A 60,948-nucleotide genomic window follows, 5' to 3' on the forward strand; every position below is an offset into this window, starting at 1 on the left:
CTGGCCCCAATGCAACTGCAATTTCAAATTTCAGGTATCAATATTATTGTCAAGGTTCCTTCCCAACTCTGAACTCTAGGGTACAGATGTGGGGACCTGCATAAAAACCTCCTAAGCTTACTTTTACCAGCTTAGGTTAAAACTTCCCCAAGGTACAAACTATTTTACCCTTTGCCCTTGGACTTCCACTGCCACCACCAATACTTTTACCCGGGTTTATTTTATTAGGAAAGCGTTGTTTGGAAACATCTTTCCCCCCAAAATCCTCCCAACCCTTGCACCCCACTTCCTGGGGAAGGTTTGGTAAAAATCCTCACCAATTTGCACAGGTGACCACAGACCCAAACCCTTGGATCTTAAGAACAATGAAAAAAACATTCAGTTCTTGAAAAGAAGAATTTTAATAGAAGAAACAGTAAAAAAGAATCCTCTCTGTAAAATCAGGGTGGTAAATACCTTACAGGGTAATTAGATTCAGAACATAGAGAATCCCTCTAGGCAAAACCTTAAGTTACAAAAAGACACACAGACAGGAATATCCATTCTATTCAGCACAGCTTGTTTTCTCAGCCATTTAAAGAAATCATAATCTAATGCATAATCATAACACATAATCTAGCTAGATTACTTACTAAATTCTAAGACTCCATTCCTGTTCTGTCCCTGGCAAAAGCATCACCCAGACAGACACAGACACTTTGTTTTTATCCCTCCTCCCAGCTTTTGAAAGTATCTTGTCTCCTCATTGGTCATTTTGGTCAGGTGCCAGCAAGGTTATTCTAGCTTCTTAACCCTTTACAGGTGAAAGGATTTTTCTCTGGCCAGGAGGAATTTTAAAGGTGTTTACCCTTCCCTTTATATTTATGACAATTATACTTTAAAATGTCAACAAAGCCCATTAAATGTAAATATCACTATAAACAGAACAAGTCTCATTCCTCCTTACCTTGCAAGATTAAACACTATCCATAAACTCTGGCCAGTCCAGATTAAACAGAAAATCTAAATTGCAGTAAAGAACAGTGTGATGGGGCAGAGCGGCCCCACACTGGTACCACAGGGGTTAACCCTTCCTTCCTAGCAGAGAAAGCCCTGCCCCGGAAGCTCTGCTGGGCAAGCTCCAACTGAAGAACAGGGATAAAAGCCTGCAGAGCTGCTCAGTTGGGGCTGACTGCTGGAGGGGAAGGAGGCATGCAGCCAGCTCCCAAGGAGGGACAGCCTGGGTGCCAGAATCCGGAGGCCAGCCAAGTTGGGATGCACCCTGATGGCCAGACGCACAGCAGGGGGACAGACCAGAGGACCCCCTGAAGCGGAGAACCTGGCGTTTATGGTAGGAAGTGACCCAGGGGAACTTTAGAGGCAAACGGCGTTAGAACCGCACTGACACTCAGTGTCTTGCAGGCGGATCCCCGCCGAGCTGGTAGCAAGGGGAGCTTGTCACTACCAGGGCCCTGGGTCGGGACCCAGTGGAGAGGGCAGGCCTGGGTCCTCCTACCACTCCCCCATACCGCAGGAATCCTATGGACTCTGGCGGCTAAGCCACACTACCCCGCTTGCAAGGGGGATTGTATAGACTCTGGCCATTAGGTTGCACTGCTCCAACATGGGGAAAGATTTATATGGACCCTGCCCATTGGGTTACGCTGCCCTGACACTTGGGACGATTAACCTGGACTTTGGCTGCTAGGCTGCACTACCCCGACCAAGGGCCGATTGTGTGGAAGGAGGCCATTAGGTGGCAACCGGATGCCCACAGAGAGACAGGTGTGTGAACTTGGGAGTGGCGACGTTCCTACACCCCACCCCTGCCACAAAGAGGCAGTGCAGTGCCAGGCCTGCCACAAACAGGAAATACCACTGGGACCACTGCCAAAAAACAGTCAAAGGAAATAGGTTCCAGAGTGGTAGCCATGTTAGTCTGTATTAGCAAAAACAATGAGGAATCCTTGTGGCTGTTTAGAGACTAACAAATTTATCTGGGCATAAGCTTTCATGGGCTAAAACCCACTTCATCAGACACATGGAGTGGAACATACAGTAGGGAGGTATAAATACACAGCATATGAAAAGATGGGAGTTGCCTTACCAAGTTGTGGGGTCAGTGCTAACGAGCCAATTCAATTTAAGTTGGAAGTAGACAATTCTCAACAGTTGACAAGGAGTGGAAATCAGTTTTGTAGTGTTAATGAGGCCAGTGTAAACAAGGTGGCCCATTACAAACACATGACAAGAAAGTGTGAGTATTTAGCAAGGGGAAATTAGTTTTTGTAAAAACAATGAGGAGTACTTGTGGCACCTGAGAGCCTAACAAATTGATTTAGTTTTTATAGTGACCCATCCACTTCCAGTCTTTATTCAGGCCTAATTTGATGGTGTCCAGTTTGCAAATTAATTCCAGTTCTGCAGTTTTCCATTGGAGTCTGTTTTTGAAGTTTTTGTTGTTGAAGAATTGCCACTTTTAAGTTTGTTATTGAGTGACCAGGGAGATTGAAGTGTTCTACTGTTTTTTGAATAGGAGGACTTGTGGCACCTTAGAGACTAACAAATTTATTTGAGCATAAGCTCACCAGCAACCACACACCACACAATAGAACCACTAACCCAGGAACCTATCCTTGCAACAAAGCCCGTTGCCAACTGTGTCCACATATCTATTCAGGGGACACAGCCTAATCACATCAGCCACACTATCAGAGGCTCGTTCACCTGCACATCTACGAATGTAATATATGACATCATGTGCCAGCAATGCCCCTCTGCCACGTACATTGGGCAAACTGGATAGTCTCCATGTAAAAGAATAAATGGACACAAATCAGACGTCAAGAATTATAACATTCAAAAACCAGTCGGAGAACACTTCAATCTCTTTGGTTGCTCGATTACAGACCTAAAAGTGGCAATTCTTCAACAAAAAAACTTCAAAAACAGACTCCAGTGAGAGACTGCTGAATTGGAATTAATTTGCAAACTGGATACAATTAACTTAGGCTTGAATAAAGACTGGGAGTGGATGTGTCATTACACAAAGTAAAACTATTTCCCCATGTTTATTGCCCTCCTCCCCCCCCCCCCACTGTTCCTCAGATGTTCTTGTCAACTGCTGGAAATGGCCCAACTTGATTATCACTACAAAAGGTTCCCCCCACATTCTCCTGCTGGTAATAGCTCACCTTACCTGATCACTCTCGTTACAGTGTGTATGGTAACACCCATTGTTTCATGTTCTCTGTGTATATAAATCTCCCCACTGCATTTTCCGCTGAATGCATCCGATGAAGTGAGCTGAAGCTCACGAAAGCTTATGCTCAAATAAATTTGTTAGTCTCTAAGGTGCCACAAGTTCTCCTTTTCTTTTTGCAGATACAGACTAACACGGCTGCTACTCTGAAACCTGTTTTTTGAATGTTATAATTCCTGATGTCAGATTTGTGTCCATTTATTCTTTTGCGTAGAGACTGTCCCATTTGGCCAATGTACATGGCAGAGGAGCATTGCTGGCACATGATGGCATATATCACATTAGTAGATGTGCAGGTGAATGAGCCCCTGATGGCATGGCTGATGTGGTCACATCCTATGATGGTGTCCCTTGAATAGATATGCAGACATAGTTGGCACTGGGGTTTGTTGCAGGGTTTCATTCCTGGGTTAGTGTTTTTGTTGTGTGGTATGTAGTTGCTGATGGGTATTTGCTTCAGGTTGGGGGGCTGCCTGTAAGCGAGGACTGGCTTGTCTCCCAAGGTCTGTGAGAGTGAGGGATCAACCTTCAGGATAGGTTGTAGATCCTTGATGATGCGCAGGAGAGGTTTTAGTTGGGGGCTATAGGTGATGGCTAGTGGCATTCTGTTACTTTCTTTGTTGGGCCTGTCTTGTAGTAGATGACTTCTGGGTACCCTTCTAGCTCTATCAATCTGTTTCTCCACTTCACCAGGTGGGTATTGTAGACAATGGATCGTGCGATGTGGCCTGGATGAAAGCTGGAGGCATGTAGGTAAGTATAGTGGTCAGTAGGTATACGGTGGTGTTTGTGACCATCGCTTATTAGCACTGTCCTGTCTAGGAAGTGGATCTCTTGTGTGGACTGGTCCAGGCTGAGGTTGATGGTGGGGTGGAAATTGTTGAAATCTGGGTGGAATTCCACCTCGTGAAGTGAAGAAACAGATCGTCAGAGGCCTGAATAAAGACTGGGAGTGGATGGGTCATTACAAAAATGAAATAAATTTGTTAGTCTCTAAGGTGCCACAAGTATGCCTCGTTGTTTTTACAAAAACTAATTTCCCCATGCTAAATACTCACAGCTTCTTGTCAACTGTTTGAAATGGGCCATCTTGTTTCCATAGGCCTCATTAACATTACAACACTGATTTCCACTTCTTCTTGTCAACTGTTGAGAACTGCATACTTCCAACTTAAATTGAATTGGCTCGTTAGCACTGACCCCCGACTTGGTAAGACAACTCCCATCTTTTCATGTACTGTGTGTATATATATATTCTGCCTATTGTATTTTCCACTCCATGCATCTGATGAAGTGGGTTTTAGCCCATGAAAGCTTATGCCCAAATAAATTTGCCAGTCTCAAAAGTGCCACAAGGACTCCTCATTGTTTTGTTTTTTTTCCAAAGGAAATAAGGTTTCCTGTGCTCCAAGGTAGTCTGTTAGACAAAGTCACACACACATAGCTTTCTGCTCTCTTTTGCTCTCTAACTCTAATTTGCCTCAGGTGAACCTCCTAGGTGTCTAGAAACACCTAGAATTCCTGAAAATTCCTGCCACACACTCCTTGAGTTTCCTGGCTGGCTCACCAGCCTGTTGCCTGATTTTTAGGAGCTTAACATTATTGTTTATATAATATGGTTATAGGCTCACCAATTACTCTGATCAGAAGATAATAATGTTCTTGTCCCAGAATCAGGGTACACAGGTTTGAGAAGGACACTCACACAGAGAAGAAAATATAACCTTAAAGACTTTTATTGAGATGAAATGGAATAATAATAAAATAGATAATATCAATTAGAATTACAAAGGAAATAATATTCTTCTAGTGGCACATCTGGTATTATATATTTTAAAGCTTTTTAGATAACCTGGTGGTAAGAGACAAAGGACCAGCCTTACCTCTGGCATGCCAAAAGAGTCTGATTTCCAGGTTCCCCAGTTCTCGAGTGGGAGGTGAAGAGCTTAGGAGAAGCTAGAGCACTAAAAGCTATAGAAAGACATCATAATCTAATAGAGTTTGACCCAACTAATTTAAGAATTAAGAACTATAGAGAACTATAAGACTAAGACTATAGAAGCTATAAGGCTAACTTAACATGGTAGGTTGCCCCTCTTATAGAGCCTGAGCACCAGGTGCCCTCCTTCCATGTCCAAACTTAATTTCCTTACCCACAAAAATCAAAGTACATTTACCCTATAGGCTGGCATGTTCGTGTGAATTAATGACATATTCATACCTATTAATGACACTTAGCTCATTCTTATCTCTTATTTCTGGCCTAACAAGTTATTTCCATGTTCTCTGTGGTGTACCTGTTAAGTTTATAGAGGACATGAACTTAGGTAGCCCTCTATCTTAATGTTTCCTCACTTATCTATGCTAAAGATCACAAACATATATATATATATACACACACAAACACACTTTATGCATTAGCTTATTATCATTTATATAGGCTAAAGGTCCCAAATATATGTATGCAAATTTGCCTTAACTCAACATACAGGATGTTGCCTCTAGGTTTCTTGCATTACAGCCAAGAATATGCTAGCTAGGCCTATGGCTTACAAAATGATCACACTATGTTTGAGATCCATTCAAATTCCCCTTCCAGATCTTTGACACTTTCATCTCAGACCCTAAATTACTATGTTTTAGGATGAAAGAAAAAAACTGATTCCCAAGCAGAAGGCTGAGAACACTGAATCATATGACACATTGAGAAGTGGAGGTATAGAATGTGGAGAAGATAAATTCTACATGGCACAGAGGAAATACTGCTGGGGTAATTCAGAAGGTGGGAATCCCTCTGACTCACTACTTCAGGTGCCACAGAGGTTGAAAAAACACTTTTTTCCCTATCCCCAATCCTGGTCCTTTCTCTTTGTTATATTTAAATATATTTAAAATGAGAAAAATGGTACAATAACAACTGCTATTGAACACAACCCAGTGTAACTTGATGACTAACAATCGCTTTGCAGTGGGAGGAAAAGGATAAATGTAATTCTCCAAATTTGTTTAGGCTAGGAAAAGCAATGGAGGTTATGTCAGGGCTAAATTACCATGGCCACTATAAATGGGCTATTTTCTTTACTGAAAAAATAGTTGCTTTTACAACAGGATAGCTACCTCAAGGTAGCTAACTCCATGGAAAATACTAGTGGAGTCAAGGCCCAGGTAGATTTAACCTCCATGTACCTAGTTGAGGTCACTCTTGGTCCCCCTACCTGGGGCTGAAGGACATTCCTGTTGGAGGGACATACACTTCTATGACATAGGACAAAGCATTTGATGAAAAGGACTGGGATTCACCCCAAGGAAGGGTGAGCTGCAAAAGGGAAAAGCAGACTACTCAGCTGAGGGAGCTGAGAGGCCATGGTGACACAAATGCTGCCTTAAAGCTCACTACGTGGGAATTAGCAAAAGGAAAACAAAATATTTTCTCAGCCCTAGACAAAATTTTTATGGTGTTTATCTCCCTTGCAACTTTTCTGATGATAAATAAGGGCGGACCTCTGCTGGAAGAATTTCCCACACTCGGAGCATTCATAGGGTCTCTCCCCTGTGTGGATCCTCTGATGTGTAATAATTTGTGAGCTCTGAGTGAAGGTTTTCCCACACTCACAGCATTCACAGGTAAGGTTAAGATTCTGTCACAGGTATTTTTAGTAAAAGTCAGGAACAGGTCATGGGCAATAAACAAAAATTTATGGAAGCCACAACCTGTCCCTTTTACTAAAAAACCCAGGGGGTGGGGGGAGAACAGTGCAGCTGCTCCAGCCCGCTGTTCCAGAAGGCTGGCTGGCTGATGAGCTGTTTAGTGGGGGCCCCGCGGCTGACAGCTGCTCCAGCCCTACCCCGGAGGTCCTGGAAAGTCATGGAATCCATGACCAAATCTTATCCTTATTCATAGGGTTTCTCCCCTGTGTGGATCCTCTGATGCCTAATAAGGTTTGAGCTCCGATTGAAGGTTTTTCCACATTCACAGCATTTATAGGGTTTCTCCTCTGTGTGAATGCTCTGATGCCTGATGAGGTGTGAGCTCCGAGTGAAGGTTTTCCCACATTCACAGCATGCATAGGGTCTCTCTCCTGTGTGGCTCCTCTGATGTCTAATAAGGGTTGAGCGCCTACTGAACTTTTTCCCACAATAAACACATGTGTTATTTCTCTCTCCTGTGTGGCCCCTCTGATGTGTAACAAGGTTTGAGCTAACAGCAAAGGTTTTCCCGCACTCAAAACATTTATAGGGTTTCTCCCCTGTGTGGATCCTCTGATGTATAATAAGGTATGAGCTCCAAGCAAAGGTTTTCCCGCACTCAAGACATTTATAGGGTTTCTCCCCTGTGTGGATCCTCTGATGTGTAATAAGGTATGAGCTTGAAGAAAAGTCTTTCCCACACTCGCAGCATTCATAGGGTTTCTCTGATGTGTGGATCCTCTGATGTGTAATAAGGAGTGAGCTTGTAGTGAAGGTTTTCCCACATTCACAGCATTTATAGGGCCTCTCTCCTGTGTGAATCCTCTGATGTCTAATAAGATTTGAGCTATCAATGAAGGTTTTCTTGCACTCACAGCATTCATAGGGTTTCTTCCCAGTGTGGATCCTCTGATGCGTAATAAGGGTTGAGCGTCTACTGAACTTTTTCCCACAATCAACGCATGTGTAATTTCTCTCTCCTGTATGAATCCTCTTATGTATAATAAGGTGTGAGCTATCATTGAAGGTTTTTCCGCACTCACAGCATTCATAGGGTTTCTCCCCTGTGTGGATCCTCTGATGTGTAATAAGGCTTGATCTCCAAGCAAAGCTTTTCCCACACTCACAGCAGGTATAGGGTCTCTCACCTGTGTGGATCCTCTGATGTCTAATAAGGTTTGCACTATCAGTGAACGTTTTCCTGCACTCACAGCATTCATAGGGTTTCTTCCCTGTGTGGGTCTTCTGATGTGTAATAAGCTGTAAGCGCCTACTGAACTTTTCCCCACAATCAACACATGTGTTCTTTCTCTCTCCCTTGGGGATTCCCTGCTGGGCCATGCTTTCCTTGAGGCCTTTGAGAGTTCCCTGATAATTAACAGATTTACCAACCTTCTGCGCTGGTTGGTTTCCCTGCCACTTCTCTGGCCTGTGCTGACTCTCACAGGTTTTTCCCTGCTCACATCTCCTGGACACACTCCCTTTGCATCTTTGCAATAACACCCCATGTGATTCCACTTGCTTGTGAACTTCCTGATGAGGATTCTGCTCCATGGTCTCACTCACCATCCCATCATCTGCTGGGACAGAGAAAGAAAAACCTTGGAAACAGGAACAGTAAAGGAGAGAACAAACCAAAAGAACAGGTGGAGATGGGAAAAAAATCAGGGACTGAATTTCCCCAAACTCTTCCCCAAGGGGGAGAGAGGAGGGGGTTAATTCTGCATCTAGTTCCCATCCAAACATACAGGGAGATGGGAGTTTGGGGAGGGAGTTACTGCCAGGAGTTAGTCAGGATGGGTTGGAGGCTCTGAGCAATATCAACCCTAAGGATATGACACCTGCTGGGGACAATCCTGAACTCAAAGAGTTCACAAGGTCTTTGTTAGGAATCCCAGCTGTTTCTTCAGCCAGAGTTGGTTTAATGATCCTTCACCTATGAAGCTTCCTCTCAGGAACTCTCTTTCCTCTGAGCCCTGGAGATCTGGGGCCCATGGCTCTTATCATAGAATATCAGGGTTGGAAGGGACCTCAGGAGGTCATCTAGTCCAACCCCCTGCTTAAAGCAGGACCAATCCCCAACTCAAAGCAGGACCAATCCCCAATCTTCCCCTTGTTCCAGCTGGGAGATGACATGAGGTTTGGAAACAGGAAACACTGCTCAGGAGAAAGAAGACAAATGAGATCAGGTGAACTCATGGGACACTCATCACACACACAAAAAGTTCTGTTATTTTAACCACAGCCCATTTTAAAGCAGTAAACTCCTGGGGCCAGCTCCCCAGGTGTTCAAAGGTGCAGGACACTCTTCTTATGAAGGATTTAACTGTGTCATGTCTACAAGGAACATTGTCCCCACCCCTTACCACTGCCCCCAGCCCTCCTGGCCCACATGAGCTCTTTGCCCCAAATCTTCCTCTCCCCAGCTCTCTAACACCCTCCCTTTCACTATCAAGACCCCCCCATTATCATCATTTTATTATTTCAATTACTGTAGCATCTGGTAGTGATAGTCAGGGACCAGGATCCCATTCAGCTGGATGTTTTACAAACACAGAACAAAAAACTGTCTCTGCCCCAAAGATCTGACAATCTAAGAATAAGACAAGAGTCAGATACAGATAGAAATTGGTGTGACACAGATGGCAATTTCCTGTAATATCCTGGACCACCCTTACTGAATTAAGTCAAACTTTATTGAATTAAATTTCAGTATCCTAGGTGTTCACTGTATTAAAAATATGAGTGTGTATGTATTACTGTGGGATGGTCTGTAACATCTCCAGGGAGAAGAACTGGACAATATAAACCCTAGGAAGTGTTATCAGCTTCAAAGGACTCTTTGAAACAATGTGCTAGACAAAATTAAGTGGGATTTCTAAGAAAAACTTGGGGGGGGGGTGAGAGGCAAATTCTCATCTCCACAGGAAACCTATGGAAGCTGTACCTGGAGGAGAAACCATTGCCTGATGATCACCTGTTACATGAAGATAAGTTCAGAGGCCCAAACTGGATAAAAGGATGACTCACAGATGCATGGGCATTCTTGTTTTGAGTTAACAACTGTTAGCTTGTGACCAATGAAAAAAGCTCCCGGTGGGGTGTGACAACGACAGAATAGCTAACTTGGGTATGACCCATTACAATGTAACAAAAGGCACTGAAATTTAATCAAGGCTATCTACTTGTAATCAAGACAATCTTGGAGTCATTGTGGATAGTTCTCTGAAAACATCCACTCAATGTGCAGCGGCAGTCAAAAAAGCTAACAGAATGTTGGGAATCACCTCTATGTAAATTCATGGTATGCCGACATCTTGAATACTGTGTGCAGATGTGGTGACCACATCTCAAAAAACATATACTGGAATTGGATAAGGTATAGAAAAGGACAACAAAAATGATTAGGGGTATGGAACAGCTTCCGTATGAGGAGAGATTAAAAAGACTGGGACTTTTAAGCTTGAAAAAGAGACGACTAAGGGGGGATATGATAAAGATCTATAACATCATAGAATCATAGAATATCAGGGTTGGAAGGGACCTCTGGAGGTCATCTAGTCCAACCCCCTGCTCAAAGCAGGACCAATCCCCAATTAAATCATCCCAGCCAAGGCTTTGTCAAGCCTGACCTTAAAAATATCATAACTGGTGTGGAGAAAATGGAGTAAGTAACACTTCCATATTCTTCTCATAACACAAGAATTAGGGGTCACCAAATGAAATGAATAGGCAGCAGATTTAAAACAAAAGGAAGTATTTCTTTACACAATGCACAGTCAACCTGTGGAACTCTTTGCCAGAGAACGTTGTGAAGGCCAAGACTATAACTGGGTTAAAAAAAGAAAAGATGGTTACTCACCTTTGTAACTGTTGTTCTTCAAGATGTGTTGCTCATATTCATTCCAATTAGGTGTGCGCCCGCCATGTGCATGGCCGTTGGAGAATTTCTACCCTAGCAACACCCAGTGGGTTGGCTGTGGAGCCCCCAGAGTGGCACCGTCATGGTGCTAGATATATACCCCAACCGACCCAGCACCCCCTCAGTTCCTTCTTGCTGGCTACTCTGACAGAGGGGAAGGATGGCAGGTTTGTAATGGATATAAGCAACACATCTCGAAGAACAACAGTTACAAAGGTGAGTTACTGTCTTTTCTTCTTCGAGTACTTGCTCATATCGATTCCAATTAGGTGACTCCCAAGCCTTACCTAGGCGGTGGGGTCAGAGTGAAGTACCGTAGATTGTAGGACTGCTCTACCAAATGCCACATCATCTCTGGCTTGCCGGATGATGGCACAGCGAGAGGCAAAAGTATATACTGAAGACCAAGTAGAAGCTCTACAGATCTCCTGGATTGGAACCTGGGCCAGGAAAGCCGCCAAGGAGGCCTGAGCCCTTGTAGAGCGAGTGGTGAGGGGCAGGGTCAGAGGGACCGTCGAATCGTGGAAGTCAACGAATGGCTATGCAGGTGGTGTCGGAGAGAAGGCTTTGGATTCTTTGACCATGGGATGGTGTTCCATGAAGGAGGAGTGCTGGGCAGAGACGGTCTATCTTTGCCAGCATCTTTGCCAGCAGGCTGGCTAACCTAGGGAGGAGGGCTTTAAACTAGGTTCACCGGGGGAAGGAGACCAAAGCCCTGAGGTAAGTGGGAAAGCGGGATACCGGGAGGAAGCACAGGCAGGAATGTCTGTGAGGGGAGTGCTCCTGCCTCATACTGGGAATGAGGGGCGATCAACAGGTTATCTCAAGTGCTTATATACGAATGCACAAAGCCTTGGAAACAAGCAGGGAGAACTGGAGGTCCTGGTGATGTCAAGGAACTATCACGTGATTGGAATAACAGAGACTTGGTGGGATAACTCACATGACTGGAGTACTGTCATGGATGGTTATAAACTGTTCAGGAAGGACAGGCAGGGCAGAAAAGGTGGGGGAGTAGCACTCTATGTAAGGGAGCAGTATGACTGCTCAGAGCTCCGGTACGAAACTGTAGAAAAACCTGAGTGTCTCTGGATTAAGTTTAGAAGTGTGTGCAACAAGAGTGATGTAGTGGTGGGAGTCTGCTATAGACCACCGGACCAGGGGGATGAGGTAGATGAGGCTTTCTTCCGGCAGCTCACGGAAGCTACTAGATCGCATGCCCTGATTCTCATGGGTGACTTTAATTTTCCTGATATCTGCTGGGAGAGCAATACAGAAGTGCATAGACAATCCAGGAAGTTTTTGGAAAGCGTAGGGGACAATTTCCTGGCGCAAGTGCTAGAGGAGCCAACTAGGGGGGCGCTTTTCTTGACCTGCTGCTCACAAACCAGGTAGAATTAGTGGGGGAAGCAAAAGTGGATGGGAATCTGGGAGGCAGTGACCATGAGTTGGTTGAGTTCAGGATCCTGACGCAGGGAAGAAAGGTAAGCAGCAGGATACGGACCCTGGACTTCAGGAAAGCAGGCTTCGACTCCCTCAGGGAACGGATGGCCAGGATTCCCTGGGGGACTAACATGAAGGGGAAAGGAGTCCAGGAGAGCTGGCTGTATTTCAAGGAATCCCTGTTGAGGTTACAGGGACAAACCATCCCAATGAGTCGAAAGAATAGTAAATATGGCAGGCGACCAGCTTGGCTTAATGGTGAAATCCTAGCGGATCTTAAACATAAAAAAGAAGCTTACAAGAAGTGGAAGGTTGGACAGATGACCAGGGAAGAGTATAAAAATATTGCTCGGGCATGTAGGAATGATATCAGGAGGGCCAAATCGCACCTGGAGCTGCAGCTAGCAAGAGATGTCAAGAGTAACAAGAAGGGTTTCTTCAGGTATGTTGGCAACAAGAAGAAAGCCAAGGAAAGTGTGGGCCCCTTACTGAATGAGGGAGGCAACCTAGTGACAGAGGATGTGGAAAAAGCTAATGTACTCAATGCTTTTTTTGCCACTGTCTTCACTAACAAGGTCAGCTCCCAGACTGCTGCGCTGGGCATCACAAAATGGGGAAGAGATGGCCAGCCCTCTGTGGAGATAGAGGTGGTTAGGGACTATTTAGAAAAGCTGGACGTGCACAAGTCCATGGGGCCGGACGAGTTGCATCCGAGAGTGCTGAAGGAATTGGCGGCTGTGATTGCAGAGCCATTGGCCATTATCTTTGAAAACTCGTGGCGAACGGGGGAAGTCCCGGATGACTGGAAAAAGGCTAATATAGTGCCAATCTTTAAAAAAGGGAAGAAGGAGGATCCTGGGAACTACAGGCCAGTCAGCCTCACCTCAGTCCCTGGAAAAATCATGGAGCAGGTCCTCAAAGAATCAATCCTGAAGCACTTGCATGAGAGGAAAGTGATCAGGAACAGCCAGCATGGATTCACCAAGGGAAGGTCATGCCTGACTAATCTAATCGCCTTTTATGATGAGATTACTGGTTCTGTGGATGAAGGGAAAGCAGTGGATGTATTGTTTCTTGACTTTAGCAAAGCTTTTGACACGGTCTCCCACAGTATTCTTGTCAGCAAGTTAAGGAAGTATGGGCTGGATGAATGCACTATAAGGTGGGTAGAAAGCTGGCTAGATTGTCGGGCTCAACGGGTAGTGATCAATGGCTCCATGTCTAGTTGGCAGCCGATGTCAAGTGGAGTGCCCCAGGGGTCGGTCCTGGGGCTGGTTTTGTTCAATATCTTCATAAATGATCTGGAGGATGGTGTAGATTGCACTCTCAGCAAATTTGCGGATGATACTAAACTGGGAGGAGTGGTAGATACGCTGGAGGGGAGGGATAGGATACAGAAGGACCTAGACAAATTGGAGGATTAGGCCAAAAGAAATATGATGAGGTTCAATAAGGATAAGTGCAGAGTCCTGCACTTAGGACGGAAGAATCCAATGCACTGCTACAGACTAGGGGCCGAATGGCTAGGCAGCAGTTCTGTGGAAAAGGACCTAGGGGTGACAGTGGACGAGAAGCTGGATATGAGTCAGCAATGTGCCCTTGTTGCCAAGAAGGCCAATGGCATTTTGGGATGTATAAGTAGGGTTATAGCCAGCAGATCGAGGGACGTGATCGTTCCCCTCTATTCGACATTGGTGAGGCCTCATCTGGAGTACTGTGTCCAGTTTTGGGCCCCACACTTCAAGAAGGATGTGGATAAATTGGAGAGAGTCCAGCGAAGGGCAACAAAAATGATTAGGGGTCTGGAACACATGAGTTATGAGGAGAGGCTGAGGGAGCTGGGATTGTTTAGTCTGCAGAAGAGAAGAATGAGGGGGGATTTGATAGCTGCTTTCAACTACCTGAAAGGGGGTTCCAAAGAGGATGGCTCTAGACTGTTCTCAATGGTAGCAGATGACAGAACGAGGAGTAATGGTCTCAAGTTGCAGTGGGGGAGGTTTAAATTGGATATTAGGAAAAACTTTTTCACTAAGAGGGTGGTGAAACACTGGAATGCGTTACCTAGGGAGGTGGTAGAATCTCCTTCCTTAGAAGTTTTTAAGGTCAGGCTTGACAAAGCCCTGGCTGGGATGATTTAACTGGGAATTGGTCCTGCTTCGAGCAGGGGGTTGGATTAGATGACCTTCTGGGGTCCCTTCCAACCCTGATATTCTATGATTCCATGATTCTATGAATACTGGCCAGATCATAGCAAGCACAGATACAGGAAGTGATCCACGAGATCCGCTGGGAGGAGACTGTGAGGCCCTTCATCCAGTCCACCACCGCGACGAAGAGCTGGGTCATTTTCCTGAACGGCTTCATATGCTCGATGTAGAAGGCAAGGGCCCTACGAACATCAAGGGAGTGTAGCCGTTGTTCCTGATGAGTAGCATGCGGTTTTGGATTAAAAAAAAGGAGAAAAATGTCCTAGTTGATATGAAAGGTCGATACCACCTTGAGAAGAAAGGCCGGGTGAGGTCGTAGCTGCACCTTGTCCTTATGGAAGATCGTGTATGGTGGTTCCAAGGTAAGAGCTTTGAGCTTGGATACACGCCTCGCCGATGTGATAGTGACAAGGAAAGCCATTTTCCAAGAGAGGTATAGGAAGAAACAGGTGGCCAATGGCTCAAACAGGGCCCCCATAAGCCCGGAGAGGACCAGGTTAAGGTCCCATGTGGGGACTGGCTGCCATACCTGTGGGTAGAGACGGTCCAGGCCCTTAAGGAACCTAAGGACCATGGGGTTGGCAAAGACAGATCAGCCATTCGCTCCCGGTGAAAAGCCGAAATGGCTGCCATGTGGACCCTGATGGATGACATCACCAGGCCCTGCTGTTTCAGGCTCAGGAGATAGTCCAAAATGAGAGGCATGGATGCTTGGAGGGGGGGTGGGGGTGCCACGGTGAGAGCACCAGCATGAGAATCGCTTCCATTTAACCATATATGTGGCCCAAGTGGAAGGTTTCCTGCTACCCAACAAAACCTGCTGCACCAAATGAGAACAGAGGAGCTCTGAGTGGCTCAGCCATGCAGCATCCATGCCGTGAGGTGGAGGGATCGTAGGTCTGGGTGACAGAGGCAGCCGTGATCCTGAGTGATCAAGTCCAGAAAAAGAGGCAGCGGAACCGGGGCGTCCACCGAGATCTCCAATAGTGTGGTATACCAATATTGCCTGGGCCACGCTGGGGCAACCAGAATCAGCCGGGTTCTGTCCCTGCGCACCTTGAGCAGGACCTTGTGTACAAGGGGAAATGGCGGGAAGGAGAAAAACAATCGGCTTGTCCATGGGAGTAGGAAGGCATCTGTGAGAGAGCCCGGGGAGCGGCCTTGGAGGGAGCAAAACGCTAGGCACTTCTGATTGCTGCGTGAGGCAAACAGGTTGAGCTGGGGAAACCCCCACTTTAGGAAGATGGAGTGGATGACATTGGGATGGAGTGACCACTCGTGGGATTGGAAGGACCTGCTGAGGTGGTCCACCAATGTGTTCTGGACCCCTGAGAGAAAAGATGCTACCAGGTGAGTGGAGTGTGCTATGCAGAACTCCCACAGCCGAATGGCCTCCTGACAGAGGGGGGAGGAATGGGCCCCCCCTTGCTTGTTGATGTAGAACATGGCTGCGGTGTTGTCTGTGAGGACTGCCACACAACTTCCATGCAACCGCTCCCGAAAGGCTTGACACGCAAGATGCACTGCCATCAGCTCCCGTATGTTGATATGGAGAGAAAGCGCTTGGATGGGGCCCACAGACCCTGCGTCTGGATGTCCCCGAGATGTGCGCCCCATCCCAGAGCTGATGCGTCCATGACGAGGGACAAGGAGGGCTGAGGGATGTGGAAGGGGACTCCTTTGCATACTGCACTGGGGTCTAGCCACCAGTGGAGAGAGGCGAGGACCTTTTCCGGGACTGTGACCACCAGGTTCAGGCTGTCGTGACCTGGGCAATAGACTGATGCCAGTCAGGCTTGAAGCGGGCAGGGCCGTAATCTGGCATGCCTGGTCACGTATGTGCAGGAAGTCATGTGCCCTAGAAGACTAAAGCATGTTCTTGCCGTTGAGGTTGGGAAGCTTTGAAGGCTCCGGATGAGGCCCGACAAAGCTTAGAAATGAGCGTCCGGCAGGACTCGGGCCTGCATGGAATCTAAGACCGCCCCAATGAATTCTATTCTCTGGGTTGGCTCTAGAGCTGACTTTGCCACATTGAGGAGGAGGCCTAATTGACAAAACGTGTCCTTGACCAGTTGAAGGTGGGATTGCACCTGTTCTTTGGTGCAACCACGGATGAGCCAGTCGTTGAGATATGGGTATACTTGTATCCATCTCCGACGAAGGAAGGTTGTCATGACTGCCATACATTTGGGGCAAGTCTTCACTACCCGCCGGAAAGGTTAACAGAATCTTGGGAATCATAAGGAAAGGAACGAGGAGTACTTGTGGCACCTTAGAGACTAACAAATGTATTTGAGCATAAGTTTTGTGGGCTAAAACCCACTTCATTGGATGCATGCAGTCGAAAATACAGAAGGAAGATATATATATATATATATACACACACAAAGAAAATGAAAAAATGTTTTTCCCCCTACTGATAATAGCTCACCTTAACTGATCACTCTCGTTATAGTGGGTATGGCAACACCCATTTTTTCATGTTCTCTATGTATATATATATCTTCCTACTGTATTTTCCACTGCATGCATCCGATGAAGTGGGTTTTAGCCCACGAAAGCTTATGCTCAAATACATTTATTATTCTCTAAGGTGCCACAAGTACTCCTCGTTCTTTTTGCTGATACAGACTAACACGGCTACCACTCTGAAACCTGTCACCATATAAGGAAAGGAATAGATAATAAGACACAAAATATCATATTGCCTCTTTATAAATCCATGGTTAGGGTTAGGGTGCACCTCTGGTCACCTTGGCTAATAGCTACTGATAGACCTATTCTCCATGAATTTATTGAATTATTTTTTTAACTCAGTTCTTATTATGGCCTTCACAACATCCCCTGCCAATGAGTTCCACAGGTTGACTGTGCAATGTGGGAAGAATTTTGTTCCTTTTGTTTGTTTTAAACTTGCTGCCTATAAATTTCATTAGGTGACCCCTGGTTCTTGTGTTATATGAAGGGGTGAATAACGCTTCCTTACGCACTTCCTTATGCACTTTTTCCACACCATTCATGATTTTATGGGTTACTCTATTATATCCTCCCTTAGTAATCTCTTTTCCAAAATGAACAGTCCCAGTCTTCTTAATTTCTCCTCATATGGAAGCATACCCCTAATCATTTTTGTTGCCCTTCTCTGCACCTTTCCCAATTCTAATATTTCTTTTTTCAGAATGGATGACCAGAACTGCATACAGTATTTAACGTGTGGACATATGTTGGCTTTATAGAGTGGCATTATGATATTTTAAGTTTAGGTTGGACATTAGAAAAAAACTTCCTAACTGTCAGAGTAGCTAAGCACTGCAATAAATTGTCTAGGGAGGTTATGGAATTTCCGTCATTGGAGATTTTTAAGAGCAGGTTAGACAAACACCTGTCAGGGATGGTCTAGATAATACTCAGTCCTCATATGGGTGCAGAGGTCTGGACTAGAAGACCTCTTGAGGTCCCTTCCAGTTTTACTGTCTATGATTTTCTGTCTTATTAGTTATTCCATTTCTAACACTGTGAGAAACACCATAAACACCATTAAGTGTTAACACCATTTTTTGACTGCCACTGCACATTGAGCAGTTGTTTTCAGTGAACTGTCCACAATGACTACAAGATCTCTTTCTTGACTGGTAATAGCTAATTTAGACCCCATCATTTTGTATGTATAGTTGGGATTATGTTTTCCCATGTACATTACGTTGCATTTATCAACATTGAATTTTATTTGCCATTTTGTTGCCTAGTCACCCAATTTTGTGAGATCCTTTTGTAGGAGCAGATTTTTGCTAGACCAGAGCCCAGTAACATCCCTGAACCACTGCCCGCAGCTGGAATACCAATTGTTATGCTTATTGCTGAAAGCAGCTAAAAGGAGGCCTTTCTGAAACCTTAGCACACCTAACAGACCAGGAGGGGAGGATGAAGTGAGTTACCACGAAGCGTAAACATGACCCTCTGCCCTCCTGACTTGAGTTGTTTTTCCAAAGCATGAGGTTTTGCAAGATGGAAAGTCTGGCAATAGTTAACTATTGCTACACAGCTGGTTAACTGATGGAAAATTCCCTACTTGACAGGCTGAAAATCTCCACATTTAGCTTGTTCATCAAAAAACCTATGAAGCAGAATCTAAGTTATGTAACACTAACAAATTGGATATAAAAAGAGGAAAAAAAATCTGAGCTCAGTGGACACTTGGACACCTCTTATGTTCTCCTGCAGATGGAAACTTGACCGCTAGAAGTCTACAGTTACCCACTCAAGACCTCTTCAAGACCCTGGGTAAATACAAATCTGGGGGTGATTTGGGATGCTCTACTAACCTGTTGCAGACATGTGTAAGTGCTGGGGACTAAATAAATCAGAAGCTTTGAGTGAAAGCACTTTTGTTTGCCTGCTTGTATCAATTATCTATCGGCTAGATGGCTGTCCCCACTGATTTATTTCCTCCCACCGCCTCACAAAGATTATGTGATATACTTATACCTTGGGGGAGCATCTTGTAATCCCAATATTCCCCATTTGTATATAATTGTGATATTACATATAAAGCATGCTTTGTAAGGTATCAGGGGAAATGTTATGACCTGCTGAAAGTCATTTCTCTATCCATATATGTATAGCATTAATGAAGTTACGAGAATTGTGTTGTATGGTTATCACTAAAACATACTGTAAGCGGGAGAATCAGCCAGATATCAGCTCCCCAGAGGCAACAGCAAGCAAAGTAACCAATGCCTGGGCGGGGTGTCAAACAACCCATCAACAGCCATTGTCCAGCAAGGGAGCTACAATTCAATGACTCATCTGCATAAGGCCACACCAGGGGAATTCCTCAACCTTGTCTGGTGAGTCAGCAATGCCCCCCAGACTTGCCTGGACTTGTGTTCTACAAGCACATGGACTGAGGTTATGAAACAGACACAGTGAGCACATGCAGGGCCCCTTTCTCCTTCCCCCACCTACGCTGCAAGCAACTATAACACTGAGAAGATGACAAGACTCCAACAGAGGAGACTGGCCTAGGTTTAAGGAACAAACTTGTATATTAAGGACTGCAATATCCAGTAGGGTGAGAAAAGCTGCTTAATCTAGTTGCTGCCCAATCTAATAGGGTTGAGAGTTTAGACTGCGTGCTTATATTTTATTTCTTTTGGTAACTAGACTTTTTGCTTATCACTTAATATCACTTAAAATCTATTTTTGTAGTCAATAAATTTGTTTTACTGTTTATCTTTACCAGTGAGTTTGTATGAAGTATGTGGCAAATCTGCTCAGGTTTTGCAAAGGGTGGTGTATATCCACTTTCCACTGGTGAAGTGGCGAACCAATTAATAAATGTGCACTGGTCATCTTGAGCAGTGGAAGACAGTATATTCCTGAGGTACTGTGCTGGGAGGATTTGATTCTGGTGCCTTTCTCTGTGTGATTCATGAGTGGCTCTCGGAGCATTAATGCAATCTAGGTGGGTGTTGGGTCTCCACATGTGGTTCTGCTAAGGGATAACAGCACCTAGAGGGGTTTGCTGCTGGTCACTAGTAAGGCATTGTGAGAGACAGCCCATACTGGAGAGAGTTAAGGGGGCACAGTGGTCCCACAGTCCCAGCACGCACCCTGGGGGTCCTGTCACAGTAAAGTTAACAAGAACTTTAGGTTCAGTAAAACCCAGGGGAAACAGAATTGGAGCTCCAAGCAAGAATTGGTGGAGAGAAAGGGGACGGCTGGGGCAAACCAGCAGTTTTGCATTGCAGTAGAAGGTAGAGGACAGTGAGGTGGGGTAGCTCCGTACAGTTCTCATGTCGTAGTTCACGAGTCAATTCATGGATAAATTCCATTACTGAGACTTAGAGCTCAGGCCAGTGGCAATTATGTTCAAAGGAAAGGAAACATCTGGAAAAGAATAATAGTTGGAAATTGTTTTGGGAAATAGCTTGACTGATTTTGAACAGGAGCATAGTAATGGTCTCTGGAAGCCTGGGAGCTTGACCAGCCCCAGAGAATTCCTGTAGCTCTGTAAGCAGATGTTAGCGACGTTAGTAGGTAAAGAGATAGGTCAGTTAAAGGCAAGATTGGAGGAATTAGTGAAATATCAAGTCGAGAAAGACAAAGAGATATCCAGCTTGAAGGCTGAATCAGACACCTTCTGGGCTCAGATAGTGGGAATACAAAAGCAAGTGTGTGATAGTAAGAGAGTGAGTAAGAAGTTGGAGCAGGAAGTGTTTGGATTGAAACATCAGACAATGGAGAATAAAAGAATTATTAAGGCCTTACTGTAGGATTCTCAGGATAAGATTGAGGCAGATAATGGGGAATGTAAAGGACAAAGTTGTGCTCTCAGAGCCAGGTTGGGAGAGCAGAAGGTAACAGTGACTGCAATTTGAGGAAGGGTGATGGGTCAGAGGAGGATCTCCACTCGTATCCTTCTCATTATGGGTATGAGAGGGATGATCCTCATGAGCTTCCTTTTCCTTTGGGCTCTTCTGGGAATTTCCCATATGGTCCATTGCTTGAAACACTGGAAGAACTACAGACGCCGAGGCCCATAACCCCTATGGTGAGGAAGATTGGTCCCCAAGGGGGTAACCCAGGAGGGGAAGAAGGGTAGAGGTCAGGCCTTCACCGCTGACCAAGACCAGGGTAGGGCAGCAGGGAAATTGGTTGGTTTGTTAAGCTGAAGCACAGTCTTGGGATGGCTGGCAAGGCTAGCTGGCACCCCCAGTCTCACTCCGGCAGATGTGGTGGCAACTCTCACTCTCCTCTCAGAGTCAGGACAGGGGCTAGTGGTATGGGTTACCAGATGCTTTGGTCCACAAAGCCCCACTTTTAGATTTGTTGTTGCTGTCGGTACTTTTTCTTGGCTTAGGTTTTCCTTTCTTTCTATAAAAGAAAAGGAGTACTTGTGGCACCTTAGAGACTAACCAATTTATTTGAGCATGAGCTCATGCTCAAATAAATTGGTTAGTCTCTAAGGTGCCACAAGTACTCCTTTTCTTTTTGCGAATACAGACTAACACGGCTGTTCCTCTGAAACCTTTCTTTCTATGTCGTTCTTCCCCCTCCTTCCGTTTACTCTTTCTCTTCACAACCCCCCATCCTTCAACTTGTTTTTTCTCTTGTGTTTTTGTTTTGAAAGTTAAGGGTTAATATCACAGCTGAAAGTATTTTCCTGCCCTTGAAGATACCTTTGCCATGCAACAGAAAAGTTTACTTTGCTACTGCTACTTCGCAACTGCTTGGGAAACAGTTTTGAGAAAAGTAGAAAATTAACAAAAGAAAGATTGGGCCCAAAGATTATTATTTATTTTAGGGCCAAAAGGGGAGCTTCGTATTTTATGTGGAGTCAGAAAGAGGGACATTGGAACACAATTTGTTGTTAGATACAGGTGCTACTTATTCCTTGATGAATACCCTGAAATGAGAACCTGTTTGAATCTCTGGCTAGAGTTAAAACCTTACAGGGATTTAATGAGGCACAGAGTGTTGTTCCCTTTTGCAGAAACATTCTGTATCGGTTAGGGGAAAGGAAAATAAGGGGCAATTTGGTTTAATGGATTTTGGGAGGAAAAGGGATCCTGGGAATTCACGTTTTAAGGGAATTGAGATTGCTGGTTGATTTTGCTAACAGGGTCCTATGGGAAACGCCTCCTGGCACGTCCTGGGAATCAGTTCAGATTTCAGCGAGATACTGGATAGCAGCCCTTAAGGCATCTGAGGAATTGGAGTGGCCCTCAAAAGTCCTAGCAATTGCAGAAAAACACCGGAAGCTGTAGGCCAAAATTCTGATAGAATGTGGTAAATTTGAGGCAGAAATCCTAGTTACAGGCCCCAATCCCCCACCCCAGAAGCGGTATAAGTATCCAAAGGAGGCAGAAGCCATCCTGAAAGAAACATTTGATGAACTTTTGGGACAAGGAGTTTTAGTGGAACAGACAAGCCCTAATAATGCTTCTCTGTGGCCAGTCCTTAAAGGTGATAGCAGAACTTGGAGGCTTGTGGTACACTTAATTGGGTGAACCTACTGATGGCCCCCGTTGTGGCAAAGTATGAGGAGGTGATGGTCTCCATTGTAGGAGGGGCCCAGTGTTTTTCAGTTTTTGATTTGGCCAATGCTTTCTTTGCTATCCCTTTACATCAGGAAAGCTATTACAAATTTGCTTTTACATTTCAAGGGAAGCAGTTATGTTTTGCAAGGGTCCCCAAGAGCTGGAACGATGCCCCTATTAACTGTCATGCCCAGGTAGTCAAGATGCAAGTGGGAATGTCTGAAAAAGACAGTGTAATTTTTGTGTGTGGATAATATCCTAGTTTACACTCAGACCAAGGAAGAGTATCTAGAGGTACTGGACAGAATGTTACAAAAGATTCAGGAAGCTGGGTTTAAAGTAAGCCCAGCTGTGGTCCCAACAAGTAAATTATTTTGGAGTGATTTGGGAACACAAGGGGTGTCCCCCTGACCAACAGAGAGTTTTGCTGAGATTTTATTGAGGAATTTTCAAAGAAGGCAGCCCCACTGCATGAATTGTTAAAGAAGGGAGCAGGGTGAAACAGTGTTTGTGCTGCAGCTGGCTATTACAGATAGGGGAATGGAAGCAGTACTGAGTCAGAACTATAGAACAAGGCTCTGCCCCATGGCTTATGCCTCCAAAACGTTAAGTGAAGTAGAGGGGATTTACTCCCTGTGAAAAGAAGGTTTTTGGCACTAGTTTGGGCTTTGCAGCATTGGGAATATCTGGTAGGATTGTCCCTTGTGTTACTGAAAACTACCCACTCTCCAGTAAAACATGTACGCACAGGCAAAATTAATAACAGTCATGTGTCCAGCCTCAGCAAGCCCTAGACAAACCAGGGCTGATGAATTTGCTGAGCTTCAAGAGGGTGCTAAAAGCACAGTTAAAAGTTCAAGAGTTCCGTCCCAGGGAAAAAGTGTGTGTGTGGGGGGGGAGGGTACGACTCAGGCCTGGATGGGTCTGAGTAAAAGTTAATAAGTTTAGCTTAAATGTTTTAGTGATACCTCCCTATATAGGGAGGGGAAAAGTTTGTTCTGCTTTGTGTTTTAGATTATTAACCATTGTGACACGGTCGGGCCAGATGGCTACACGACAGTAATAGAAGGCAGATATATTAGCCCCAGGTTAAGTAGGTCCCTTTTCCCTGGGTAAGGTAACAGGGAAGGTTCCAGAACAATCAGGAACCTTCTGGAAACAATTAAAGCAGACAGGCTGATTAGAACACCTGCAGCCAATCAAGAAGCTGTTAGAATCAATTAAGGCAGGCTAATCAGGGCATCTGGGTTTAAAAAGGAGCTCACTTCAGTTTGTGGTGCGCGTGTGAGGAGCTGGGAGCAAGAAGCACTAGGAGCTGAGAGTGAGAACGTGGACTGTTGGAGGACTGAGGAGTACAAGCATTATCAGACACCAGGAGGAAGGTCCTATGGTGAGAATAAAGAAGGTGTTGGGAGGAGGCCATGGGGAAGTAGCCCAGGGAGATGTAGCTGTCGCACAGCTGTTCCAGGAGGCACTCTAGATAGCTGCATTCCACAGGGCCCTGGGCTGGAACCCGGAGTAAAGGGCGGGCCCGGGTTCCCCCCAAGCCTCCCAACTCCTGGTCAGACACAGGAGGAGTCGACCTGGACTGTGGGTTCAGAAAAATGGCCAAGCTGAGGGCTGCCATGAAGCTCCAAGGCAAGCAAATCCACCAATTTGTGCAAGACCCACCAAGGTAGAGGAGGAACTTTGTCACATCATATGGATGCTGGAAGATTTTGGAGACAATGCATTCCAGTGTGCTGCTGCTGGCATTTGGATTGCAGACCTGCTCTTTGGTGATGCGAATCAGAAACCCATTGTGTCTGAAGCATGGGGAGACTATCCATGAGTGACAGGAAAATGTAAAGTGAACTGTACCCTTGACATCACTACTGATCCCAACATCCCAGGAGAACAAATCACTCGTAGGCCCTTGGACTGAAATGACCCCACTTCAGTAAAATTGAAAGGCTTGGATTTGGACAAAGTAAATATGAGCGTGGGAATGAGCAAGAACTGGCAATGTAGCATGGTTTGGGTTGCAAATGGTCTACGCTGGTGCCTACGGAATCTCTACCACTTTGGTGGCAACTACAGCATCCTCATGTGGATAGTGGGGGAGCGGATTTGTTAGTGGGGAGAATTAAAAGCTACCCAGGTGGGTACAGTTGTCACTAGGTGGAACTGACAGGCTGTTGTTTAATTGTTGTAAGTCCAAATGTGTTCATTTGTGGACTGACATCCCCAAGAGGACAGCACTGGGGGAGAAGACAGTTCATTTTAGGCAAAAACAAACCCTTTCACCCCAACCACTGGACAAGAAGGTCTGGGGGAGGCAAGGCTACAGACAGTGATACCACGAGGGGAATGGAAGGTTCCTTTGCCCTGCATTTTGGAGGCCCTGTGTTCTCAAGAAATTTATAAGAGGGATAAAGAATGTTTTGATAATACTGTGGTTAAAATGGTGCCTTGGTAAAATAGTTATTAACATGCAGCCAATATGACAGGAAAATGGCTCCTCCGGGGACCCCATGGAATAAAAAGTACGAAAGTGTGAATTTTGGGACCACCTGTAATTAGTTTGGTCAGGGCATATGTGGTTCAAACCAATGTAAAGAAGCAATTGGTAATTAACCCCACCTACTCCCTCAAAAAGGCCATCACAGGCCTAAGCCTAGCACACTTTTTGGCACTAGAGCCCCACTGTGAGTGATCTGTCCAGCCATTATCTGAAGGCCGAGGAAAAACTGGATAAATTTACATAAGGTCCCCAAATCTGGCAAGGGCCGGGTAAGAAGGGATCTATGGAGAGCAACTGAAACGAGGGCAGGGGTTCTTAAGAGCATCAATGAGGAAGTATTAGCAAACAAGATAGATGGAATGGGTTGACACATATAGATTATGGGTGATGTTTAAAGGAATCATAGAATATTAGGGTTGAAAGAGACCTCAGGAGGCCATCTAGTCCAATCCCCTGCTCAAAGCAGGACCAACACCAACTAAATCATTCCAGCCAGGGCTTTATCAAGCCGGGCCTTAAAAACCTCTAAGGATGGAGATTCCACCACCTCATAGGTAACTCATTCCAGTGCTTCACTGTGGAATTTGACATGAATGCAACAAAAATGCCCTGAAAGTACATGATGTGTGTTTGGAAATGGCTGAAGGAAAATCCCATAGCTTATGATCCTTGTGTCATGGTATAGGATTTGGGGATGTGATTCTGAATTTCAAGTGCTGGAACTTAAATATAATCAGTTAAGAGAGACAAATACTTTGTACTCTGCTGTAAAACCTGTACCCCTTGGGATGACTTTAACTGTTTTACAGACGTTGCCTGTACACCCTGATTTGCAGAACCAGCTGCATGCAGCCAAACAGGAAGGGTGTAGAGTCATGGTTATTGTGCATCATAACACCAATGAAATTAAATGCATATTTGCAAGAACTGGCCAGGACCTAACACACCAGTGGTGAGAAGTATTATTGGAATTGTCCCCGACTGGCACAGGGATCTTGAATTTGGCCCTGCACCCCATTATAGTCATTTTGGTATTCCAAATAGTAGCGGTTTTCTTTTTCAGTCTGATGACATATTGGACCTAGCGCAAAACTCAGCAATTCCAAGTCCCCTGACAGATGAGCCAGTGGCTCTCTCACCATTGCTCTTACCCTTAGAAGGGGAGTATGTACAACTTGCCACCGTGTAGTCATCATCCAGATAATCTGGTGTGCTGAGTGTGGGATGCCAAGAAGAAGATCATTTGCTCAGTCTCAGCTGAGCGCCTTGAGCTTTTGCTGCATCACAGCTCTGGTGCAACCAGAGTCCTTTGTGGGGATGACTATAGGTAGATAAAGACCCCTTATGATAACAAAACAAAAACAAAAAAAAAGTGGGCTTTAAGGAGGGGACTGTAGGAGCAGATTTTTGATAGCCCAGTAAGGTGCCTGAACCACTGTCTGCAGCTGGAATACCAAATGTTATGCTTATTGCTGAAAGCAGCTAAAAGGAGGCCTTTCTGAAACCTTAGCACAACTAACAGACCAGGAGGGGAGGGTGAAGTGAGCGACCACGAGGAGTAAACATAACCCTCTGCCCTCCTGACTTAAGCTGTTTTTCCAAAGCATGTGGTTTTGCAAGATGGAAAGTCTGGCAATAGTTGACTGTTACTATACAGATGGTTAACTGATGGAAAATTCCCTTCCTAACAGGCTGAAAATCTCCACACTTAAGTGCTAAGCAGAAACTAAGTTATTTCGATGCACAAGCTATGTAATACTAACAAAATGGATATAAAAAGAGGAAAAAATCTGAGCTCAGTGGATACTTGAACACCTCTCATGTTTCCCTGAAGACGGGAAGTTGGCCACTGGAAGTCTAGTGACCCTGGGTAAATATGAATCTAGGGGTGATTTGGGGTGCTCTACTAACCTATTGTGGATGTGTATAAGTGATGGGGACTAAATAAAGTAGAAGCTTTGAGTGAAAGCACTTTTGTTTGCCTGATTGCATCAACTATCTATCGCAGAGGTGGGCAAACTACGGCCCGCAGGCCATATCTGGCCCGCGGGACCCTCCTGCCCGGCCCTGAGCTCCTGGCCTGGGAGACTAGCCCCCAGCCCCTCCCCTGCTGTTCCCCCTCCCCCGCAGCCTCAGCTCACTGCGCTGCCGGCACAATGCTCTGGGCGGCAGGGCTGAGAGCTCCTGGGGCAGCGTAGCTGCAGAGCCCGGCCTGACCCGGTGCTCTGTGCTGCGCGGTGGCGTGGCTGGCTCCAGCCAGGCGGCACGGCTGTAGTGCCACCAGCGCTCCAGGGAGCGCAGTAAGGGGGCAGGGAGCAGGGGGCGTTGGATAGAGGGCAGGGGAGTTCAAGGGTGTGGTCAGGGGGCAGGGGTGTGTATAGGGGTCAGGGCGGTCAGAGAACAGGGAACAGGGGGGTTGAATGGGGACAGGGGTTCCAGGGGGGCAGTCAGGAAGGGAGGGTTAGATGGGGTGACGGGGGGCACTCAGGGGTGGGGGGTCTGGGGGCAGTCAGGGGACAGGGAGCAGGGGGTGGTGGATGGGGCAGGAGTCCCAGGGGGGCCCATCAGGGGGCAAAAAGCGGGGGGTGGGGGTTGGATAGGGGTTGGGTGCCAGGCCACGCCTAGCTGTTTGGGGAGGCACAGCCGCCCCTAACTGGCCCTCCATACAATTTTGGAAACCCGATGTGGCCCTCAGGCCAAAATGTTCGCTCGCCCCAGATCTATCGGCTGGATGGCCGTGTCCCCATTGATTTATTTCCTGTCACCGCCTTGCAAAGAGTAAAGTTACCAAGAGCTTTGGGTTCAGCAAAGCCCCAGGTAACACCTTTGTAACTCTTCATAGTTTGCTTTGGACTTAACTATCTTGAGTAATTTTATATCATCCGAAAAATTTGCCACCTTCCCATTTACCCCTTCTTCCAGATCATTTATGAATACATTGAACAATACTGGTCCCAGTAGAGATCCCTGAAGGACCCTAATATTTACCCGTTTCCACTGTGAAAACGGACCATTTATTCCTACCCTTTGTTTCCTGTCTTTTAACCAGTTCCTGACCCATTGCTTATCCCATGACTGCTTACTTTGCTTAAGATCCTTTGGTGAGGGACCTTGTCAAAGGCTTTCTGAAACTCCAAGTAAACTATGTCCACTGGATCACCCTTGTCCACATGTTTGTTGACCCCCTCAAGATTGGTGAGGCCTTAAAATTCTGCCTTATTTACTCTGTTGTTTAGCCATGGTGGTATTTTTTTAGTCCTCTTACTGTTTTTTTCCATTTGGGGTACACATTTAATTTGAGCCTCTATTATGGTGTTTTTAAAAAGTTTCCATGCAGCTTGCAGGCTTTTCACTTTTGTACTGTTCCTTTTAATTTCCATTTAACTAGCTCTCACTTTTATATGGTTCCCTTTTCTGAAATTAAATGCTACTGTGGTGGGCTTCTTAGATATTTCCCCACCCTCCACAAGGATGTTAAATTTAATTACATTACCGTCTCTATTATCTAGTGGTTCAGCTGTATTCACCTCTTGGACCAGCTTTTGTGTGCCACTTAGGAATAAATCAAGAATTGCCTCTCCCCTTGTGTGTTCCAGGATTAGCTGCTCTAAGAAGCAGTCATTAATCGTGTCTAAACTGTATCTCTGCATCCTGTCATGAGACAACACGTATCCAGTCAATATGGGTATAGCTGAAATCCCCTATTAATATTATTGAGTTTTCTATTTTCCTCTAATCTCCTTGAGCTTTTCAGAATCACCATCATAGTCTGTAGTATATTCTCTTACTCTTATTATTCAAGCATGGAATTTCTATCCATACAGATTCACTTAAAAAATTTACTGTATTTGACTATACATTTTCCCCCCACACACAGTGCCACACTCCTACCAGCACAATCTACTCTGTCATTCCTATATATTTTGTACCTTGATATTACCATGTCCCCTTGATTATCGTTCCACCAAGTTTCTGTGATGCCTACTATATCAATATCCTCCTTTAAAAGCAGGCACTCAAGTTCACCCATCTTAGTATTCAATATCTTCATTATTCAATATCTTCATAAATGATCTGGAGGATGGTGTGGATTGCACTCTCAGCAAATTTGCGGATGATACTAAACTGGGAGGAGTGGTAGATACGCTGGAGGGGAGGGATAGGATACAGAGGGACCTAGACCAATTGGAAGATTGGGCCAAAAGGAATCTGATGAGGTTCAATAAGGATAAGTGCAGGGTCCTGCACTTAGGACGGAAGAACCCAATGCACAGCTACAGACTAGGGACCGAATGGCTAGGCAGCAGTTCTGCGGAAAAGGACCTAGGGGTGACAGTGGACGAGAAGCTGGATATAAGTCAGCAGTGTGCCCTTGTTGCCAAGAAGGCCAATGGCATTTTGGGATGTATAAGTAGGGGCATAGCGAGCAGATCGAGGGACGTGATCGTTCCCCTCTATTCGACATTGGTGAGGCCTCATCTGGAGTACTGTGTCCAGTTTTGGGCCCCACACTTCAAGAAGGATGTGGATAAATTGGAGAGAGTCCAGCGAAGGGCAACAAAAATGATTAGGGGACTGGAACACATGAGTTATGAGGAGAGGCTGAGGGAGCTGGGATTGTTTAGCCTGCAGAAGAGAAGAATGAGGGGGGATTTGATAGCTGCTTTCAACTACCTGAAAGGGGGTTCCAAAGAGGATGGCTCTAGACTGTTCTCAATGGTAGCAGATGACAGAACGAGGAGTAATGGTCTCAAGTTGCAGTGGGGGAGGTTTAGATTGGATATTAGGAAAAACTTTTTCACTAAGAGGGTGGTGAAACACTGGAATGAGTTACCTAGGGAGGTGGTAGAATCTCCTTCCTTAGAGGTTTTTAAGGTCAGGCTTGACAAAGCCCTGGCTGGGATGATTTAACTGGGAATTGGTCCTGCTTTGAGCAGGGGGTTGGACTAGATGACCTTCTGGGGTCCCTTCCAACCCTGATATTCTATGATTCTATGATTCTATTTAGCCTTCTTCCATTTGTATACAAGCACTTATAAAATTTGTCAATATTTACTTGTCTGTCTTCATGTGATGTAATTGAATAGGGCTCTTTCATCTGACTGTTTCTCTTCAGCTCCTACCTTTCATAGAATCATAGACTTTAAGGTCAGAAGGGACCATTATGATCATCTAGTCTGACCTCCTGCACAATGCAGGCCACAGAATCTCACCCACCCACTCCTGTAACAAACCTCTAACCTATGTCTGAGCTATTGAAGTCCTCAAATTGTGGTTTAAAGACTTTGAGGTGCAGAGAATCCTCCAGCAAGTGACCCATGCCCCGTGCTGCAGACGAAGGCGAAAAACCCCCAGGGCCTCTGCCAATCTGCCCTGGAGGAAAATTCCTTCCCGACCCCAAATATGGCGATCAGCTAAACCCGGAGCATGTGGGCAAGACTCACCAGCCAGGCACCCAGGAAAGAATTCTCTGTAGGAACTCAGATCCCACCCCATCTAACATCCTATCACAGGCCATTGGGCATATCTACCGCTAACAGTTGAAGATCAATTAATTGCCAGAATTAGGCTATCCCATCATATCATCCCTTCCATAAATTTATCAAGCTTAGTCTTGAAGCCAGATAGCTCTTTTGCCCCCACTGCTTCCCTTGGAAAGCTGTTCCAGAACTTCACTCCTCTGATGGTTAGAAACCTTCGTCTAATTTCAAGTCTAAACTTCCTGATGGCCAGTTTATATCCATTTGTTCTTGTGTCCACATTGGTACTGAGCTTAAATGACTCTTCTCCCTCCGTGGTATTTATTCCTCTGATATATTTACAGAGAGCAATCATATCTCTTCTCAGCCTTTTTTTGGTTAGGCTAAACAAGCCAAGCTCTTTGAGTCTCCTTTCATAAGACAGGTTTTCCATTCCTTGGATCACCCTAGTAGCCCTTCTCTGTACCTGTTCCAGTTTGAATTAATCTTTCTTAAACATGGGAGACCAGAACTGCACACAATATTCCAGATGAGGTCTCACCAGTGCCTTGTATAATGGTACTAACACCTCCTTATCTCTACTGGAAATACCTCGCCTGATGCATCCTGTCATAAATATAAAGGAAAGGGTAACCACCTTTCTGTATACAGAACTATAAAATCCCTCCTGGCCAGAGGCAAAACCCTTTCACCTGTAAAGGGTTAAGAAGCTAAAATAACCTCGCTGGCACCTGACCAAAATGACCAATGAGGAGACAAGATACTTTCAAAGCGGGGGGCGGGGGGGAAGAGAAACAAAGGGTCTGTCTGTCTGGGTGATGCTTTTGCCAGGAACAGATCAGGAATGCTCTTCATAACTCCTTAAATTAGCAAGTAATCTAGCTAGAAATACATTAGATTTCCTTTTGTTTAATGGCTGGTAAAATAGCTGTGCTGAATGGAATGTAGATTCCTGTTTTTGTGTCTTTTTGTAACATAAGGTTTTGCCTAGAGGGATTCTCTATGTTTTGAATCTGATTACCCTATAAGGTATTTACCATCCTGATTTTAGAGGTGATTCTTTTACTTTTTCTTTAATTAAAATTCTTCTTTTAAGAACCTGATTGCTTTTCCATTGTTCTTAAGATCCAAGGGTTTGGGTCTGTGTTCACCTATGCAAATTGGTGAGGATTTTTATCAAGCCTTCCCCAGGAAAGGGGGTGTAGGGCTTGGCGGGATATTTTTTGGGGGGAAGACCTCTCCAAGTGGGCTCTTTCCCCGTTCTTTGTTTAACACGCTTGGTGGGGGCAGCATAGGGTTCAAGGACAAGGCAAAGTTTGTACCTTGAGGAAGTTTTTAACCTAAGCTGGTAAGAATAAGCTTAGGGGGTCTTTCATGCAGGTCCCCACATCTGTACCCTAGAGTTCAGAGTGGGGAAGGAACCTTGACACATCCCAAGACCACATTAGCTTTCTTCATGGCCATATCACATTGGCAGCTCATAGTTATCCTGTGATCAACCAATACTCCGAGGTCCTTCTCCTCCTGTTACTTCCAATGATGCGTCCCCAGTTTATAACCAAAATACTTGTTATTGATCCCTAAATGCATGACCTTGCACTTTCATTATTAAATTTCATCCTATTACTATTACTCCAGTTTACAAGGTCATCCAGATCTTCCTGTATGATATCCCCGGTCCTTCTCTGCATTGGCAATACCTCCCAGCCTTGTGTCAGTTGTCACGGAGTCCCCGGGCGATGCTCTGGAACTGCTCCCTACAAAACCAGTCAGGACTCTGGGGAAGTCTCCTTTCTGTGAGCAGACTGTCTGCAGGACACACAGCTCACATAACTTCCGCCTTCCTGGGTCTGACCTCAGAGCATTCAGCATCCTCTGCCCCTCCATGCGCTTCCCACAGCAAGTCTGCCCAGGCGGGGTCCTGGGGAAGCCAGAGGGTCCTGCACCCCAACTCTGCAGTCAGACGTGACTCTCAGCCAGCCAGTAAAACAGAAGGTTTATTAGACGACAGGAACACAGTCTAACACAGAGCTTGTAGGTGCAGAGAACAGGACCCCTCAGCTGGGTCCATTTTGGGGGGCAGTGAGCCACACAACCAGGTCTGCACTTCACTCCATGTCCCCAGCCAGACCCAAATTGAAACTCTCTCCAGGCCCTCCTCCTCTGGGCTTTGTCCCTTTCCCGGGCCAGGAGGTCACCGGATTCCTTTGTTCTCCAACCCTTTAGCTCTCACCTTGCAGGGGGGAAGGGCCAGGCCATCAGTTGCCAGGAAACAAGGTGTCGGCAATTCTCTGTGTCCAGACCCCTGTACACACCTGCCCTCTAGGGCTCTGCAATGATCATACACCCTTATCCCACCACCTAGATACTTAAGAACTGCATAGGGGAAATTGAGGCACCCCCACAATATTCAGAGGAAACATTAAGAACAGTCCCGCTTCATTACAGTCATCCACAAACTTTATTAGCACATTCCTGCTTTTTGTGCCAAGGTCAATAATAAAAAGATTAAATAAGATTGGTCCCAAAACCGATCCCTGAGGAACTCCACTAGTAACCTCCTTCCAGCTTGACAGTTCACCTTTCAGTGTGACCCACTGTAGTCTCCCTGTTAACCAGTTCCTTATCCACCTTTCAATTTTCATATTGATCCCCAACTTTTCCATTTTAGCTAATAATTCCCCATGTGGAACCATATCAAATGCCTTACTGAAATCTAGGTAAATTAGATCCACTGCATTCCCTATGTCTAAAAAATCTGTTACCTTCTCAAAGAAGGTGATCAGGTTGGTTTGACACGATCTACCTTTTGTAAAACCATGTTATATTTTGTCCCAATTACCATTGACCTCAATGTCCTTAACTACTTTCTCCTTCAAAATTTTTTCCAAAACCTTGCATACTACAGATGTCAAACTAACAGGCCTGTAGTTACCCGGATCACTTTTTTTCCTTTCTTAAAAATAGGAACTATGTTAGCAATTCTTCAGTCATACGGTACAACTCCTGAGTTTACAGATTCATTAAATTTTTTTGCTAATTGGCTTGCAATTTCATGTGCCAGTTCCTTTAATATTCTTGGATGAAGACTATCTGGGCCCCCCGATTTAGTCCCATTAAGCTGTTCAAGTTTGGCTTCTACCTCGGTACCTTGGTAATATCTACCTCCATATCCTCATTCCTATTTGTCATCCTACCATTATCCCTAAGCTCCTCATTAAAGACTGAGGCAAAGTATTTATTTAGATATTGGGTCATGCCTAGATTATCCTTAACCTCCATCCTCAGTGTTTAGCCGTCCCACCTCTTTCTTTGTTTTCTTGTTATTTAGACAGCTATAGAACCTTTTACTATTGGTTTTAATTCCCTTTGCAAGGTCCAACTCTACACGGCTTTTGGCCTGTCTCACTTTATCCCTACATGTTCTGACCTCAATAAGGTAGCTTTCCTTGCTAATCTCTCCCATCTTCCACTCCCTGTAGGCTTTCTGCTTTTTCTTAATCACCTCTCTAAGGTGCTTGCTCATCCAGCTTGGTCTACAACTCCTGCCTATGTATTTTTTTCCCCTTTCTTTACTTAATCAACTTCTAGTCCCTCCTCTCTATATCCTAGTAAAGAACCCCCATTAAGAGATCCTCACCCAAAGGATCGGTCTGAGTCTGAATCATGTGTTGCCTTTCCCCCAGCCATTAGTTTAAATCTCCTCTATGAACTTTTTAATTTTACAGGTCAGAAATCTGGTTCCATTGTGGTTCAGATGGAGCCCACACTTCCTATATAGGCTCTTCCTTTGCCTAGTTCCTAATAAACCTAAAACCCTCCTCCATACACCATCATCGAATGATGAGTCCAAGAGACTGAAATTTACATGTGCAGCAAGACTAATGCTCCTTTAACAGCCAGAATTTCCAGGAATCTACCCTCACAGTAATTGGTTGGCTCAAGAGGACATGCTGTGGCCACTGAACCTGAGCTACATGCATCTGACTCTGAGCCTTATCACTGACAACATTCAGACAAAGCGTGTTGTGGATTTTTCTCACTTTCGGCAGGAGTTCTTCTTGGAATTTTTGCCTTGATATCAAAATCTGTGTTAAGAGCAATATTTTGAAGTGCTTTAAAATCTACATCGAGGTATTGGACTGGTTGCTACTTAAAAGTTTCACCAGCATAGCTCTGGCAGTTAGCGATGTGAAAAATCACATCCCTACCTGACATAAATTGCTGGCAAAAGCTCTAGTGTAGAAAGAGTTATAGAGGCAAACAAGTCCATTAAAAAGAAAGTCAAGGAAATTAAACGCCCATAAAGTACTTTAAAGCAGAGTTAAAGTTGCCCAGTGCTGCCTCATGCCATTCCAGCATATGGATGTTGGCAAAAGATAAAGCCTCTGAAAACCAGGAAATAAACTAAATTACATGACACCCCTGCAACACAACCTTAACTCTGCCCATATCCCCTAACCCTGGAGCAGGCAAACGTCACTGGGATTCAGTCAGGAAGCGTGGTGCAAAGGTTAAAAAACTATGCAGGGGAGTGGCAAATTTTCCATCTCTTGCAGTCTTCAAGTCAAGACTGATGCCTTTCAGGAAGATGTTTTCGTCAAACACAAGGTATTCAGCTCACTATAATGGTAACTGGCTGAAACTCCATGGCCTCAAAATGTATTAATCAATAGGAGTAAGGACTAAGCACATGCCATTACATGTTGTGTTCCTCAGATTTGAATACCAGCATTTATCTGCATGCACTTCAGCTGTAGCTTTAAATGAATGGTGGAAGGATAAGTTGGAGCAGCTTGGCATAGCTGTGACTGTGATCCGCAGAGAGGTGCATGTGAAACCAGACGAAACAGGTATTCCTCATTTCAGTGCTGAGCATTGTAGATTGTGTTAATAAAAAGTGACAAGTGTGTGTTCTTGTGTCACGGAGTCACCAGGCGATACTTTGGAACTACTTCATATGAAGCCAGTTAGGACTGCTTTGAGCAGGGGGTTGGACTAGATGACCTCCTGAGGTCCCTTCCAACCCTGATATTCTATGACTCTGGGGGAGCCTCCTCTCTCTGAGCATATGGTCTCCAGTGCAAGAAGCTTACACAGCTTCGGCCTTCCTGGGGCTGACCTTGGAGCATTCAGCATCCCCTTTTCACACCGTGCACTTCCCACAGCGAGTCTGCACCTGCAGGGCTCCTGGGGAAGCCAGGGGGCCCTGCACCCCAATTCCGCAGTCAGACATGACTCTCAGCCAGCGTAAAAGAGGAGGTTTATTTTTAGACAGGACCACAGCATAGAACAAAGCTTGTTATTACAGACATCAGTGACTTTCAGCCAAGTCCATCTTGGGAATCCTGGGCTAGACACCCTGGATTCCCCCTCTTCCAGTTCCCCCAAGCAGACTGCCAGCCTCCAGCCACCTCACCTCTGACACCCCCTTCATGCCCCTCCTCCTTTTCGTTGCCTCGCTTCCTGGGCCAAAGGTGTCACCTGGTTGAACCCCCCTCCTGGGTCTCAGGTTACATAGCTGCAAATAGCTAGGCAGTCTCACCTGCCCCGAGAGCCTCAGCAAAAATCTCACACCCAATTCCCACCACCGAAGTATTGGTGCAGTACACAGGGAAACTAAGGTACACACAGTATCCGTACAGGACAGTAAGACTCACATGCAACATAGCAAGACTAATAAAACCCCCACTTCGTCACATCTTGCATGGGGATTGTCAGCAGTCTGTTGGCATACAGGACTCAGTGAGGGGTAACTGAAAGCAATGACTCAGAAGGAATCCTCAGTGCAAGCGTAAAGGGGTGGTAACGTTATGAAAGTCTGAGATGGATTGTATGCAGTAGGCTCAGTGTTTGAGTGCAGGCCAGGTGTAGGTAGCTTCTGTTCCCTACACCGGACCTACCCCAAGTTTTGCCTTAGCAAAGAGAAGGTGTTAGACTTTGTGCTATCCTGCTCCCGTGCGCTGTTCCCTAAGTGTTCTGTGGGAGGGAATGGTAGAGTGCTCATGTGTGTGTCATTGGCCTGTCGGGGTGTTGCTGAAACAAGGCAGAGTTGAGGTTGCATTGTGGGGTGTTGTGAATCTTAACTCTTCATTTCCTCGTCTAATAATCAAGGGAACAGGAATCCTTACCCAGTGAGGTCAAATTATCATAGTTCTCCTGCATGACTTGCCTGTAGAGAACTCTCTGAGCAGGGTCCAGCAGAGCCCACTCTTCCTTGATGAAATACACAGCCACCTCCTCAAAGCTCACTGGCCCCTGAAAGAGCAAGAGCCACCCCCTCAGAACCCGCTGCCCAGTGACAACCCCACTATTCACAGGGGTGGAGGGCCGATCATATAGAAGTTCTGGAAGGTGGACAGTCAGCAGAGTCCCACCCCCACCCCATCAGAGCAGCCAGGAAGCATCAAGGTGAGGGGAGAAAGAGAGCCCTTCACCACTCCCAGCAGATAGAGGGGGCAGGGGTCTTCACATACATCACTCACCTACTAGCCAGAGGTTGATACAGGAGATGGAGTCCCCAGCAGGGCACAGGGACAACTCCCTGGCAGGAATCCCAACACCCTCCCCAGTGCCAGCAGCGGGATGGGATGGGAGTCTTCCCTAGGCCGCAATGGTGAGTGCCCCTTCATATCTCATAGCATCCTCTAGCTAGTAGGTTCAGGCTCCAGCATCTGGGAATTTTCCCAGCCCAGTTGATGGGGGTTGTTTCCTGTTCCACAAGTTAGGAAATTTCCACTAACTCCATGGGTGTGTTCCTAGAATCTAGGCACCACAGTAAACAAATCCCAGCAGGTTTGTCACACCCTGTCCCACTCCCTTTCTCCACCCTGTGTATTTCCTGCCCCTTCCCACCTCAGACCAAGTTACACCCTGCAGAAGCACCCACCTCCTATGTATTTACTGCCTTTCTCCATCCAACAGGAACCCACCAGAAACTCCCTGATAATCCCTACCTGAACTGGTTTCACTGCAGCTATTTCCCTTCCCTGTCCTCCAGAAGGATGGGATGTAACGCTTCAGCCTGTCAGGGCAAGAAGAGGACAGTAATGTTACATCACAATTCCCCCCAGGCTCTTTATTCCTAGAGGAATTCTGCACCACAGTGGTTGAAACAATGATCTATACAGTCATAGTTTATGTCAATAACATCACAGAAGAGTGAAAGCTTCACTCAGGGCTGGACCGCAGAGGCTCAACACCTGGAGGCTGAGTTTGAACAGCTGGAGACCAGGGCTATTAGAGGGGCACAGCGCGGGGCCATAAGGATCAGGGATGCCTTGAGGCAGCAACCTGAAGCTGAAAGCCACTAATATTTGGTGCTATGCTCGAGATTGCAGTGCTTGTAATGCTAGGAGGTGACTGGTGCATATGATGCAGTAAGTGGGTTTAACATAATTGCATAACATAACTGCACTAACTGGCTGACCCCAGACAAGCACACGAGCCATAAGACCCTCAAAATACTGAGTAGCCACAGGAGCAGGGTAAATCACTCTTCCCAGACCGTGCTGTACACTGGGCATGTGGCTCTTCGGAAGAGCCAGCATGCTGGATTAAAAGTTTTCATTTTCCAAGTATAACAAGGACGGGGGGAGGCAGGGGGGATTTTCCTCCAGGGCAGATTGGCAAAGGCCCTGGGGGTTTATCGCCTTCCTTTGTAGCTTGGAGCACGGCTCACTTGCTGGAGGATTCTCTGCACCTTGGGAGGCACTGATAATCGTTCCTGTCCCCATACTTTCCATAGGATGTGATCATTATGGAAGATATCTCGCTGCTGAGGGTGAGCAGGGAATCAGGGTCTTCTCCAAGCCTACAGCTTCCGCTCTGGCCCCTATGCAGCTCGCCTGTGTGCAGCAATGGTTCCCCCATGACGGCACAGCGGCCCGGGAAAGTTACCGTTAATGCGGCAAGAAACAAAGCAGCTCTGCCAAGGAACCTGCAACAGTGGATTGCCCAGTATCTCCAAGAGAGTTTTCTGGAGATTTCTGAGGGAGATTCCTGTGAAGTGAAGGCGTCTATCAACAACCTGTTCCGCCGCTCAGAATAGGCATGCGGTGGGAGACAAGCCTGCTTTCTGCAACCCTCCTGCTCCCAACAAATTGCTTCAGCAATAGAGGTATACAAGAAAGAAACTGTGTAAGGGCCTTCTCTCACTGTGACAGTCTGAGGCCCTGTTCTTAGGCCAATGCCTTTGGCTAAGCAGCAGAGGCAGCCATAAGCTGGGAAGCATCCGGTCACATCCTCACATTCCAAACTAGTTAATATGGGGCTGTTAGGAAGGTGATCCGATCTATCACTTCCAGAGAAAGGGAAAAGCCTAGAAGATGTAAAAGGAAATTTAGTTTGATAGTTTTCTGTCTGGTAAGAACTTACTTATCAATAGACACAACTGGGAAACCCTTATGTCTTTATAGACGTAGTTGTGAAATCCTCACTTCTGTATTGTTTTGTCATTATAGTTCCTCTCAAGGTTCCTTCCCCACTCAGAACTCTAGGGTACAGATGGGGGGACCTGCATGAAAACCTCCTAAGCTTACTTTTACTAGCTTAGGTTAAAACTTCCCCAAGGTACAAACTATTTTATCCTTTGCCCTTGGACTTCCACTGCCACCACCAAACGTTTATCTGGGTTTATTTTTATTAGGAAAGCGTTGTTTGGAGACGTCTTTCCCCCCCCAAAATCCTCCCAACCCTTGCACCCCACTTCCTGGGGAAGATTTGGTAAAAATCCTCACCAATTCGCATAGGTGACCACAGACTCAAACCCTTGGATCTTAAGAACAAGGAAAAAGCATTTAGTTTCTGAAAAAAAGGATTTTAATAGAAGTAAAAAGTAAAAAAGAATCACTTCTGTAAAATCAGGATGGTAAATACCTTACAGGGTAATTAGATTCAAAACATAGAGAATCCCTCTAGGCAAAACTTTAAGTTACAAAAAGACACACAGACAGGAATATTCATTCTATTCAGTACAACTTAATTTCTCAGCCATTTAGAGAAATCATAATCCAACGCATATCTAGCTAGATTACTTACTAAGTTCTAAGACTCCATTCCTGTTCTGTCCCTGGCAAAAGCATCACACAGACAGACCCTTTGTTTTTCCCTCCCCTCAGCTTTTGAAAGTATCTTGTCTCTTCATTGGTCATTTTGGTCAGGTGCCAGTGAGGTTATCCTAGCTTCTTAACCCTTTACAGGTGAGAGGATTTTTCCTCTGGCCAGGAGGGATTTTAAAGGGATTTACCCTTCCCTTTATATTTATGACAGTTCCCACTTTGCTATTGTTTGTTTGCATGGTCTGTCTGGTTCTGTGATTCTGTCTGCTGTACAATTAATTTTGCTGGGTGTAAACTAATTAAGGTGGTGAGATATAATTGGTTAGCTAATCATGTTACATAATGTTAGGATTGGTTAGGTAAATTTCAGTAGAATGATTGGTTAAGGTATAGCTAAGATTATTACTATATAAATTAGGGGCCAACAGGAAGTAAGTTGGGGTTCGAAAATAAGGAAAAAGGAACTTGGATTTAAGATTGCTGGAAGTTCACCCCAATAAACATTAAACTGTTTGCACCTTCAGACTTCGGGTATTGTTGCTCTCTGTTCATGAGAGAAGGACCAGGGAAGTGGGAGAGTGAAGGAATAAGCTCTCTAACACTCCTGATACACCTTACTGGGTTGTAAATTAACTATCAACTCAAGAAAGGGACCTACATGTTGCTGTAAAGAGCTCAACGAAAAACTGCACTCAGTGCACAGCTGCCGCAAAAAAGTTAATATTTGGATTCATGAGGAATGGGATGGAGAATAACACCAAAAGTTTGTATATAAATCAAGGGGGCAGCCTCTAATATCCTGGGACCACCATGGCTACTACACCACTGCATACAGTATATATATATTTTTTTCATAGATTCATAGATATTAAGGTCAGAAGAGATCATTATTAACATCTAGTCTGACCTCCTGCACAATGCAGGCCACAGAATCTCACCCACCCACCCCTGCAATAAACCTCACCTATTTCTGAGCTACTGAATTCCTCAAATCATGGTTTAAAGACTTCAAGGTGCAGAGAATCCTCCAGCAAGTGAGCCGTGCCCCAAGCTACAAAGGAAGGCGATAAGCCCCCAGGGCCTTTGCCAATCTGCCCTGGAGGAAAATTCCTTCCCGACCCCATATATGGCAATCAGCTGAACCCTGAGCATGTGGGCAAGATTCACCAGCCAGATACCCAGGAAAAAATTCTCTGTAGTAACTCAGATCCCACCCCATCTAACATCCCATCACAGGCCATTGGGCCTATTCACCATGAATAGTTAAAGATCAATTAATTGCCAAAATCATGTTATCCCATCATACCATCCCTTCCATAAAATTATTGAGTTTAATCTTGAAACCAGATAGGTCTTTTGTCCCCACTACTTCCCTTGGAAGGCTGTTCCAGAACTTCACTCTTCTGATGGTTAGAAACCTTCATCTAATTTTAAGTCTAAACTTCCCGATGGCCAGTTTATATCCATTTGTTCTTGTGTCCACATTGGTGCTGAGCTTAAATAATTCCTCTCCCTCCCTGGTATTTACCCCTCTGATATATTTATAGAGAGCAATCGTATTTCCCCTCAGCCTTCTTTTGGTTAGGCTAAACAAGCCACGCTCCTTGAGTCTCCTTCATAAGACAGGTTTTCCATTCCTCGGATCATCCTAGTAGCTCTTCTCTGTACCTCTTCCAGTTTGATTTCATCCTTCTTAAACATGGGAGATCAGAACTGCACACAGTATTCTAGATGAGAATATATCAATCTTTGAGAATTGGAGAGGAAATAGGAAAAAAAAATAGATAATGAGAGAAAACCACCAAGAGCTGAAAGGATTTTATACTGATTTAAATAAGTGAGAGTAGTGGGACAGTTTGAAGGGACTGTGTATGGAAATTCAAGAAACAGACAGTAAGTCTCCTGCCCACACACACCATTCACATGGGCAGCAGGGAGGCATTTGGGAAGCTGCTTTAAGAGAGCAAGTGATAGGCGCGTGGAACAGGAAGACTCCCTGGCAGTGGGGAGGGGCCAGCAGAAGAGGTGGGCATGTAACTGGCAGCTGATGGTTGGGGGGTGGGGAGCTGTGTTGGGCAGTTGGGGGTCAGGAGCTGGGACTGGACAGTCTCCACTGGGGACACTTCTTCCTCCTTTCTTCTCCTGTGCCCTTTCATGCCTTGTTGCTGGCAGAGAACGGTCATCCCATCCCACCCCACCCCAGAGGTAGCCATGTCTCAGTGCTGTCCAGGCTACACCCATTAACCTCCTTCCCATTTGCTGAATGACTCAGGGGAACAATTTCCCACCTAAAGATGGACAATTTGCAGCACATCAAATGGATGGAAAAATATCCCAAATTAGAGGAGAGTTAAAATTGACGGAGAGTTAGAGAGAAAATGAGGCAAAATCTGAGGAGGAGGCTAGAGAAAGGGTCAATAATTTGATAGAAAAAGGGAGAAATCTACATGGATTTTATATCCATTGGTGACAATTAGGGAGAAATGCAGGAGCACTGGTTGTCACTATTTGAGAGAAGAAAAGGAGGACTTGTGGCACCTTAGAGACTAACCAATTTATTAGAGCATAAGCTTTCGTGAGCTACAGCTCACTTCTTCAGATGCATATCTATTTGAGAGAGAAGTGATGAAATTAGAGAGGATTTCATTAATCCCCCTCACTGTGTCACCTGCTCGTCTGCCCCGGAGATCCCTGGCTGCAGAGACAGTTCAATCCAGCACATTTCACACCGTCCTTCCTTGCCCTCCATCTCCGGTTGATTTTCCATCCCGCCTGGGCCGGACCCCTCCGACTCCAGACACGCAGAGGGGAAACCGCACTGGGCCCCGCCCCTGCTCTTTCACCACCGGAACCCCGCGTTTTGCCTCTGGGGCAGATCCTGCGCAGCCCCCTCCAGCCCAGGCGCGTTCCCCACTGGGGAGCAGATCCCCAGGGGGTGAGACCGGCGGCTCCCGGAGCCTTTGTGCAGAGGCTCTTCCCGGCCCGCCCCTGCGCTGGCTCCGAGATCTCTCCCTCACCTGGTGTCTCGGCTCGGGACCGGGGCAGCAGAGCCTGGGGCTGGCTCCAGCCGGGGAAAGCCCGCCCGGGCTGGGCACAGACAGAACTCCAGGGAAGCTCTCTCCTGGCACAGCCCCACCGTGGTGGTGGTGGCAGCAGCGGCGGCGGCGGCCCAGCTCGGGCTCCGGCTCCCAGCTCACCCTGGAGCCGGCGGCGCGGCCTACCCCGTGTCTCCTCTTTGTTCCCCCGGCCCCGTCAGGAGCTACCCGAGCCCGCGCCAGGCAGCAAGACGAGCGGCCGCCAATCAGGGACGGACGAGGGAGGTGGCGCACTGATGCGCCCGCTACCCCTCAGCCAGTAGAAGGCCGAGGGTGCCCAGAGAAGGGAGGTGGGCAAATGGGTCACTTCCGCTTCTTGCAGGATGTGAGCGCCCGTCGCTGGGGCAGCTGATTGCGTCACTTCCGGTCTAAAGAGCGTCAGAGCGACACCGCCCAACCCGCACTGGTGCGCTTCCGTCCTCCGCAGCCCAGATGTGGGAGGGTTCTGGGCTCAGCCCAGCCCCCATCAATCCACCCTCCTCGTAGCACCCCGGCCCGCCGCGGCCCGCCCTACTCCCCAGCCCACCCGTCCTCCTCGGAGAGGGAGCGCAGAACCTATGGGGCCCGCGTTTTCCCGTGCCCCCCGCACAGAACCATGCAGGAGAAACGTGCCGGGGGACACGCGCCGCTTTCCCCGCAGCCCAGGCCGCGCGTCTGTTCCAGCGGGCCTGCCCTGGGAGCAGCCCCAGAGACGGGGGAGAGGGGGCTGCCGGGCGTGCCTGCGGGATCACCGGGGGCGGCTGGGCGAACGTGGGTGCCAACGCGAGAGCGACCCTGTCCCGCTCTCTTCCGACTGCAGCTTCCTGGCCTGTAAGGATCACTGTCCTGCTGGTAAGGAGAGTGAGTTTGTGTGTGTGGTTTTCGGAGGGGGGTGAGGGAGTGAGAGAACCTGGATTTGTGCAGGAAATGGCCCACCTTGATTATCATACCCATTGTGAAGAGAGTGGTCACTTTGTTATGAGCTATTACCAGCAGGAGAGTGAGTTTGGGGGGGGGGGGGCGGAGGGTGAGAAAACCTGGATTTGTGCTGGAAATGGCCCACCTGTTGATCACTTTAGATAAGCTATTACCAGCAGGACAGTGGGGTGGGAGGAGGTCTGTGTGTATATAAATCTCCTCACTGTATTTTCCACTGAATGCATCCGATGAAGTGGGCTGTAGCTCACGAAAGCTCATGCTCAAATAAATTGGTTAGTCTCTAAGGAGCCACAAGTTCTCCTTTTCTTTTCATGAAATAGTAGATTTCTTGATTCTAAAGAATGGAAGGAGTGAAACCAGCAGAATAAGGACAATGGACTTCAAAAAAGTAGCTATTAACAAACTCAGGGAACTGGTAGGTAAGGTCCCATGTGAGGAAAATCTAAGGGATAAAGGAATTTAGGAGAGCTGGCAGTTTCTCAAAGAGACAATATTAATGGCAAAATTGCAGGCTATTCAGATGAGAAGGAAAGATAGACAGCAAGAGGCCAATATAGTTCCATCAGGTGCTCTTTAATTACCTGAAAATCAAAAAGGAACACTATAAAAAGTGAAAATATGGACGAAGAAGGAGTACAAAAAGCAAAACACAAGCACATAGGGACAAAATCAGAAAGGCTAAGGCACATTTAGCAAGGAACATAAAAGAAAATTGGAAGAGGTTTTTTAAAATATGTCAGGAGCTAGAGAAAGATGAAGTAAATTGTAGGTCCTCTGCTTAGCGGGGAAGGAGCACTAATAACTGATGACCTCAAAAAGGCTGAGGTGTTTAATGCCTATATTACATTAGCCTTCACTAAAAAGGTTAATGATGACCAGATATTCAACACAATTAATATTAACAAGGGGGAAGGAACACAAGCCAAAATAGGGTAACAGCTTTAAGATTATTTAGATGTATTATAGTCAGCAGGGCCTGATGAAATTCATATTAAGGAACTAGCTGGAGCAATCTCATAACAGTTACCAATTACCTTTGTGAATTCAAGGAGCAGTCCCAGAGGACTGGAGAAGGACAACATAGTACCTATCTTTAAAAAGGGAAACAAACAGGAGCTGAGGAATTATAGACCAGTCAGCCTAACTTGAATACTTGGGAAGATACTGGAACAAATTATTAAACAATCAATTTGTAAGCACCTAGAAGATAATAGGAATATAAGGAATAGCCAGCATGCATTTGTCAAGAACAAAACATGCCAAACCAACCTAATTTCCTTCTTTGCCAAGGTTACTGTCATAGCAGATGGGCGGAAGCAATAGATGTGATATATTTTGATTTCAATAAGGCTTTTGGCACAGTCCCAGATGACATTCTCATAAGCAAATTAGGGAAATGCAGTCCAGATGAAATTACTATAAGGTGAGTGGTCAACTGGTTGAAAGACCATACTCAAATAGTAGTCATCAATGATTCATTGTCAAACTTGGAAGGCATATTGAATGGGGTCGTGCAGAGGTCATCCCTGCATCCGGTATTATTCAATATTTTCATTAATGACACATAATGGAATGGAGCAGACGTTCATAAAATTTGCAGATTATGCCAATACAGGAGGGGTTGCAAGCACTTTGAGAACAGGATTAGCATTCATAACTGTTAGGGGGCTTATTCCTTCACCCACTTACTTCCCTGGTCCTTCTCGCATGAACAGAGAGCAACAATACCCGAAGTCCAAAGGTGCAAACAATTCGATGTTTATTGGGGTGAACTTCCAGCAAGCATGATTCCAGTTTCCTTCCTTAGTATCCTCCTTCCCAGCTCTGACACCACAGAGCCTTACACCTGTGTCCCTGTTCCCATTCCTACCTTTAGCCAAACATGATTCCAACTTCCTTACTCCCATTCCCTGTTCCCATTTCCCCCTTTAGCAAAACATGATTCCAGTTTTCTTACCCCCATTCCCTGTTCCCATCCCCCTTACCCACATGCCCATGCCCACAGAGTTTTCATGCACACCCACCAAAGCAACAATCTAATCCCCCAGAGCCATCCCAAGGCTCAGTGTTCCCATCATTCCTCCCCTTTTCCTTTTCTTTTACCTGTGCGCACACACACAAAATTCTGTTTTGCCTAACATCCCTTGCACTGTAATTACTCTTTTTACACAACTGTACCCGATTACACTTCCATCTTGTACAACTAGACACAACCAGCGGCAGCCAAGTTAAGTTCCAATAGAAACCCCTTCCATCCTTTAGTGATTTTGATTACATTACCCAAAAGTCAAATAATTTTGATCAGATTCTCTCTCTGCCTGCTGCCTGCAGCAGTCCCTTATAGACCATTTCTGTGGGAAAAGGGCCCATTTTCCCTCAGAATAGCTGTAAAGGTTTCTGTGGACAGAAGCATAGTGGTGGTAGTAGCCACTCTACCTGACCTCCTTGGATAATTTAATTACGAAGCTTCCATCCAATGTGACTGCACAGAGTTGCACATACAGTTACATTTATATAACTGGGTTTTATCATTAAACAAAAACTTCCTTCTTGACATCTCACATAAGTATCCAAAGTACCCTCCATTAAAACTTCAGAAAAACAAGAGTGTGGAAAGGCAGGTTGCACTTTAAAACTTTTTTTTTTTTTCCTCCACTCCCCCAGGACCAAGTCTCAGATCCAGTCTCTAAAGGTGGTCTGTTAACTCTGCTTTTGACTTTAAACCCTTTTGTGCCAAATCATCTTTCACTACCCCTAACTAATTTACAACCCTTCAGCAGCCCTTGCTGAAGCAGCACCAAACTTGAAAGATTACTGGCAGCTTCCCATAATGCTGCCCTTACTTCAAACCTCTCACAAGCAGACTGAAGTGCCTCCTTTCCCTGGAAGGCATTCAGTCCCCATGGGCAGGGACCTTCTTCCACTACCCATATACCAAGGAGGGTGGGCTCCTCAGCCACCCCCCATACCTCTGGGTCCCCTAACACTTCCTCCATTTCCTTTTTAATCTCATCCCAGGTTGACCCCTGTACCTGGTATGGGCCCTGGTTCTCCCTTATCCATTTATCCAAAAATCCTTTACCCTGGCTTGCCAGAACCCGCAACTACCATCACGAGAGTTCGCGATACCCCCTCCAAGCAGCTGCGCGGACTGTTGGGGAGGGGGATTTACAGGCTGCCACTCACCTATCCAATGCGATGCATCCGAGTCACCGGCACCAAGATGTTAGGGGGCTTATTCCTTCACCCACTTACTTCCCTGGTCCTTCTCGCATGAACAGAGAGCAACAATACCCGAAGTCCAAAGGTGCAAACAATTCGATGTTTATTGGGGTGAACTTCCAGCAAGCATGATTCCAGTTTCCTTCCTTAGTATCCTCCTTCCCAGCTCTGACACCACAGAGCCTTACACCTGTGTCCCTGTTCCCATTCCTACCTTTAGCCAAACATGATTCCAACTTCCTTACTCCCATTCCCTGTTCCCATTTCCCCCTTTAGCAAAACATGATTCCAATTTTCTTACCCCCATTCCCTGTTCCCATCTCCCTTACCCACATGCCCATGCCCACAGAGTTTTCATGCACACCCACCAAAGCAACAATCTAATCCCCCAGTGCCATCCCAAGGCTCAGTGTTCCCATCATTCCTGACACATAATGGAATGGAGCAGACGTTCATAAAATTTGCAGATTACGCCAATACAGGAGGGGTTGCAAGCACTTTGAGAACAGGATTAGCATTCATAACAACCTCAACAAATAGCAGAATTGGTCTGAAATCAACAAGATGAAAGTCAATAAAGACAAATGCAGAGTATTTCACTTAGGAAAGAAAACTCAAATGTACAGCTACAAAATGGAGAATAACTGTCTAGGTGGGAGTACTGCTGTAAAGAATCTTGTGGTTATAGTGGATCACAAATTGAATATGAATCAACAATGTGATGCGGTTGTGAAAAAAGGCTAATATATTCTGGGGTGTCTTAACAGGAGTGTCATATGTAAGACATGGGAGGTCATTGTCCCGCAGAACTTGGCACTGGTGAGGCTCAGCTGAAGTACTGTGTCCATTTATGGGCACCACATTTTGGGAAAGATGTGGATAAATTGGAAAGAGTCCAGAGGGGAGCAACAAAAATGATAAAAGGTTTACAGAAGTTGACCTATGAGGAAAGGTCAAAAAAACTGGGCATGTTTAGTTGTGAGAAGAGAAGACTGACAGGGAATCCAATAACAGTCTTCAAATATGTTAAGGGCTGTTATAAAGAGGACGGTGATCAGTTGTTCTCCATAAAATTCAACAAAGACAAATGTAAAGTGCCACACTTAGGGAAGAAAAAAACAAATGAACAAATACAAAATTGGGGCTAACTGACTTGGCAGCAGCACTGTGGACAAGGATCTGGGAGTTGTGGTGGAGCATAACTTCAACATGAGTCAGCGATGTGATGTTGTTGTTGCAAAAAAAACAAATCCAATTTTGGGTTACATTAACAGAGGCATAGCGTGTAAGTCCTAGGAGGTGATAGTACTGCTCTACTCGGCACTAATTAGGCCTCAGCTGGAGTACTGTGTCCAACCTTGGTCATAGCTGTATAGAAATGATGTAGAGAAACTGGAAAGGATTCAGAGGTGAGCAACAAAGATGATCAAAAGGATGGAGTGCAAGTCGTATGAGCAAAGGCTGAAGGACCTGGGTTGTTTAGTTTGGAAAAGGGGAGATTAAGGGGGAACATGATAGTCTTCAAATACTTGAAAGACTGCCATAGAAAAGATGGAGAAAAGTTGTTCTCTCTTGCAGAGGGCAGGACAAGAGGCAATGGGTTCAAACTACAGCATAGCAGATTTAGATTAAATCTCAGGAAAAACTTCCTAACTGTAAGAACAGTAGGACAGTGCCACAGACTGCCTAGGGAGGTTGTGGAAGATTCTTTACTGGAGGTTTTCAAAAGGAGTCTGGATAGCCATCTATCTGGGATGGTTTGGACACAACAATTCTGCATCTTGGCAGGGAGTTAGACTAGATGACCCATGTAATCCCTTCTAACCCTACGATTCTATGTCCACTGAAGGCAGAACAAGAAGTAACAGGCTTAATCTGCAGCAAGGGAGATTTAGGTTAGATATAAGGGAAAACGTTCTAACTATAAGAATAGTTAAGCTCTGGAATAGGTTTCCAAGGAAGGTTGTGGCATCTTCACCATTGGCGCTTATTAAGAACAGGTTGGACAAACACCTGTCAGGGACGGGCTCAGTTTACTGGGTCCTGACTTAATGCAGGAGGCTGGACTTGATGACTTCTTGAGTTCACTTCCAGATCTACATTTCTATGATTCTCTGAGGCCTGGTCTACACTACAGAGTTAGGTCAATGTAGGGCAGCGTACGTTGACCTAACTCTGTAAGCATCTACACTACAATGTTGCTCCGGCCCATGTAAGTCACCCGCTATGCCGACCTAATAACTTAAGTGCTATGCCTCTCACGGAGGTGGAGTTAACATAGTTAGGTCAATGCAGTAGCAGTGTAGACACTGCATAAATTACGTTGACTTTAGTGGCCTCCAGAAGGTGTCCCACAGTGATCCACCATGACCGCTCTGGTCACCATTTTGAACTCTGCTGCTGGCAGCCAGGTAAACAAGAACACACCCTGCCCCTTTTAAATTCCCTTTCTTGTTTGCTTGGCATGGAGAGTGCACATAGCAACCGCCCAACTGAGCATGCTGGCTCCATGCTGCAAACGTGCTGCTGCCTGGAGTACACAGGAGGTGGTGGATCTCCTAGGTGTGTGAGGAGAAGAGGCTGTGCAGGCACAGCTCCACTACGGCCCTAGAAAAATTGATATCTACTAGCAAATTGCTCAGGACATTGGGGAGAAGGGCTACAAGAGGGACATGCAGCAGTGCCATGTGAAAATCAAGGAGCTGCACAGGGCATACCAGAAGGCAAGGGAGGCAAACAGTCACTCTGGTGCAGAGCTGCAGACCTGCCGCTTCTACAAGGCACGGCATGCCATCCTCAGCGGTGACCCCACTCCCACCCCCAAGGGATCAATGGATACTTTGGTGAAGCTGGAGTTACAGGCCACTGTAGTGAACCCCGAAGAGGAGGAGAATCGGGGACAGGGGGATCCATTGACGCTGCAAGTCAGAACCTGTTTTTGACTCAAGCAGTCAAGCCACTCCCAGCAGTTCAGCATGGGCGAGCCTGATGCAGGGGAAGGAACTCTGGTAAGTATCCAGTTTGCTTTAATATTGCAGGGACACATCTGTTCATTTACTCTCTTTTAATCATGCTGCAAGAAGTAGTGAAATAACCAATAGAGATAGAGTTGCTATCTGCTTATCAACAGTTAGGCAGAGGGGGCCCTGCAGAACAGTTTGTTTAGGTGTACCAGGATGGCCTGTGAATCCTCCTTGGAGATCTCAAGGATGCTTTCCTGGAGGTAGTCTTCAATCCTCTGCAGAAAGTTTCTGGGAAGGGCTGCCTTATTTCTTCCGCCACAGTAGGACACTTTCCCTCACCACTCAGCAATCACTTCTGCAGACACCACTGCAGTACACAGACAAGCAGCACATAGACCTGGTCTGCAGCTGGACATATACAGGAACTGTCCCCTTTCAGCATCCCTTACCCTCAGGAGTAAGATTTCAGCTAAAGTCACCACAGCCTGTGGAAAATGGTGCCGGTATTCAGTTAAATTGCCATATCCGCATGTCCTCATGTCTGTGAGCTCCCTTGCTTATTGGCCCAGCTGCCACCCCACCCTCCCAGGCCATACTGACCATAGCTGGGACTGCCATTGTGCTCTGTGAATCCCAGCAGAAGTGGGAATGTAGTGCTTGTAACTTGAGTGGATAAAGGGGAATTAATGCACTCACAATAGTACCTCTTGTTGAGGTGCCCAGGATCCCACTATTATTGGGCTTGCCGAGCCGACACACAGGACCACACAAAGACTGGAGTCTTTGGTTACGAGATTACCATTTATTGCAGCAGGGACTTAGCCAGAAGAGAAAGTAAAGCAGTACCACCCATTTACCTCTCCTACATCCCAAGGAGTGAGCGCTGAGATCCTTTTCCATTTCCCCTTTATTGTAAACATCAGCCCTCCCGCTCCCCAGGTGGGCAATTCTGGTCTCGGTCTTGGCCCAATAATTGGCCTCTACAAACAGTTCCAGGAATGTGGCCTTCCACATTCAAAAGTTCTGCAGCCACTGCTCATCATCCCATACCTGCATAACAATACGATCCCAAAAGTCAGTGCTTGTTTCTCAGGCCCAGAACTGGTAGTCCACTTTGTGCAGCTGCACCGTGAATGCCAACAACCACCTTGAATTGTTTGTTTCCATGGTGCACAGCAAAGCAGCATGCAAGGAATGATTATATTCAGTCTTGCAGCTCTAAAAATACTGCAGGATCAGTATTGCGTTGTGTTTGTAACGCTCATCACAATACTGAAGAGCAGTGTAGGATTCATGCTTCTCGTAGAGATGGCAGACAGGCTTTGAAAAGAGGCACAAAACATAATAGGATGCCCATGAAATGCTGGGATGGAGAAAACTGCATCATCGGACGTTGAACCCATGTGCCCAGTCACACCTTCACCACTCAGTGCCCCCATGATGTACTGCAAACCCTTCCCACAACACCTTGTGCTACATGGTGGAGAGTTGCACAGTTGGATAGCTATCAGTGGTGCATGTTAGGGGGCTTTCCTTTCACCCCCTCCCCTGGTTCTTGTCATGCAGACAGAAAGCAGAAGACCAGAAGTCTGAAGTGCAGGCAATGCAATGTTTATTGGGGTTAGCTTCAAGCAAGCATATCCATAGCTCTTACTCCACAGAGCCTTGTTTCCCTCCCCTCCTCCTTAGCAGGCATAAATATACCTCTAGTACACACCCTTAGTCTCACCTCTTACAATTTAGGGTCATGTTCCGTTTTGGGGTGTCATGAGTCTGAGGTCTTTGTCCCACCTCTTTTGTATCCGATGGGAGGGATAAGGACCGAGGTTGTATTTCAGTCAGGGACAGGCATTTCTTTGGCCTTAGTAAAAACAATGACGAGTTCTTGTGGCATCTTAGAGACTAACAAATTTATTTGGGCATAAGCTTTCACAGGCTAAAACCCACTTCATCAGAATTCATAAAAAAAAAAAAAAAACTTCAAAAACAGACTCCAACAAGAAACTGCAGAACTGGAATTAATTTGCAAACTGGACACCATCAAATTAGGCCTGAATAAAGACTGGAAGTGGATGGGTCACTACAAAAACTAATTTCCCCCTGCTGAGACTCACACCTTCTTGTTGAGTATTTGAAATGGGCCACCTTGATTATATTGGCCTCATTAGAACTACAAAAAGTATTTCCACCCCTTCTTGTCAACTGTTGAGAGTAGCCCACTTCCACTTTAATTGAATTGGCTCATTAGCACTAACCCCCCACTTGGTAAGGCAACTCCCATCTTTTCATATGCTGTGTATTTATACCTCTCTACTGTATTTTCCACTCCATGCATCTGATGAAGTGGGTTTTAGCCCATGAAAGCTTATGCCCAAATAAATTTGTTGGTCTCTAAGATGCCACAAGGACTAGTCATTGTTTTTGCTGATACAGACTAATATGGCTACCCCTCTGAAACCTTTGGCTTTAGTGTTTTATACATTCCCTGCCCCCAACCCTCTTCCAACTGGTTGCTTGATCTTGCCTTGAGATAGGCGTTGAGGCAGTCTTCAAGTGTACACTCATATTATACTCCCACCATACCCAGTAACACTTTAGCTGGTCTTATCTGTTCCCATTATACTAACAAACCCATCTGACTAGGGTGAAGAAACACATGGTGTCTTTGTTCACACATATTAGTAAGGATATACGTGTATCATAGAATATCAGGGTTGGAAGGGACCTCAGGAGGTCATCTAGTCCAACCCCCTGCTCAAAGCAGGACCAATCCCCAATTTTTGCCCCATGTCCCTAAATGGCCCCCTCAAGGATTGAGCTCACAACCCTGGGTTTAGCAGGCCAATGCTCAAACCACTGAGCTATCCCTCCCCCGTATCAAAAATCAAATGGGCAAATGAAACGCAAAATTCTATCTCAGGTGGATATACAGGCCTGAATTCTACATTGTCACTAGCTCTCCTAACAGTGCACTGCTCGTGAGGATGTGCACCGACACAAGGAGCGTAGTGTGGACATGCAAAATTGACTTAATTATTGTGGAAGCTGTATGTCGTAACATAGGTCAACTTAATTGTGTTGTTTAGACATAGCCTGAGTCTATATCCATGTGCCCAGCACAGGATAATACTGAAAGGGAGACGTTTTAGTAAGGATGGAGGGAAGGGACTCTACACATCCAACTGCAGCAGAGGAGGTTCAGAGGTGTAAAATAGCTCATTCATCTCACTTAAATATTCTCAGCTGAATGAGAACACCACATGTAGATGAATATATTCTAAAACACTAGCTGGGAGACACATGAATGGCTCCATTCATATCAGGGTGTTCCTTTCCTTCCTCCCCAGTGCTGAAGACCCTGTGATACACATCAAACATGCCCATTCTAAACACCTGACCCCCAGTCCCAGCCGTGTGTTCTTGGTGCATGATCTCAGCATACCTGTTCTCAGCTCAAAGAAGCAGGGTTTCCACAGAGAAACCCAGAGAAGCAGGATTTCCCCAGATCCTGGCTTACATGGGGAGGGGGGCAGAGAGAGGGGCTCAGACACCCTCAGAGGAGCAGGGACTCCCAGATCCTAGAACACATGAGACGGTACAGAGGAGACTCAGACTCTGCCCCCTCACAGGGGGTAGGGCTTCATAGAATATCAGGGTTGGAAGGGACCTCAGGAGGTCATCTAGTCTGACCCCCTGCACAAAGCAGGACCAATCCCCAACTAAATCATCCCAGCCAGGGCTTTGTCAAGCCGGACCTTAAAAATATCTAAGGAAGGAGATTCCACCACCTCCCGAGGTAATGCATTCCAGTGTTTCACCACCCTTCTAGTGAAAGTTTTTCCTAATATCCAACCTAAACATCCCCCACTGCAGCTTGAGACCATTATTCCTCGTTCTGTCATCCGCTACCACTGAGAACAGTCTAGACCCATCCTCTTTGGAACCCCCTTTCAGGTAGCTGAAAGCAGCTATCAAATCCCCCCTCATTCTTCTCTTCCACAGACTAAACAATCCCAGTTCCCTCAGCCTCTCCTCATAAATCATATGCTCCAATCCCCTAATCATTTTTGTTGCCCTCCACTGGAGGTTTTCCAATTTTTCCACATCCTTCTTGTAGTGTGGGGCCTAAAACTGGTCACAGTACTCCAGATGAGGCCTCACCAATGTCAAATAGAGGGGAACGATCACGTCCCTCGATCTGCTGGCAATGCTCTTATGTATACATCCCAAAATGCCATTGGCCTTCAGGCAACAAGGGCACACTTGGGTCATTCAGTCCTTCATTCAAAGCTTCAGTGTAGCAAAGCTCCTCCAGAGGTAAGAAGCAGGACTGAAGACAAGATGGAGGAGCTGCAGCAGCTTTTTATATTCTCTTGACATGTGGTCTTTCTTTCTTTGTTCCAATGACAAGCTGTCCATCACATGGCCTGGAAACACCTCAGTTCTGTCCATAGGCATATTCCTGCATACCTTGCTGAGTCACAAGGAGTGTCTGTCTTCTCTCAGTGGGTCAGTTGTATAGTTGATGGTCCTTAATGGGCCATCAAGCAGGCTAGGCAGAGCTGACACCAACTTGTCTAGGGTGTCACCCAGAAGCATAGCATAAGTTTGAAATACAGACAGTATTGAACCAATATTCATAACTTCAAAAATGATACACATATACACAGCATAATCATAACCAGCAAACCATAACCTTATCTTAGACACGTTATTTGACCCCCTTTATACAAGATTTGGTACCACTACAGGTGCTTGGTTGTAACAATGTTCTATATGGTCCCAGTTCAAGTCAATAACTTCACACCATACTATGCACATTTATGCTGCAAATTTCAAAGCAATTCAAGTAACTGTGAAGATTTTAGATTACTTAGAAACTGGTTTTATCTATGAAAGACCCAGCAGTCTGCCATAATATATATATTTTTTAATTAAGAGGAAGGCTAGGTAGGGCAGCTAACAAAATTTCAGAAAAAGACATTTTAATGCTCAGGCCATAAAGCAGTTTCCTGGTAGATAGCATAGATATAAGGTCCTAAACCGGCCATATGCATCAGTCACTAGCTGTGTCTCCCTTACTTTGCCCCATCTCAGGCCAGCACAATACAATCAGGGTAGTACCCCTTATTTGCTTTCACAGGAAATTCAGTTCATTTTTCACTACCCTACAAATGTGTAATGTGCTTCAGATTTTACTACTGAAAATGCATGGCTGCATTGTAGAAATTGTTGGGGAAAAAATGGGAGGTCTTTCTGCTAGGGAGGAGACTGCTCTGGCTTTTAGTACCCAGGGAAAAAACAACAGGAGTTTTGTTTTGGGCAACATAACACTTAAGCAACAGAGATTTTCCTCCCACTTTTTGGGCAAGGATCAGAAATTAGTTTAAATTTGAACATCTCATTTCCCACTGAACCAAAACTCCAAGGCAACTACCTGTCCCACTGAACTTCTTAATTATTATTATATCCATCCAAAAAGGAGAAGCTCTTAGCAGGAACATCCATCTAAAAAGATAACAGGACCCCAGTATTTCCCCTGTATTGTAACAAATGCCCTTGTTTGACTCTTACCATCCTCCTGCATTACTATGAGATAATGTCATCTTTGTAAATAGGTACATAAAAATATAACATTTTAACATTATCCACCACACTGCATTTAATATCCATGTTGGACCCTTATATCTCCATGTCTTTCAGTCACTTATATAAGCACTTAGCAATGTTGAAATTTAAAATATTATCATTAGGCTTCAATGTTAACACCCCATTGAGATTAATGGTTTATATAGACAGATGGCATTGCACACAAGTCAGGTTTTGAGGGTTTAATTTCCAATCATGAGAATTATACTGGGGGTGTAAGAATGGGAGGAAGTTAAGATTCTCAGATATCAAGAGCATTATTATTCAGCATATTCCAAGACAATTATGTGGTAATTTATGCACCTCTGTAGGTGCACTATGCACTGGGCCCTTCCCATTCATCATCATGGACACACAGAGCTTGCCCTGTGATGTCATAATATTCTGTCACCTTGGATACACATGACTTTCAAGAGAGTCCAATCACACCACTGTGTTCAACTGCTTACTGCGTGGCAAAGGCCGCACAGCTGCTAACAGCCCCTAGGGGCCAGCTGTTGGAGGTTACTATCCTACTCGTTCCTGGGAGTTCAGTGACAAACTACTCAAAGGTTTATTAAGAGCTCAGGAGTGGGAGAGAAGGTAGAACAATTGAGGTCAGAGATTTTCAGACATATGCTTCAGACCTTTGGGGGCTCCCTTGGTGCTCTGAAGCCTGGGGCCTTACTTCCTTCACATGCCTGGAAGCATTCTAGTTCTCAGTGACTCCCTTCCTTTCCACACACAGGGAATTTGACCCTTAGAGTATTTCATGTATCCTCCCATACTCATACAGTTCTGCCAAAGTCCCTCAGTCCTGGCCCACAGGCCCTCTGCTATTCCAGTCCTGGGCTCCCTATCATGCTGCTCAGCCTATGCCCCTCTGTTATTCCAATCATACTCTCCCCAAGTCATCTCTCTTCTGATATCTCTCAGTACTGCTATTCTAGTCCTGGCTACACACTTTCTGTCCTCCCTCCCCCTCCCCCCAGCTCCTCCATCCCAAATAAGAGACCAAGCATGAAAAATTTCAGGCCAACCAGTTAAAGTCTGCCAACATTTCAATCAGTTAAAAACAGGAGATTTATGACTAGAGGGGTTAGCCAACCTTAAAATGTGTTCGTAGTTCTTCACCTACAATATATAACCTCCCATGCTATTGTATTTTGCTAGTACCCTTGGCACCCCAGCACTGAACATGGCATCCAAGAAAGAGAAGCCAGAACAAAAAGCTGAAGATTTTGGAAAAAGCAAGCAAGGAGCAAACAGAAAGGAAGAGGATATATCCAAGGCAAGGAGCAGCACAGAACCATTTGTCAAAGAGAGGGAGCAATATCTGGAGAAGGAATATAAGATCCTGACTGAGCATGTGCACATGTACATGAAGCGAGTAGAGCACTTCCTGTGGGAGAATGAGTTCCTGGATAAGGAGGCCCAGAAGATTCGGGAGGACAGCAAAGCCTACATGACCTATATAAGCAAACATACTCAGAAACACCAAAATGCTATCATTACACTAAACAACCAGAACCACTTCGATCTGGCAGAGGTCCGAAAGCAGAAGGAAGAATTGATCTCACAGTACACAGCTAAAGAGAAGGAAGTGAAGAACCAATTGATGGAGATGGAGACAAAGTATTCTCTTATGAAGAAGGAGGTTGAAGACTTGCAGCCCTTCAAGGACCTTCAGTTGGAACAGCTGAGCAGAATCAAGGAGCTGGAGAAAGAACTGCTGGTCACAAAAATCCAGCACTCAGAGCAAATGCACAAGGTCAAGAGCAGATTCCTGCAAGTAAAAGCTAAATATGAGCTGGACTCTCATCAGAAGGTTCAGTCTCTGGCCAAGAGAGCTGAAGAGGAAGCTGTACGCAGTCTAATCCAGCACACCAAGCAGGTGAAAGCAGAGAATTGGCGACTGCGCCATGAACTGCTCAGCCTCATCCGACGCTCACACATCCTCAAAACCTTCAAGCTTCAACTAAGAGAGCAGCAACAGCAACTCCTCCGGGAGTACCATTATAGCCAAGACCTCACACGCATGCGCCATTGGTTAAATAAATCAGCATAGGGCTCAAACAATGAGGTCAACAGCTTTGGCAGCTCCCTCAAAAGCATCACATCAGCCAAGATCAGACACATCCCTACTTCCCTCACTAGTGCCAAATCATAAAGTGAAGGTTAAATTCAACTTCCATAGTTAAGTGACATTTGAAAGTGCAATTCCTTTTCTCCACAATATAAGTAACTAAAATTTCCCTCTCTGGAAGCAGACTATGATGATCAATAAATTGATGCTTTCCTACCAGCAGATAATATTCTTGATTAAAAAAAGACAGGGGAGGGAATGGAGAGAACAACAATAAAAAAGTAAGAAGTTCTTGAGTGCAGGTACTAGTTTCTGAGGGTATGATTGATCTCATGATCAGCTAATATTATGGTCAGGTCTTCAGCCCCACTCTAATTCCTCTGCATTACTTTGGCGGTATAAAGAAGTTGTAAAGATGGACTCTCTGACCAGATGAAGAATCCTTACATAGCACAGAACAAACATATCTGAAAGAATATTTTGTGGCTACTGCTGGAACATGTAGTCATTCCATGCTGTGTTTGTACACACTGCAGACTTGAACTGTTGAAAGTCTGCTATCCCCATCTACACCAGTTTTCCAAACCCAAGTCACTGAGGTAGAAATCCAGACAGAAACCTTAAATTATGTAATCCCAAAACCAGTGTTCAAAAGAGGGAACACAAAGAAATAAACACATGAGCAGCATATAGGTGCACTTACGGCAGACAAATCCCTTTCACGTCACACAATGTAAGCAAAAATCAGGCTATTCAGCCTTTGGCCATAAGCTACAAATAACAATAAAAGCCAATATTCATTGATTTCCCCATTTGACTGTTCCTGTTAATTGTTATCATCCCTGATCATCTCATCTCCAAAATTGTTGGCAATCAGTCTATTTCTGATAGCTTAAAGTCACCTCCTCGTCCAGGTACATCAATACTTACTGATCCTGAGCTTCCTCAGCAGCCCCATTAGCAGAGGCTATGACTGCCATTACTTCTGCATTCTCACAACAAGGGTAGCCTATATCTTACGGCCATTTTGTGGTGCATACAACACATCAGGAGTATCCTGCTAATGTTTTCCATGACGGATAGTAACGTGTCACTAGAGCGAATCATAGAATATCAGGGTTGGAAGGGACCTTAGGAGGTCATCTAGTCCAACCCCCTGCTCAAAGCAGGACCAATCCCCAACTAAATCATCCATGCTGTGGATATAAAAAGAAAAAGCAAGAATTGGCTGGGCTCGGCTGATCCACAACGTCTGATCTATTCGCTAGCCCAGGGGTCTCCAAACTTTATGAGACGAGGGCCATATTAGATTTCTGAAGGAGCTTCACGGGCCAAAGCAACTGTGAAAGAAATTAAGTATATGCAAATATATGCAAAATCATTAAAAAACAACACTATTCTACTTTGTGTCAGCATTGCATTAAATTCTAAATCAGGTATAAAAGTTAATCGATGCAGGTTCTGTGAATACGTTAAAAATTATTTCACTTTTTTTTAAATTTTATTTCTAAAGACCTCACACATCTGTATCATACAAATACTGCCTGTTTCCTTCTTCCTGTACCTGCTCAGCTGTAGCAACGACTCTCCCCCAAGTTGGCTCCCCTTTTGGGGGGACCCCAGCTCCCAAGGGCACTCACCCCATCGCACAGCTCAGCTGTACTGCCGCCCCTCATAAGCTGCTGCTGGCGGCCCCTCCCCAGCCTGCTTGGCATGCCTACTCAGCTGTTTGCCACTTCTCCCCTGTTGGTTGGGGAGCCGGGCAAATGGAAGCCCCAGGCCGGATCTGGCCCATGGGCCGTAGTTTGGAGACCCCTACTCTAGCCTGTAAGCAGTCCCTTGGGAGTGACCCCTTTATTGTGCTTGGCCCCAAAGACCCATATAGGTCTGTAGCAAAGTGACAACTCACCGGCGCAGTGCCTCCTGCTGGTCATCCAGGAATTAGCTCTTTTCCAGCATATGGAGTACCCTGTGCAGGCCAGTGTCTCGCCTGCCACTGGCCCCGTGTCCCTCCCAGACCCCAGTGCCTTTTACCTCAGGGTTCTGCCCTAGCCATGGGTCCATGCTCTGGGTCTCCCCTCCCAGGGGAACCCCCAACCCTCTAAACCCACCTTGCCTCAGTGGCTACTGCCAGTCATCATCTAGCCCCCACTCACTGGGGTGAACTACAGTCTGTCATGTCCACTCATCACTGGCAAGGAGGTTAGGACTGCTGCCTTTGCCTATTCCCAGACTGTATCTCTGCAGCCCCAGTATCTCTGTAAGCCTTCATCAAGGCCTGCAGTTTTACCAGACTGGAGCTCCCCAGCCCTATTCCCCAGCACTGCTCCAGTTTGGGTACCTTCCTCTCAGGCAGCTAGCCCTTCTCCCTCCAGGGCTGGAGAGAGACTCCTTTGTTGCCTAGCCCCACAGCCCTTTTATCAGGGCCAGCTGGGCCCTGATTGGCATGGCCCCAGCTGTGGTTGCATCCCCAATCAGCCTAGCTTGACTGCTTTTAATCCCTGCCTACTGAAGTGATGTTGAAATGCCAATAGTGATCCTGGGAGACCCAGCCTATCCCTTACTCCCATGGTTCATGAAGCTGTTGTGACACTCTATACTTTGGGGGAGTGCCCTGTAAATCCCATATTCATAATTTATATATAATTGTGATTGTCATAAATATAAAGGGAAGGGTAAGCCCCTTTGAAATCCCTCCTGGCCAGAGGAAAACTCCTCTCACCTGTAAAGGGTTAAGAAGCTAAAGGTAACCTTGCTGGCACCTGACCAAAATGACCAATGAGGAGACAAGATACTTTCAAAAGCTGGGAGGAGGGAGAGAAACAAAGGGTCTCTGTCTGCTGCCTTTGCTGGGGATAAACCAGGAATGGAGTCTTAGAACTTTTAGTAAATAATCTAGCTAGGTACGTGTTAGATTATGATTTCTTTAAATGGCTGAGAAAAGAATTGTGCTGAATAGAATAACTATTTCTGTCTATGTATCTTTTTTGTAACTTAAGCTTTTGCCTAGAGGGATTCTCTATGTTTTGAATCTAATTACCCTGTAAGGTATCTACTATCCTGATTTTACAGAGGGGATTTCTTTACTTCTATTTACTCCTATTTCTATTAAAAGTCTTCTTGTAAGAAAACTGAATGCTTTTTCATTGTTCTCAGATCCAAGGGTTTGGGTTTGTGGTTACCTATGCAAATTGGTGAGGCTTTTTATCCAACATTTCCCAGGAAAGGGGAGGGGTGCAAGTGTTGGGAGGATTGTTCATTGTCCTTAAGATCCAAGGGTCTGGGTCTGTAGTCACCTAGGCAAATTGGTGAGGCTTTTTACCAAACCTTGTCCAGGAAGTGGGGTGCAAGGTTTTGGGAAGTATTTGGGGGGAAAGACGTTTCCAAACATCTCTTCCCCAGTAACCAGTATTTGTTTGGTGGTGGTAGCGGCCAATCCAAGGACAAAGGGT

General features: G+C 45.7%; 2 protein-coding genes and 1 long non-coding RNA gene across 10 annotated transcripts; 2 read left to right on the top strand and 1 right to left on the bottom strand.

The window, feature by feature from the left end:
- Positions 1-3,117: 3,117 nt before the first annotated feature.
- Positions 3,118-42,688, bottom strand: LOC140906213 (uncharacterized). Of its 6 annotated transcripts, none has more exons than XM_073329709.1 (3): positions 37,482-37,544; positions 26,197-26,386; positions 3,118-8,505 (listed from the first exon to the last, which is right to left on the bottom strand). In XM_073329709.1, exon 3 carries the CDS (start codon positions 8,495-8,497, stop codon positions 7,133-7,135), a length of 1,365 nt encoding a protein of 454 aa, XP_073185810.1. In that variant the 5' UTR covers positions 8,498-8,505; positions 26,197-26,386; positions 37,482-37,544; the 3' UTR covers positions 3,118-7,132. The 6 variants fall into 6 exon arrangements, 3 of the variants coding, with proteins under 3 accessions (XP_073185810.1, XP_073185811.1, XP_073185812.1); XM_073329710.1 differs by having other exon boundaries at positions 3,118-8,508; XM_073329711.1 differs by lacking the exons at positions 26,197-26,386; positions 37,482-37,544 and adding an exon at positions 42,602-42,666.
- LOC140906216 (uncharacterized) lies at positions 18,654-40,107 on the top strand. The gene is made up of 4 exons (XR_012157044.1): positions 18,654-18,781; positions 26,737-26,915; positions 35,245-35,378; positions 38,273-40,107. It is a non-coding gene; the product is annotated as an uncharacterized lncRNA (long non-coding RNA).
- Positions 42,689-43,049: 361 nt separating the features above from the next.
- CCDC166 (coiled-coil domain containing 166) lies at positions 43,050-60,613 on the top strand. Of its 3 annotated transcripts, XM_073329713.1 has the most exons (3): positions 43,050-43,510; positions 44,888-45,020; positions 56,584-60,613. In XM_073329713.1, the coding sequence occupies exons 1-3, from the start codon at positions 43,237-43,239 to the stop codon at positions 57,476-57,478; spliced, it is 1,302 nt and encodes a 433-aa protein (XP_073185814.1). In that variant the 5' UTR covers positions 43,050-43,236; the 3' UTR covers positions 57,479-60,613. The 3 variants fall into 3 exon arrangements, with proteins under 3 accessions (XP_073185814.1, XP_073185815.1, XP_073185813.1); XM_073329714.1 differs by lacking the exon at positions 44,888-45,020 and having other exon boundaries at positions 43,420-43,510; positions 56,584-60,609; XM_073329712.1 differs by lacking the exons at positions 43,050-43,510; positions 44,888-45,020 and adding an exon at positions 48,974-49,827 and having other exon boundaries at positions 56,584-60,611.
- Positions 60,614-60,948: the final 335 nt, after the last annotated feature.

Source organism: Lepidochelys kempii, chromosome 2, assembly GCF_965140265.1.
Source record: "Lepidochelys kempii isolate rLepKem1 chromosome 2, rLepKem1.hap2, whole genome shotgun sequence".
NCBI classification, from domain to species: Eukaryota; Metazoa; Chordata; order Testudines; family Cheloniidae; genus Lepidochelys; species Lepidochelys kempii.

What these genes read in the sequence shown, in the direction of transcription:
- LOC140906213 (XM_073329711.1), bottom strand. Translation starts at nt 8,497, where the DNA reads ATGGTGAGTGAGACCATGGAGCAGAATCCTCATCAGGAAGTTCACAAG.
- CCDC166 (XM_073329713.1), top strand. Translation starts at nt 43,237, where the DNA reads ATGGGGCCCGCGTTTTCCCGTGCCCCCCGCACAGAACCATGCAGGAGA. An exon ending in TAAGGATCACTGTCCTGCTG is followed by an intron (nt 43,511 to 44,887) that starts GTAAGGAGAGTG and finishes TTCTTTGCCAAG; the next exon opens with GTTACTGTCATAGCAGATGG. An exon ending in CCAGATGAAATTACTATAAG is followed by an intron (nt 45,021 to 56,583) that starts GTGAGTGGTCAA and finishes GTATTTTGCTAG; the next exon opens with TACCCTTGGCACCCCAGCAC.